The sequence below is a fragment of the Gopherus evgoodei genome, unplaced genomic scaffold (genome assembly GCF_007399415.2).
Source record: "Gopherus evgoodei ecotype Sinaloan lineage unplaced genomic scaffold, rGopEvg1_v1.p scaffold_72_arrow_ctg1, whole genome shotgun sequence".
Taxonomy (NCBI): domain Eukaryota; kingdom Metazoa; phylum Chordata; order Testudines; family Testudinidae; genus Gopherus; species Gopherus evgoodei.
Genome location: NW_022060093.1, coordinates 80,537 through 144,243, shown reverse-complemented (window position 1 = coordinate 144,243; position 63,707 = coordinate 80,537). Strand labels below are relative to the sequence as shown.

The following is a 63,707-nucleotide window of genomic DNA, read 5'->3' as shown; positions in this document are numbered from 1 at the left end:
CTCAGGCTCTGCTCCCATCCCTTACGTCTCCAATCCCCTGATGGGGAACCCAATCATGAAAATCATCTTCTGGCTGGGGACCAGACTCTCAGGGATGCCTGGCTGCTGCTCCAGCTGCTCCCAGATCCTTTTGTATCCCCATCTGGGTCAGGAATCTGCTCCTCAGACGTGTCCTTCTCCTCCCACTCCTGATTAACTGTGCCTTGGTGAGCTTCCCCATGCATAACCCTCTCTTTGTACACAGGATCACAATGTCCTTCTCAAGGAGCTGGTGATAGGCCATAACTTCACCGTTCCCAAGTGGCTCTGGACTCACAGGCCTGTGTGCTCTTGGCTCCCCCATGGTTTCCAGGAAGAACCCCTGTTGTGCCAGCCCTTCTCATGGTCACCACCTCTTTGCCTCTTTGCCAGCGGGGGTGGGGCACTGGCTTCCCTGTCTAGCTGGGTCGAGCTGCAGACTCCTCCGCCCCTGGCACTGCTCCTGCCATCCCCAGGGGAACCCTGCTACTGCAAAAATCCTCTCTCCCAGGGTCGAGCAGCAAGCTCCTCCACCCCTGAGACTGCTCACTGCAGTCCTCAGGGGACCCTGTTACTCCAACAGTCCTTCTCGTTGGTCACACGCTCCCAGAGGTTAACCGCTTCCTCAAACCGTTCCTCTCTGAGCCTTTAGCACACCTGGTCCTCATTATCCCCCCTTTATTTTACTGCTCACTTACTGCAAGCAGCGCCATTCACGGGGTGCAGTACATCCCACCTCTGCCAACAGTTGTCATGCAGTCCCCAGGCGATGCTCTGGAACTGCTCCCCACAAAGCCAGTCAGGACTTTGAGGAGTCTCCTCTTCCTTGGAGCAGATGTTTCTAGGGCAAGAAGCTCACACGTCTTCACCTCCTGTGTCTCTCCTTGGAGCATTCAGCATCCTCTGACCTTCCGTGTGCTTCCCATAGCGAGTCCACCCAGGCAAGGTCAATTTTGGGGGGTATCAAGGTTCTTTTCCCACTTTGAACTTTAGCGTCCATAAAGTGGGGACCTGCATGATCACTTTTAATCTCAATTACCAGCTTAAATTTGGTACGCTGCCACCAGCCAAAAATATAGTATTTGGCACACTTCCTGTTCCCGCAAAACCTTCCCTGGGGAACCCAAGACCCAAACCCCTTGGATCTGAACACAAGGAGAAATTAGCCTTCTCCCCCCTCTTTTTCCCCCCAGACTTTCCCCTCCCTGAGTTACCCTGAGAGGCTACGCTGATCCAAACTCCTTGGATCTTAAAACAAAGAGGAATTAACCTCCCCCCCGTCCTTTTCCCCCCACCAATCTCTGGTGCGTTCAGACCCAATCCCCTTGAGTCTTTAAACAAGGAAAAAAAGAATCATGTTCTTAAAAAAGAAAGCTTTTAATTAAAGAAAGAAAAGGTAAAAATTATCTCTGTAAAATCAGGATGGAAAATGTTTTACAGGGTATTCAGATTTATATAGCCCAGAGGGAGCTCCCCCGCCCTCTTAACCTGAGATTCAAAGTTACAGCAAACAGAGGAAAAAATCCTTCCAGCAAAAGACACATTTACAAGTTAAGAAAACAAACATAAGACTAATCCACGTTTCCTGGCTATACTTACTACTTTGAAACATGAGAGACTGATTCAGAAAGATTGGAGAAAACCTGGTTGCACGTCTGGTCCCTCTTAGCCCCAAGAGCGAACAAAGAACAAAACAAACAGCACAACAAAGACTTCCCTCCACCAAGATTTGAAAGTATCTTGTCCCCCAATTGGTCCCCTGGTCAGGTGTCAGCCAGGTTCACTGAGCTTCTTCCCTTTACAGGTAAAAGAGACATTAACCCTTAACCATCTGTTTATGACAGGAGGGAAGCCAGCACCCCACCCACGCTGGAACTGCCACTCCCCAGGCCCCTCGCAGAGCTGGGAAGGGAAGCGAGCACCCTGCCCCCGCTGGAACTTCCTCTCTCCTGTCCCCTCCCAGAATTGGGTCGGGAACACAGCGCCCCACCCCCGCTCGAATGGCCACACCCCTGTCCCCTCCCAGAGCTGGCGAGGGAATCCAGTGCCCAGGCCCCACTCGAACGGCCACTGTCCAGTCCCCTCCCAGAGCTGGGGAGGGAAACCAGCGCCCCTCCCCTGCTCAAACCTCCACTCCCCAGACCTATTTCAGAGCTGCGGGGGAAGCCAGCGCCTTGACCCCACTGGAACCGCCACTCCCCAGGCTCATCTGAGAGATGGCGAGGGATGCCAAAGCCCCTCCCCTGCTCGAACCGTCATTCCTCACACCCCTCCCAGAGCTGGGGAGGAAACCCAGCGCCCCACCCCAGCAGGAACGCCGCTCCCCAGTCCTATTGCAGAGCTGGGGAGGGAAGGCAGCGCCCCACCCCTGCTGGAACAGCAGCTCACCACTCACCTTGCAAAACTGGGAGGGAACCTAGCGCCCCACCCCCGCTGGAATGGCAGCCCCACAGTCCACGGGCAGAGCTGGGGAGATACACAGCACCCCGCCCCCGCAGGAACGGCCAGTACCCACTCCCCCGCAGAGCTGGGGAGGGAAGGCAGAGCCCTACCCCCGCAGGAACGGCCGCTCCCCAGTTCCCTCGCAGAGTTGGGGAGCGAAAACAGCTCCCCACTCCCAATGAAATGGTGGCCCCACAATCCCCTCGCAGAGCTGGGGAGGGAGCCCAGCTCCCCGCCCCCACAGGAATGGTCTCTCCCCAGTCCCCTCACAGAGCTGAGGGAGCTCCCCACCCCCTGTGATGATGCGGATCTGGTGGGACCCAACTGAGAGTGCCAATTCAGGACCAATTGCTTAAATAGGGCAGTTACAGCCCTAGGCTGGGGTTTTCCCACCTCTAAGGCAAATCAAACCAGTCAAAGAGGACTTTGGTTTCACCCCACTGGCTAACCACAAGTCGCACAAGCAATTTCCTTAGACACTCCAGTCTCCCAGTATCACCACCAGTGCCACCCGTCCTGGTGATGAATGGTTATGGAAACCAACACCCCAGTAAAAGAAGAAGGTTCTCTCGATCCAAAAGGATCATGCCCCAGACCCAGGTCAATATACACATCAGATATTACCCACAAATCACGCTGTTGCCAGTCCTTTAGAATCTAAAATCTAAAGGTTTATTCATAAAAGGAAAAAGATAGAGATGAGAGCTAGAATTGGTTAAATGGAATTAATTACATACAGTGATGGCAAAGTTCTTAGATCAGGCTTGCAGCAGTGATGGAGTAAACTGCAGGTTTAAATCAAGTCTCTGGAGAACATCCACCGCTGGGATGGGTCATCAGTCCCTTGTGTAGAGCTTCAGCTTGTAGCAAAGTCCCTCCGGAGGTAAGAAGAAGGATTGAAGACAAGATGGAGACGAGGCATCAGCCTTATATAGGCTTTTCCAGGTGTAAGAACACTTCTTTGTTCTTACTGTGGAAAATTACAGCAAAATGGAGTTTGCAGTCACATGGGCCAGTTTCTGAATCACAAGGCATATCTGCCTCCTCTCAATGGGTTAATTGTGTAGCTGATGGTCCTTAATGGACCATCAAGCAGGCTAAGCAGAGCTAACATCCACTTGTCTGGGATCTCTCCCAGTAACACAGCACAAGTTTGAAAGATGTATAGTATACAACCAATATTCATAACTTCAGCTACTTAATGATATAGACATACGGACAGCATAATCATAACCAGCAACCCAGAACCTGGTCTTAGACACCTTATATGACCCCCTTTACATAAGATTTGGTGCCATTAAAGGACCTTGGTTGCAAACCATGTTCTATATAGTCGGAGTTTATATCAATAACGTCACACCCCCGCAGGAACGGATGCTCCCCAGTCCCCTCACAGATGTAGGAAGGAAAGGCAGCACCCCGCCCCCACAGAAATGGCCGTTCCCTAGTCCCCTCGCAAAGCTGGGAAGGGAAAGCAGCTCCCTGCCACTGCTGGAATGGCGGCCCCACAGTCCCCTCGCAAAGCTGGAGGGTAACCCAGAGCCCCATCCCCACTGGAACGGCCGTTCCCCATCCCCTGGCAGAGCTGGGGAGGGAACCTAGCACCCCGCCCCCTCAGGAACGGCCGCTGCCCAGTCCCCTTGGAGAGGTGGGGAGAGAAGGCAGCGCCCCGCCCCCGCAGGAATGGCCGCTCCCCATTTCCCTCAAAGAGCTGGGGAGGGAACCCAGAGCCCTGCCCCCGCTGGAACAGCCTCTCCCCAGTCCCCTTGCAGATCTCGGAAGGGAACGCAGTGCATGCCCCCGCGGGAGCGGCAGCCCCACAGACCACTCACAGAGCTGGGTAGGGAAGGCAGCACCCTGCCCCCGCAGGAACCGCCACTTCTCATTCACCTCGCAGAACTGGGAAGGGAACCCAGCGCCCCACCCCTGCTTGAACAGCCACTTCCCAGTCCCCTCGCAGAGCTGGGGAGGGAACCCAGCACCCCGCCCCTGCTGGAACGGCTGCTCCTGTCAGAGTGAAACTCAGGACTCACAGTTTGTCAGACCACTATGTTTTATTAGCACAGCGCTCTGCTAATAACACCCAGATATTGTGAGCTCTATGCAAGACACAAACTATTTTATTTATACAGATAAAAGAGCAGGAATTAGACAAAGGGACAAAGAAAGCAAAACAGTAAAATTCACCTGGGGCAAAGCATGCATATCCTACTTCCTTATTAACTCTTATAGATCTAAGGCTAATACTTCACCAATTGCCCTTGAATGGTGCAATTGTTCTATGTTAATATCTGTATTCCTGACACCTGGATTGCAGCATTCCAACAGTTTTGCTTAAAGGTACAGACAGCATTTCTTTAATCCTTTCTATTTTCACAATATAATTTATTCTACTTTCACAGAAACATGCTCTGTGCATTACCCAGATTGGTGGGAAACACACTCTGTGCATTACCGTGACTGGTCCCTGGGTGTCACTGCTCGTAGAGGGCAGACACATGCTGTGCAGTACGCCACCTGGCCAGTGGGTGTCACTGCTGTATCAAGGGAAACACCTTCCGTGTATTACCCTCAATGACCACGAGGTGCCACTGCTGCTAGAAGGGAAACATAATCTGTGTGTTAGCCTCATTGGCCGCGTGGTGTCACTGCTGCGCCAAGCAAAACACCTTCTGTGCATTACTCTGACTGCCCACTGGGTTTCACTGCTGCTCCAAGGGAGACAGAAGAACGGCCAGACTGGTTCAAACCCAAAGTCCATCTAGCCCAGTATCCTCCTGTCCTCTGACAGTGGCCAGTGCCAGGTTCCCCAGAGGGAATGAACAGAGCAGTGAATCATCAAGTGATCCATCCCCTATTGCCCATTCCCAGCTTCTGGCAAACAGAGGCTACAGGCAGCATCCCTGCCCACCCTGGCTAATAGCCGTTGATGGATCTATCCTCTGTTAATTTATCTAGTTCTTTTCTGAACCCTGTTATAGTCTTGGCCTTCACAACATCCTCTTGCAAGGAGTTCCACAAGTTAACTATGCAACTGCTCTGAGTTTACCCCCCCCCCCGGCCAGGTTGTATATGGAAAAGAGGATGAGGATGAGGAGAGCCATGATGTGTCTGTCAGTAGCTGGTGCCTCAGTTTCCTCTAGGCAGCAGTGCTGCAGGCTCCTTTGGTCTGTGCCCATACAACTGTGTCTGGGGAAGGGGGAGTAGAGGTTTATTCTTCCCAGCCCCACGCCCCACACCCAGCAGCTGGGGAATCCAGGCCAAATGTAACCCTGGTATCTGGGCCGGGATTAGCCTGGGCTGGGGTAGGGCTAGGGAGGAATTGGGAGGGAGACAGACACACCTGGTGTGAGGGAAGATCCTCCCATTCCCTGCCAACCCCCTTCACTCCTTGCAGCACAGCACCCCCTAGCGTTTCTTTCTCTGTCATGGGAGCTGTCTGCTGCCTGCTTCTCCTTTAGCATGGTCTCTCCCCATCCTGGGGCACTGGCATTGCCCATCCTGTGCAAACAGGCAGGCACCAGTGTGTCTCATGGCTCTGCCCTGCAATTGTGGTGGCAGCTGTTGGATGGAGCCATATCAAAATATGGGAGTGGGCAAGGCTGCGGACCAGGACTCCTGGGTTCTCCCCTCACATGTGGGAGGGGAGTGGAGGTTAAGGGGGGAGATGAGGGGAGGGGCAGGGCTGGGATCCAGGGCTACTGCTTTTTCTGGTTTTCTCCACCTCCTGCAGCTGCCTCGGTCCTTTCAGTGCGTTTCTTGTTCCAAACTCATTTGCTGACTTGTGTAACTCACCCCAGAGGTGGCTGCATCTCAGTGTTGGGTGAGGCACCCTTGGCTGCATCACCTCCTAACCGCGTCTCTCTCCCCCTTCGAGTGACCCTGCAGCACTCAGCAAACATCCACAAGATCATGGGGCACTTTGAGCACTGGGCAGGCAGGGGTCAGGTGCCCAGCCCTCCCTCCAGAGAATGGGACCCAGCACCCCCTACTTTTTACAGGGATTAAAAAGGGGCAAAGGGGGGGCAAATCAGAGGAGGAGGTGGCCAGGGTCTGAGCAGGGGGTGAAAATTGACTGGTCGGGGGGTCAAGCAGCTGGAGGCAGAGTTAGGAGAGGGACTGAAGGGCAAAGTCAGGGAGGGGGGGAGGAGCCGGAGTTAAGCCCAGAGGGAGGCGCTGCCAGAGGGTTAAACCCCGGCACAGGCAGGGGCAGAGGGGTAACAGTTATCCCAGTGGGCTGAGACTCCAGTGTTTGCAAACATGGGTGGGGGGAGCAGAGGGCTTTTTTATTTCCCCTCTCACAGGCAGCACCTCTCAGCATGAGCTTCCCAGGGCTGGGCTCTTAAAGGCACAGGCATCCCACTGCCTAGACACTGCAGCTCCTCTCTGATGTAACCTACTGAGGTGCTGCAGTAGGAGACTCAATTCAGTGAAACTGGGCATTCCCTATACGCCCCCCAGACAGGGGGCTGTGCACCCCCTTCTCCGAATTTGCCCAACACCACCTCCCTCAGTGGTCAGGTAGTTACATGCAGCGTTGCCAATGTTGTCATTGGTTGCAAATTTGAATGGAAATTGAAACGTTAACAAACACTTTAAAAGCAGATACAACGTATGAAAACTACTTGTACCTGAGAAAGTAAAATAGGTTTGGAAAGTCTGGACAGAGCCGGGTTTCCTCACCCAGCTGTTGTGTTTGCTGACAATGTGCATGCATTGGCTTCGGCAGTGTTAGCCAACCTTAGAATTTCAAATGATGATTTGTAAGCGAGGTGTGAATGAGCTCTCCCTCTGGCAGCTAGTGATGACCAGGGTTGGGAGGAGGCTTTGGGACCAGACTGTATTTACATGAACTCACCTACTCTGCCGAAGTATCCAGCGGACAGAGCTGGGCTGCCTCTGCTCTAGGTGCCCGGAGGAGGGAAGGTGTGTGGGGCTCCAGCCTGGGACTCTTCCTCCCTCCTGCCAAGCCCTGACTATTAATCCCAGCCCTGGCACTCCTTTCTTCAAGCACCATGTGGGCCAGAGGAAAAGTGTGATAGGAAGCACAAGGGCCAAGCTTGTGAACATCAGGTGCAGCAGCAAGAATCCCAACTATCAGGGTAGCAAGTTCTAGAGCCCTAACCCATTGTGGCCATCCCAGCCAAAGACCTGGCTCTAGGAGGTGTGAGTCACCCAGCAGGAGGGGAAAGATTCACTCTTACACAGCTGGAGACAGGGAAGTTGAGCTCTGGGGCTTTACCACAAGCACTGGTGGCAAGCTTGTAGAAATTTTGGTGGTGCCCAGAACCCACCCCCCAACTCCGCCCCCCAAACTCCACCCCCACCTGCCTAAGGCTCTGGGAGGGGGCTTGGGGGGGAGGTCTGGGCTTCAGATCCTGGGCTGGGGGTTAGGGTGCAGGATGCAGGCTTTGGGATAGAGTTTGAGTGCTGGGTGCAGGCTCCAGCCTGGTGTTGTAGGAAGGGGTGAGAGATGCAGACTCTGGTAGGGAATTTCGGGATAGGAGGGAGTGCAGAGCTGAGGGGCTGAGGATGAAGGGTTCATGATGCAGGAGGGGGCTCAGGACTGGGACAGAGGATCAGGGTGCAGAGAGATGGGGCTAAGGATGAGGGAGCTCAGGGCAGCCAGCCTTGCAATTACTGGAGGGTGGGCACTAGGATCCTGCAGCAGCAAACAGCTCTTCTGCCCAATATCCCTCTACTCCAGCAGCAGGAACAGGCAGGGGACAGGCCCATGCTGCTTTTTGTCAGGCAGGGACACAGTGTGCCAGGGGGGACATGCAGGAGGAGGGGTGGCAGGCAGGGGCCAGGGCCAGGGGAAAAGACCCATTTCCAAATATTGTTGGAGCAGGGCCCCCAGCCCTGAATATTCCTGGAGCCCGAGCACCACAAATGTATATAACCTGCCGCCTATGACCACAAGCCAACACAAGATCCCACTGAGATTTGAACTCAGATTACAGGATTCAGAGTCCTGAGTGCTGCCCATTACACCATGGGACCAGCCTAGGATGCTGTTTCTGCACATCGGTGACCCTCATGGGGCTGGCTTGTGTAAGGGGGCTCTTGGCCCTTTACTAAAACTTAGTGTGTGTGTGTGTGGGGGGGTTGGTTGGCTAGTTCCCAGCACCAATAGAAGGGGGAAGGATCAATGGGAAATCAGGACCCTGAGACTGACAGTCCCCAGGGACAATGGGGAGAGGCCAAAGCTCCAAGTTAGCTGCACTGACAGGCCAGGCAGTGTAATGAGGGAGTCACCAGGCCAGGGGGTCCTATCCTCCATGTGAGCTGGAACTGCCTGGGCGAGAGTGGGGCAGAGCTAAGGAGAGAGCAGGAGCCCGAGAGAGCCGGGGAGCAGAGCTGTGCAGGTGTAGTGCCAGAAACTGCTGCATGTAGGAATTTGCAACCTGTAGCAGTTACTGATACCTGAGGTTGTTCTTATTTGCTGACTTGTCCTAATTGGCTAAAACTTGACAGTGGTTTCTCTAGCAAAGGCCAGTCCCTGGCCCCTTGGTCCAGACATCCTCCTTCATATCAGGCTAGGGTGACCAGATGTCAAAGATGAAATATTGGGATGTGGGGGGCGGAGCAAAAAAAATAAGCCGGAGGGCCCCCCCTGCCACCAAGCGGAAGTGGTACAACCCCATCTCCAACCAATTCTCGGCTCCAACCTCTGCTACACCCCCAGCTCCTCCATCCTCTCACTCCTGGGCCCAGCTTGGGCTCCGAGCTCTGCAGCCGAGCCATGATCCGGGCCCCTCCTGCAGCTGCCGGGCAAGGGGTGAATCAGGCAGCTCCTGGTAGGAGTGTGTCCACCCCACTTGTGTCTCCGCCCCCCGCCCTCCTGGGCCCTGCCTGCTCCATGCTGCCCCCAGTCCCATTGCGCTGCCCCGCAGGCTACAGGGCTGGAGCAGCTTCCGCGCTGCGCTCCCGGCCATGGCCATGGCCAGTGTGCAAACCTGCAGGGGAGGGGCGCTGCCTTCCCTCTCCAGGACTGCAAGGGGAATGTGAAGCTGCCGTTCCTGCGGGGGTGGGGCGCTGGGGGCTCTCCCAGCTCTGCAGGGGGAGTGGGGAGTGGTTGTTCCTGCGGGGACAGGCCGCTGCTTTACTCCCCACCTCTGCCAGGAGATTGGGGAGCGGCTGTTCCAACGGGGGTGGAGCCCTGCCTTCCCTCCCCAGGTCTGCGAGGGGAATTGGGAGCAGCCGTTCCTGCTGGAGTAAGGCGCTGCCATCTCTCCCTAGCTCTGCCAGAGGACTGGGCAGCGGCAGTATTAGCGAGGGCAGGGCGCTTGGTTGTCTCCCCGGCTCTGCCAGGTAACTGGGGAGCAGCCATTCCTGCGGGGGTGGGGCACTGTGTTCCCTACCCAGCTCTTCGAGGCGACAGGGGAGCGGCCGTTCCTGCGGAGGCAGGGTGCTACCTCCCCTCCCGAGCTCTGAGAGGGGACTGGGACACAGTCTTTCCTGCGGGGGCGGGGTGCTAGGTTCCCTTCCCAGCTCCGCCAGGGGACTAAGGAGTGGCCGTTCATGCGGGCGCGGGGCTTCCCTCCCCAGCTCTGGGAGGGGAGCAGGGAGTGGTGGTTCGAGCGGGGGAGGGGCGTTGCCTTCCCTCCCCAGCTCTGGCAGGGGCCTGGGGAGTGGCGGTTCCAGCAAGGGCGGGGCGCTAGCTTTGCTCCCCAGCTTTGGATGGGGACTGGGGAGTGGCCGTTCAAGTGAGGACGGTGCACTGGCCTCCCTCCCCAGCCCTGGGAGAGGTGTGGGGTGTGGCCGCTCGAGCGGAGGCAGGGCTCTGGCTTCCCTCCCCAGCTGTGGGAGGGGCCTGGGGGGTGGCGGTTCGAGTGGGGGCAGGCAGCGAGCTCCTTGCTTTAGTCAGCCTCAGAGCCAGCATGAGCCCCCTCTCCGGTGTGCAGGGGGGGTGGGGAGCATCTCTCCCTCCCACTCAGCCCCGGGGGCTGGTTACAGGTAGGCAGATATCCAGAGCCCAGCAGCCTCTCCCCCCTGCCAGCCACGTCATTTGCATTTTCACAGATCATTTCCATCTTACCCAATTGGTTCCCTGGATTTGAATTCAAATCCTTGATCGTTACAGGAGCAGGGCCTGGATCCTGTCCCAAAGAGAGACAGTCACCTACCAACAGGGCCTTCCAGCCAATATCCTGGAGAACCCCAACGACCAGCCAGCCAGATCCCTCCTGGGTCTGCACACGGATCCAGGCCATATGCAGGACGGGGGGCTTCATCCTGGGGACCTTCACCCAGGTCCCACAGCCCCTCAGCATCTGTGGCTGCACCACCACAGTTCTCTCTGTCCCAGGGTCTTGCCACCCCATGCATGTTTCCCCACTGACCCTTGGGCAGCCACCTATGTCTCTCTGCTCCACTAACCCCAGTCCATGGTGCTGCTGCTTCTCCTGCAGCTTTTCCTCAGGCTCTTGCTCTCTCTCACAGTCCTCTTGCACTCTCAGGCTCTGCTCCCATCCCATACGTCTTCGATCCCCTGATAGGGAACCCGATCATGAAAACCATCATCTGTTTGGAGACCAGACTCTCGGGGAAGTCTGGCTGCTGCTCCAGCTGCTCCCAGCTACTTTTGTAGCCCCACCTGGATAAGGAATCTGCTCCTCAGACGTGTCCTTCTCTTCCCACTCATGATTAACTGTGCCTTGGTGCACTTCCCCGTGCATAACCCTCTTTGTACACAGGATCACAATGTCCTTCTCAAGGAGATGGTGATAGGCCATCACTTCACCATTCCCAAGTGGCTCTGGACTGACAGGCCTGTGTGCTCTTGGCTCCCCCATGGTTTCCAGGAAAAACCCCTGGTGTGGCAGCCCCTTCTCGTGGTCACCACCTCTTTGACAGGGTCGAGCTGCCATCTCCAGAGGAACCTGCTACTGCAAAAATCCTCTCTCCCAGGGCAAGCGGCAAGCTCCTCCGCCCCGAGACTGCTGGCTGCAGTCCTCAGGGGAACCCTGTTACTCCAACAGTCCTTCTCGCTGGTCACACACTCCCAGAGGTTAACCGCTCCCTGAAACTGTCCCTCTCTGAGCCTTCAGCACGCCTGGTTCCCATTATCCCTCCTTTGTTTTACTGCTCCCCAGTCACTTACTTGAAGCAGCGCCATTCACGGGCTGCAGTATATCCCACCTCTGCCACCAGTTGTCATGGAGACCATGGGCGATGCTCTGGAACTGCTGCCCACAAAACCAGTCAGGACTTTGAGGAGCCTCCTCTCCCTTGGAGCAGAAGTTTTTAGGGCAAGAGGCTCAAAAGTCTTTGCCTCCTGGGTCTCTCCTTGGAGCATTCAGCATCCTCTGACCCTCCATGCGCTTCCCACAGCGAGTCTGCCCAGGCAGGGTCCATTCTGGCGGGGTATCAAGGTTTTTTCCCCACTTTACAATTTAACGTCCAAAAAGTGGGGACCTTCATGATCACTTTTAATCTTTATTACCAGCTTAAATTTGGTATGCTGCCGCCAGCCAAAAATATAGTGTTTGGCACACTTCCTGTTCCCTCAAAACCTTCCCTGGGGAATCCAAGACTCAAACCCCTTGGATCTGAACACAAGGAGAAATTAGCCTTCCCTCCCCTCTTTTTCCTCCGAGACTTTCCCCTCGCTGGGTTACCCTGAGAGGCTACACTGATCCAAACTCCTTGGATCTTAAAACAAAGAGGAATTAACCTCCCCCCCCCCGTCCTTTACACCCCATCAATCTCTGGTGCGTTCAGACCCAATCCACTTGGGTCTTAAAACAAGGAAAAAAATCAATCAGGTTCTTAAAATAGAAAGCTTTTAATTAAAGAAAGAAAAGGTAAAAATTATCTCTTTTAAATCAGGATGGAAAATGTTTTACAGGGTATTCAGATTTATATAGCCTAGAGGGACCTCCCCGCCTCGCTTAGCCTGAGATTCAAAGTTACAGCAAACAGAGGTAAAAATCCTTCCAGCAAAAGACACATTTACAAGTAAAGAAAACAAACATAAGATTGATCCACGTTTCCTGGCTATACCTACTACTTTGAAACATGAAAGGCTGATTCAGAAAGATTGGAGAAAACCTGGTTGCACGTCTGGTCCCTCTTAGCCCCAAGAGCGAACAAAGAACAAAACAAACAGCACAACAAAGACTTCCCTCCACCAAGATTTGATAGTATCTTCTCCACAAATTGGTCCTCTGGTCAGGTGTCAGCCAGGTTCACTGAGCTTCTTAACCCTTTACAGGTAAAAGAGACATTAACCCTTAACCATCTGTTTATGACAGGAGGGAAGCCAGCGCTCCCCCCCCCTCCCCCTGCGCTGGAACCACCACTCCCCAGGCCCATCCCAGAGCTGGGAACAGAAGTCTGTGCCGTTCCCCCGCTGGAACTGCCCCTCCCCTGTATCCTCCCAGAGTTGGGTCGGGAACCCAGCGCCCCTCCCCCTCTCGAACGGCCACTCCCCTGTCCCCTCCCAGAGCTGGTGAGGGAATACAGCACCCCACCCCCTCTGGAACGGCCACTCCCGAGTCCACGGCTGCAGCTAAGGAGGGAAGGGAGCGCCCCACCCCCGCAGGAACGGCCGCTACCTAGTACCCTTACAGAGCTGGGGAGGGAACCTAGAGCACAGACTCCGCAGGAAAGACCACTCCCCAGTCTCCTCACAGAGCTGGGGAGAGAACACAGCCCCCCGCCCCTGCAGGAATGGCCACTTCCCAGTCCCCTGGCAGAGCTGGGGAGGGAAGAAAGCGCCCCACGCCCGCATGAACGTCCGCTCCCCAGTGGCCTTGCAGGTCTGCGGAGGGAAGGCAGCGCCCCTCCCCCGCTGGAACGGCCGCTCCCCAGTCCCCTCACAGAGCTGGGACAAGAACCCAGGGCCCTGCCCCCTCTGGAACGGCAGATCCCCAGTCCCCTCGCAGAACCTGGGAGGGAAGGCAGCATCGGGCCACCCTAGGAATGGCTGCTCCCTAGTCGCTTCACAGAGCTGGGAAGAAAACCCATCGCCCCGCCCCCGCAGGATCATCCGCTGCCCAGACCCCTTGCTGAGCTGGGAATGGATACCAGCGCCCCACCCCCACTGGAATGAACGCTCCCCAGTCCCCTAGCAGAGCTGGGGAGGGAAGGCAGTGCCCTGCCCCCGCTTGAACGTCCACTCCTGTCAAAGTTAGACTCAGGACTCACAGGGTATGGCTACACTTGAAATTTCAAAGTGCTGCCACGTGTGGTCAGAACTCTCCCAGCGCTGCACGTAAACCACATCCTCTACAGGTGTAACTTGCAGCGCTGGAAGCGGCGCTCCCAGCGCTGCGGCACTGATTACACTGAGGCTTTACAGCGCTGTATCTTGCAGCGCTCAGACGGGTGTTTTTTCATACCCCTGAGAGTGAAAGTTGCAGCGCTGTAAAGTGCCAGTGTAGCCAAGGCCACAGTTTGTCAGACCACTCTGTTTTATTAGCACAGCTCTCTGCTAATAACATCCAGATAATGTGAGCACCATGCAAGACACAAGCTATCTTACTTATACAGATAAAAGAGCGAGAATTAGACAAAGGGACAAAGAAAGCAAAACAGTAAAATTCACCTGGGGCACAGCATGCATATCCTACTTCCTTACTAACTCTTATCCATCTAAGGCTAATACTTCACCAATTGCCCTTAAACGGTGCAATTGTTCTATGTTAATGTCTGTATTCCTGACACCTGGATTGCAGCATTCCAACAGTTTTGCTTAAAGGTACAGACAGCATTTCTTTAATCCTTTCTATTTTCACAATATAATTCATTCTACTTTCACACAATCAAATGAGGGAGTCCCATCTTCTGTGTGAGCTGCAACTGTCTGGGCCAGAGTGGGGTGGAGCTAAGGAGAGAGCAGGATCCTATGAAGAGTCAGGGAGCAGAGCTGCACGGATGTAGTGCCAGAAACTGCTACATGTAGGAATTTGCAACCTGTAGCAGTTACTGATACCTAAGGTTGTTTTTATTTGCTGACTTGTCCTAATTGGCTAAAACTTCACAGTGGTTTCTCTAGCAAAGACCAGTCCCTGTCCCTTTGGTCCAGACATTCGCATTCACATCAGGCTTCAAGTTGAGAATCATTTCCCATTCCTGCTCTGTGGGAGGGGAGACTTTTAAACGTGCTCTCTGTGCAACTGCACATGGCTAAGCAAAGAGAACAAACCCCAAATCCCCCCCAGTGCTTTAGGAGCCAGGTTTGCTGTGGGAAATCTTCAAGCCTGGGCATTGTGATTATTGACCAGTTCATCGTGATTATTTATTCTGTGGTATTGAAGCTTTATTATACTCACGGCTGAGTGGTTAAGGTGTTAGAATTGATAAATCCAATAGTATTCCCCTCTGTAGGTTTGAATCCTGCTCACAACCTCTCACCCAGGCAATAACTTTATACAAACTGATGCTCTCAATTCTCTCCCCACCCCACGTAAATCCTGTTCTGCTCCTTTCATAGAGATGCCTGGGACACCACCTCACACTGTGTCCCTGAGGTGTCAGGCAAACTCTCAGCAGCTGAAGTCTCTGCCACTCACCTGGTGCCCCATAGATCAGCCATAGCCCTGGTTCTGCTCCTCTCTTTAGAGCATGAAAGGAGCCGAGTCAGTGAGTGCATGGGTGCTATGAGGCTGCAGAACCAACAGGGGGAAAAAAAAGGTGCTCAGCACCCACTGGCAGCCAGCTCTGCCCCTGCTTCGGGCCTTGTGGACAAGCTCCTGCCAGGACCGGCGCTAGGGTTTTGAGTGCCCTAGGCGGACGGCAATTTTGCCACCCCGTGCGATGGTCCAGCGGCTCTGGTGGAGCTGCCGCAGTGGTGCCTGCGGAGGGTCCGGTGCTCCGCGGCTCCGGTGGAGCTGTCGCAGTGGTGTCTGCGGGAGGTCCACTGGAGCCAGGCGAGCAGCCGACTGTCTGCAGGTATGACTGCGGCAGCTCCACAGGAGCTGCTTGCCGCCCCCTCTGGACACCCTGGGCTGCTGGCTGCCATGGCGGCGCCCTGACCCAGGGGACACCCTGGACTGCCGGTTGCCGCGGTGGCCCCCTGACCCAGGGTCAGGGGGCCTCCTCGGCAGCCGGCTGCCCGGGGTTTCCCTGGGCAAGGGGACACCCGCCCCTGGGCTGCCTGCTGCCGCGGCAGCGCCCTGACCCAGGGGACCCCCTGGGCTGCTGGCTACCGCGGCAGCGCACTGACCCAGGGGAGACCCTGGACTGCAGGCTACCGCGGCAGCGCCCTGACGCAGGGGAGACCCTGGACTGCCGGCTGCCGTGGAGGCGCCCAGACCCAGGAGACCCCCTGGGCTGCCGGCTGCCACGGTGGCGCCCTGACCTAGGGGACCCCCTGGGTTGCTGGCTACCGCGGCAGCGCCCTGACCCAGGGGAGACCCTGGAGTGCAGGCTACCGTGGCAGCGCCCTGACCCAGGGGACACCCTGGGCTGCCCGCTGCTGCCGGCACCTCAGACTCCCTCTCTGTCCCAGCAGCAGCGACTACTCAACAATTTAAAAAAAAATTGGGGGCACTTTTTGGCGCCCTCAAATCTCGGCACCCTAGACAACCGCCTAGTCCACCTAAATGGTTGCACCAGCCCTGGCTCCTGCTCTTCCCCTTCAGCACCTCCCCCTGCCAGTGGTCAGTTGTTCAGTGGGATGCAGGAAGAGGAGGGAGAGGAATGGAGCAGGAAGATGCAGGGCAGGAAGGGGTGGGACTTGGGGGAAGGGGTGGAGTGGGGAAGGGCAGAAAGGGGGGATTTGTCCCAGGTCCTGCACCCCTCTAGGGCCAGCCCTGAAGGGAAGCACTGACTATTACAGTGGCAATAAAACTGGCCAGCATTGCTGGGGAGACTGAAGATCAGCTCTCATCAGGTCTCTTCTCTCCCCTAAGGTGAGCCAGACACTGCTCTCTCCTGGCTCTCACTCTAGCAGCTGGACACTAAGGAGCCATTTCCCCACAGGAAGTGCATTGAGTGCCCCTGTGGTACTGGGGGGGCTGGTGCTGCTGCTGCCTGTGGGGCTAGCAGGGGGGTTGATGTCTGCACAGACTCTCAGCTGTCAGGCTGGAGGGGGCACTTGAGACCTTACCAGACTGGCTCAGTGAAGATGGGGGGTTGACAGACCAGTACAGACTTTCTCCAGAGCCCAGAGCAGCATTCACCCACGCAGCCAGGCAATGGGCATTTACCACAGCGTGGAGCCAAGGGGGAGGTGTCAGGTGCTGTTTCAGCTCCTCGAGGACAGGCCCTGTCAGCCAACAGACACTTCTTACTCACCACAGCTAAGGTTGTCTGGTTCCTCTCGTGGGAGAAGTATGGAGCAGCCATTTGTTTTCCGGTTTGTGCTCCTCTGTGATGTGAAAATTGGGGAGGGGAGGTAGAAGCCCCACTTCCCTTCTTAAATGACGTCCAGTGGGGGAAGCCAGGATAACAAGGTGGGGCAACAAGTGGTGGCCAGACTCTTACTGTCAGGGTCTAGTCTAGCTCATGGTCCAGCTCAACTTCCTCCCCGCATCACTGGCCCCCAGTCCCCTTCTACCACCAGGTCAACCCAGGAACTAAGGCAGGAATGGTGTGAGGAAACAAGTCAAGCTGAGCATGGCAGGCAAAAGCGAGTCTTATCTTCGTGGGCATTCACAATGACATCCTTTTTGTGTGCCATGGCCATGGCTGATAAAAACATCCCAGACAGAGAAGCAGCAGGCTAAAATAGCAGTCTGCAGATACCAAAGTGGCTCAGTTGAGCAAGCATTAGTGTGAAAATCAAAAGGTCCCTGGTTCAATCTTGGGCTTTAACTGCCCTTTTATCTTTCTTTGTGTGGAGGTGGCTTGTTTTCTGGGAACGCAGCAGCACCTTTACCTGAGGTGAATCCCTGATTTTGAGATCCCCAACAAGACAATGAAGCATGGACTTCTGCCCCAGTTGGCCCACCTGACCTTTTAAAATCAGAGATGGGAACTGTATTTCCCATGTGACTATTGGTTGACCCAATATGGTGGGAAGAGAGTGAGGCAGGGTGGCCCTCGGAGATGGTGCCAGAAGGGGCAGGGACTGGGGACAAAAGCTCCTCTCCATAGCTGAGTGAGGGCAGTACTGGGGAAGGGGCATCTGTAAAAGTGTCCACGTGGAACATGGCAGGGATTGGAGGGCCCAGGAGGAGATTGTAGGATGTTCAGTGACTTGGAGAAGCTGGACTTGGACATGGTGTGCATTAAGGAAATGCACATTAACAGCTTTAGGGTGGCTTGATGGGTAGAGGGTGATTGGAGGAAGGGTCTGTCTTTCTGGCCCTCCTGGCCAGGGAAGAATGATGAGGTTGGAGTCTTGTTCTTCACATTTGCAGTGCTCCATGGCACTTGTTACTGCTAGATTAATGTTTATGGTCCCCAGTTAAGGTGTGAAAGGAACTGGCTCCCTTCCTCTGGACTACAGAGTGTTTGGTGTAGGGGGTGGATTTTAATTGTGTCAGACGGCCTGAGGACCGCTGGTCCCATTTTCCCAACTGTCAGAGGAAACTCTTCTATGATGACCACTCCCTGGTGCAGGTTTCTAGTGAGGTCGGTTTAGAGGACATGTCTCTCCATAGTGGAACCAGTGGAGGGCAGGAGGTAGCCTCCAATTCCTCTGATCTGAGCTCATACCAGACACAGATGCAGTACACCTTTCTGCAGGGATAGGCCAGGAGTCACACTGATTTAGGTGAAAGAGAGCACGTCGACAGCTCAGTTGCCACCCTCTTCCTCTTGCCCAGGTTTAATAGTCATGGATAGGCAGGAGGGAGGAAGAGTCTGAAGCTGGACCCCAGCACACTTCTCCTCCTCTCGGCATCTGAAGCAGAGGCAGCTAGTGCTGACAGCTTCAAGGGAAGGCTTAAAAGCCACAGAGCAATTGAGGGTGGGGCAAGAGGAGGGGAGGATTTCCCCCAAGAGGCTCTTTCCCAGCTGCTGAGAAGCGCAGAAGTACCCGGTGTTTGCTCTTGCGGTGAAAGGGGTTAATACATTTAGGCGACCAGGCTAGCTCAGCTGGCTGCACTTCTGGCTCTTACTCTGAAGGCTGAAGTTACAATTCCCTGTCTGGGTGCTTGGGGCTCCTATTCAACAGTACAACACACAATCTGCTTAAGCCCCCACCCAGTAACCTGGGGAAACTAGCCCTGGCCACTGGGTGCCTCTAAGAGGCGATACTTTCCCCACTCACACGCACTGAGTGTAGAAAAGAAACTTTAAGAAAAAGGAGGAAACTCACCTTGTATTAACTTGGGAAAACACCACAATGAGGTTTCATAACACAACACTTTGAGCAAAACACCCACCCACAGCCCTCTGGTCACTGGCCTTTTGCCTCCGGCTCTTAAATCCAGACACCAAAAGCTCTGTGGATGTGCCCCTCCCTTCACTGCACCTCACCCGCAGCTGCTGCTCTGGGTCAATGAAAACCCAGAGTTCACCTCTTACCTCCTGGGGGAAAGCCCCGCTCCTGTGCGGCCTCTTCCCCACAAGACCCCACCTCCTGCTCACTGCTCTCCACCCCCTCCCCCCTCACTTGCCCTTATGGTCATTACAAAGTGGCAAGGCAGAGCTCTCCCATTTTTAAAAGTTCTGGGGTGTTGTTCCCCCCTGTTCAGGCACCCCTGGGGCCCTGCACTTCATACAACTCTTCCTGATTTCAGCTGTTAGTGTGGGAGCCTCACTGCTAGCGCAGACTGGGTAGTTTGTTGGATGAGAGACACTGGTGATCAGTGATTTCAGATCTGTTGGTCTGCAGCAAGACTCTACAGTGAGTCATAATCAGCTCTTTTATTACACAGGGACGAACAAAGGGTGAAATGGTGCCTGGAAGCCTTAAGAAGAATCCACCCCACCAAGTACAACGCTTGTCGCTACCTGCTCTCAACTCCACTGAGAATGTTTTGGGGTCACTCCTCGCCTTTATCAACCTAGGGAGAAGAGCAATTGACAGGTGCTGCAGTGGCACAATTGGTTAGCCTGCAGTATTTATAGGGCAGCTCTGAGAGGAGCTATGCTCAGGTTGTGAGGTCAAACGTCCTCTAGAGCACTGATTTTCATTAACCAAACGGCATCATCCCCTCATTTGGCCCTGTGGAGTGTACAATTCCAGCCCAGGGACACTGAGGTAGGGGAGAAGTTAAAAATGCCCCCTTTGCTTATTAGCTCCTCTCCAGAGTGCAGGTCAGAATCTACAATCCTTTCTCCCCCACCAGCTCCTGTGCCAGGATCCCTCCAGCAGAGCCAAGAGTCCTGCTCATGGCATCTGTACTATTGACAAACATTAAGTGACAGGGACAAAACACTCAAATCCCGCCTGGGGCAGGGATCCAGGTTTGTGCTTCAAATTCTGTCGTTCATACATTTCCTGGCCGGGGAATATCCCACAACAGCATTTAATGGGAAGCTGCCTGCAGAACAGTTACACTGCACAGAGCTGCTATGGAGGAAGGGTGGGAATTAGTAACATTTTGAGGATTGTTTGGGAAATGAGCCTTTTTTTTGGTGAGGTTAATAACTATCTCCTCAACTTTATTTATTCAATTTAAAAATTAGTGTCACTTGATTTTTGCATCTCCCTGTGAAAATACAACTGGCACGTGTGGCTTTCTACACAAGGTCATGATGTTAAAGTTGGGGAATTCAGTCTCTGTACTTCTGGGGAAGTGTTGCTTTTTTAAACTGCCTCACTGCCAGGCACACCGGGCTGTTAGCTGCACCCACTGTCCTTGCCAGGGGCCCTTGCTGAACCCTGGGCGGCTGCACTGCCGTGCTGGGGTTACTCTGCAGGGGGAGAAGCTGCTGGGGAGCAATGTAGAGCAGGTGCAGGAAGGTGACGGGGTCACTATTCACATTCTGAACCGCACAATTTTCCAAATTTGGGAATAGATTCATAGATTCATCCTCCAGCAAGTGACCTCATGCCCCACGCTGCAGAGAAAGGCGAATGTCTGAGAACAATCCTAAGGGGAAGGTGACTGCAGAGCAACGACACTGGAGATGCCCAGACCTCCAATGGGGGCAGCGTGGAAATTAATAATGGGAAGAACATTTGCGAAATTAGCTGTCACTGACAAGATTTGTCTCTGTTCCTATTTTATGCTGTGGTGTTAGTTAGAGGAATCAGTACAGATTTTTTTACTATATTAGTTAAACACTTAATTTTATGTAACCAAGCCAAAAACTTAGTGTCACTTATTTTTACTCTGTCCTAGCAAGAATGAATTGAATTTTGTGACTTTCTGGAAAGTGCAGCGAGATTAAATGTGGGGAATTCAGTCTCTGTGTTTGTGAGCTGATGTTTTCCTCTCACAGGTCAGTGCCTGCACTGAAATACCAAGAAGAATCTAAGGGCTGGTGTACGCTGGGCACTGAACTGACAGAGCGACATCTCTCAGGGTGAGACCCCACCCCCAAACCCATAGAGTTAAGGTGACCTAAGCCCTGGTTCGATAGTGCTAAAGAAAAGAAAGAACTGTTCTGTCAGTGTAGCTATTACAGGGATGGGAAAACCCCTCCAGTCACTGTCTGCTCCAGAGAGCTATAGCAGTGTTTTAAGTGTAGACAGAGTGAAACTAGATCTGGCTCCAGTTCACACTGTGGATGCTTAGGCACTAAGAGTGCAATAATAACACCAACAACACAGTGCCTGCGTAGTTGGCCGGATTTGAACCTGCACAGGGAAACCGCAACGGATTTCTAGTCCATTGCCTTAACCACTCAGCCACAACTACTTGACATGTATTGCTTCACTACATGATGATTCTGTTCTCACTGAATTGTCATTCCAATTGTTTGCTCAGACCAGCTTCCCCAGCACACTCATGGCTGCGCATCAGTGTAAGTGTGTCCTTGGCTGAACAGCGAGAGTTCCTGCCCATTTCCCTTCCGGCTGGAGCAGGATGAGAGTGTGTTTGTGTTAATGACATTGCTGTAGATTGTTGTTCGTTCCCCACTCTGACAATTCAGACAGTCTCTTTCCTAGTCAAATCTCCACCACATCGTTCCAATAGCTGGGGGCAGGATTTCTCTGGGGCACTGAAATGTTTCAGAGGATTGGTGTGTGAGCTTAGCCTTGCGTTCCACCCTTGATGTTTCATGGACGAACAACAGCAGCAGAAAGAAAGAGCCGAGCCAATATCTCCCTGGCAGGGATGCAGGTGCCACGACCCCTCTGTCTGCCCATCACCATCGCAGGAGAGAAGAGTTCACTAGAATCGAATACCCTGGCTCAGACCAGAGACATAGGGAGGTTTTGCTGCTCATGGATTTGTACAAAGGAAATTGTGTCTCTGTGTGAAATTGAGGCGGGAAATGAAACGTCCACATGGTGGCCCAATGCTCTAGGGAATGTGGGTGAAGGACTCGGGCTGAGAAATGATTTAACGAGGTTTGTTTCAATTATTTGCCCTAATTAAAAACTATGGCTAAAAGGCAGCTACTATTGTTAGTACTTGTACCTGTGTAGGGACACCCCAGTGGGTGTTAAGTCCATTGCCTTCACCAAGGGCAGTTGATTATTTTATCAAGGTACAAATTTCTTGGTCAAGGCCTAGACTCCAGAGAATACAATACACTGATGATAAGAAGACGTACATAAAAAGATTTTGCAGCCACCATGGGCATAACTATGATGTGTCATGTTTCACTCTTTATATCTGGCGCCACCTTCTTTCCCTTTCGCCTTATAGTTGACCAAAGGCAAAGCTGAACATCTCTTCAGATACCAGGGAGTGTTTATGTCCATCCCTGTGAGCTACACAGGGGTTTGATGTTGCTGCTTTCAATCCTCTGGCTCTGCCGGGATAAGGAGCAATTCAGTCTCTCACTGAACTGAAGGAGGAAGATCATTTTTTGACAGGGAGAGAGACGCCTCCTCTTAAAGGTGTTTGTCTGGCTGGCAGTCCTGGTTCCCATGTCTTGCCCATGGGGCTTCAGCAGTTTTGGGACCAGGTCACTCCTTGGCCCCACCTGCTGCCCCCAGGGGCTCCCCTCCAGGGGCCCCAGCAGTGCAGCATCTGCCTGCTCGCTCCAGTGGCTGCCGGCCTCTCCCCATGGCAGGGCGGGGCAGAGCTGTGTCTCTGTGCGCTGCCCCCACTCCAATCCCCTGCAGCCAATGGGACGCTGTGGGGGTGATGCCTGGGGGCAGCAGCATACAAAGGCCCCCTAGCCTGCCCTACCTTGGAGCCCCAGGTAAGTGCCGCTCCCCTGACTCCCTCCCAGAGCCTACACCACCACCCCCTCCTCACATACCCCCTCCTCCCCCCAAAGTCCTCCCAGAGCCTGCACCCCCTCCACACCTCCCAGCCCCCCAACTCCCTCCCACAGCCTGCACTCCCTCACTCCACACACCCCCTCCCACCCGCCCCAATCTCCCTCCCAGAGCCTGCACCCCCACCCCTCCTCCTATTCCCCCTACCCTCGCCTAGAGCCTGCACCCAGCACCCAAACTCCATCCCACAGCCTGAACCCTAGAACCTCTCCCCCACCCAAACTCCCTCCCAGAGACCAGCCTCTCACCCCTTCTGCACCCAAACTCCCCCTAGAGCCTGCACCCCTCCTACACCCCAATCCACAACCCCAACCCAGGGCCTGAACCCTAGACCTCCTCCCCCCATCTCTCTCCCAGACCCTTAGGCAGGTGAGAGGCAGAGTTTTGGAGGGTGAGTTCTGAGTGGTATGAGTGACATTATTGGCCCACTGGGAGGATTGGAGGACTGGCACTGGCCCTAAGGTAAATTGAGGTTGAGACCCTGCTTTAAGGGATTGGAGCAATGTTGGAGAGACTGATGGGCAGGGAGCTAGGGAGCTGTGTGTGCTCCAAGGAGAGTTGTTGTTGTGCTCTGGTGACACAGAGCGGGGGTGGGGCGTTTGTAAGCTGTGGTGTTTGTAGAGAGATTAAGTTTAGTAACCCCCAGGTTAAAAACTGTTCCTGCTCTTGGCTCTACAGGGTATTTTTGTTCAGAGAACAGCTGCAGGATAATGGGTTCCTAGTTACAATCCAAGGGCTGGTCTACACTACGGGGGAAAATCGATCTAAGATGCGCAACTTCAGCTATGTGAATAACGTAGCTGAAGTCGAAGTATCTTAGATTGAATTACCTACCGTCCTCACGGCACGGGATCAACGTCCGCGGTTCCCCATGTCAACTCCGCTACCGCCATTTGGGTTGGTGGAGTTCCGGGATCGATAGGAGCTCGTTCGGGGATCAATATATCACATCTAGATGAGACGCGATATATCGATCCCCGAGAAATAGATTGCTATCCGCTGATACGGCAGGTAGTGAAGACGTAGCCCAAGTGATTCCCTTGGAAAACTTTTTCGAATGAAGATCGATTTCCAGACCCATCTCCAGTATATTCAGGAGTTCGCTGAATGGGGATGGTTGAAATGAATTTAAACACTCAGCATTTTCCTGTGCAAATGAATAAAGACCTAGCAGAGCTGTCCAGTAGCTGAAATCAGTTCCAGTCCTCAGCGTCTCTAAGAGGGACACTGTGTATCTGAGGCATGTGCAACACCTCTGTAGTGATGATAGGTGAAAAAATGCTGGATTCAATGAAAGATGAGACCATAGGAGGGGAAGGTGAACGGCAGCACCACACAGGGTCATAACACTGAGACACAGGGCTTCACTGTCACTACTCCTGTGTTTTCCATCATTTATATCCTAAGGAACACACCCTCCCCCTCCCCCACACACTGTCACACACAACCTTCTCCCCTTGAGCCCAATCCAACCCTCCCCCTCTCCCACACACACTCCATGGGACACAGCCTCTCGGTGACTCACTCAGCTGGGGGCTTGTCTCTGCATCTCCCCAACAGGGGAGCAGAGAGCCAAAAGGGACACAGGAGACCAATGGAGCTAGGCAGGAATAGAAAAGACTTCCCTTCCCTCCTCAAGAGTCCCATTAATCTCACTCATGGGATGTTCCAGCACCAGGTGGGCTCAAAGCACCAACCTTCCCCTCAGCAATGAAAGGGGGGAAACCAGCTCTATCACACAGAAGGAGGCTCCGCACCTCTGCTGCTGCCATCCTGCAGCCTTAAATATCAGTTTGTTTTAGCTAATGCAACCCTCCCACCCCTCATCCATCCATGAAACATGGAGACAAGACCCTGAATGTTGACTTCAATGGTGCCGTGAGTTAGTTTACAGTATCTCTAAAGCAGTGCTGAGCGGAGTAATGCTGAGGTTGTGAGTTCAAACCTCACCTAGAGTACTAGTTTTCTTTAAGCAAACGGCTTCTACCAATCATTTTATCCTGCAGAAAACACAGTTCCAGCTCAGAAGACACTGAGGTCTCCTTGCTTTACAGAGAGCAGGGCAGATTCCACAGATCTACCCGGCTCTGCTCTCCACCAGCCGCCTGTGTCAAGAGGGGTCAGGCAGAGCCCAGAGCACTGCCCCCCGACTCCTCCTCAGTCTTTGCTCCCCAAACCAGCTGTGTGACTCAAAACCTGCCTATGTTAATGTGGTTTTCATCTGTTGTGTTGATGTGCATGTGGGTCCTGTGTGATTTTGGTGGATGCCTGGCATAGTTTTGAGTGCATTGGTGTGTGTATGATTTTTGCATGCAGATTGGTTTTTGCTAAGTATTCTTTTGGTATGTGGTTTTTGTGCTTTCTTGTTGTATGCTTTTGCTGTACATTTTGGTGTGGATTTGTTCTTTCTATATTTTGTGTGGCTTTCCCTTATGTGTATATGGTTCTGTGTGTGTTTGTGTGTATGTGGGGGGGGTTGTTCATGTCTGTGTGGGCCTGTGCAGTCTGGGGAAGGGGCACCGGGCACTTGGAAAGAGACACTGGAGAGAGGCTGTTGGAGGCTGATTGGGTGCTTGGGCTGTTTGTCAGGCTGGGTTTGGAACCAGCTCTTGGAACTTTTCTCTTCTGGAAATGTTGCTGTCCCCATCCTAGAACTCACACTGGTGGCTCTTGTTATCTAGAGGTGGGAGGGGAAGGGACCGAAAGACGAATTGAGGTGCAGGGTGTGTGCTGCAGTGGTGGGTGGTTGCTGGTGGGAGTGACATGAGCTGCTTGAGAAGAGGGGTGGTACCAGCTATTGTTGGTCTGCCTCGTGTTTTCTGACAGACTCGTCGCATATTGGGTGGTCACTAGGTGACACTGTCTGACAGCGATGCTGAGTGGAGCCATCAGGGCCTTGTGCGCTCAGAGCGCGGCACACGCCTGTGAGAAGCAGATCAAGGCCAGGCCGGCTTCGGTTCCCGCTACCAGGAGGAGGAACAGAGACCGCAGGAGCAGTGCCGCCTCCTGCCTGGTGAGAAGGTGCAGCACTGGGGTATGTTCACAGGGCGAATCCGCTTGCATGTACTGCTGTTTTCTGTCTGTCACTGGGTGATGGTTTCTGACCAGCTGGCAGACAATTGGCTGTCACTGCCTGGGGTGGTGCTGCTGTTGTCCAGGGCTGGATGGGGAGTTGGGCTGTGGGTCAGGGGGTGCCTGCCTCACAGCTGGGGGTCAGGCAGGGCTGTCCTTATTCTTTTAGTAACCAATGTTTTTACATACCCTTTTGTCCCTTGGTAATTTCACTTTGTACTTTAATTTTTTTATGTCCATTCTTTTATTCCCACCAACAGATAAACCTTGTGTCTCATGCATATTTTGCCTTTTTATGTGTCTTTACCACCTAAGGATGTTTCCCTGTTAACAGATGGGCATTTCTTGACTTCTGCCCTTCTGCAACATTGGTTTCTGTAAATACAGTTAAAATGCTTGTAATCCTTTTCTGCCTAATGCAGTATTTTCTTTTTTGTCACATAACACACAACAATGCTAACAAGACAAACAACACAAGCCAAAATGTAAAACATAAAAAACAAAACACAATCTTTGGTGTGACAGTAGATCCATGGTATTCTGGGTTGCTCTTCAGCTGGTACCGGCTTTTCCTGATTTTCTAAAAGACAAAAAGAACTTGTTTCTACCCGTTCTGGGGTGGCAAATTATTTCTTAAAATAGCCCTTCCTTTTACAAATATCCTTGTTGATTGCAAGCAAAACAAAGGAATTACCCCCATACTTCTTTGTGTTTTTGTTCTATAAGCAGGCCAGGTTTCAATGGCTCCCATCTTTTAAGGGTTTAGGGGAAATTATCCCACTGGTCAGTTATTACATTCATGAGGTGGTGTGCCTCAGTTTTTCTTCTTATTTGTAATGTTTTTTTCTGCTTTGCTAAGCTTTAGGTTTATGCACAGGGAATAGCTGAGAAGCATCATTACCATCTGACCTTAAAGTTTTTTTCCCCAAATCATACACACTATACATTGTTACAGGGGTACTTATTAACATTAAAGTTATCCCAATGTTTAATATTAATCCCCTCCTCTTGCCCCACCCTCAATTGCTCTGTGGCTTTTAAGCCTTCCCCTGGAGCCAGTTCGCACCGGTTTGCAGGAACCGGTTATTAAATTTAGAAGTCCTTTTAGAACCGGTTGTTCTAGGACAACCAGTTCTATAAGGGCTTTATTTAACAAAAGCTCCGGCACTCCACCCTGGCCCCAGATCAAGCTCACTTCCCCCTCCTCTCCTGAATGCTCTGCCCCCCTCCCCTGCTTCCCGCAAATCAGATGTTCAAAGGAAGCCTGAAACAAGCAGCAGGCGCAGGTAAGCTGGGCCACGGGGGGAGGGGATGTGCGGCCGGCTTAGCAGCTCCCTCCAGCCTTGTATCCCCGGCAAAGCACCTCCAGCCCCATCATGATCCTGCCCCAGCCGAGTACCCCTGGCTCCAGTCCTGTGGCTATCTGTGGCGCCGGTGCTGGGTCCCAGCCCCGAGGCTCCGGCCTGGCCCGGCCCCTGTAGCACTGGTGCTGGGGCCCAGCCCCGCAGTTGCAGCTCCCGGCCTGGCCCAGCTCACGCCCTGCGGCGCCGGTCCTGGGTCCTGGCCCCGTGGCTCCAGCCTGGTCCCTACAGTGCCGGTGCTGGGTCCTGGCCCCGCGGATCTGGCCCGGCCCCCGCGGTGCCAATTCTGGGTCCCAACCCTGTGGCTTCGGCACAGCTTGGCCCCCGCGGTGCTGGTGCTGGTCCCTGCCTTCCAGTTACAGCTCCCAGCCCAGTCTGGCTCAGGCCCTGTGGCGCTGATGCTGGTGCTGGGCCTGGCCAAGCAGCTCCAGGCAGCATGATAAGGGGGCAGGGAGCAGGGAGAGGGTGTAGGAAGAGGACAGGGGAGTTTGGGGGTCGTGGGAAGGTGGATAGGGGTGAGGCGATCAGAAGGCAGGAAACAGGGGGATTGAATGGTGGCAAGGGTCCTGGGGGGGCAGTCAGGAAGGAGCAGGGGTTGGATGGGGTGGAGGGGGGCAGTCAGGGGCAAAGATTCCTGGGGTGCTCAGGGGACAGGGAGAAGGGGTGGTTGGATGGGACAGGGGTCCTGGGGGGCAATCAGGAAAGAGAGGAGCGGTTGGGTGGGTAGGCAGGGGGTAGTCAGAGGACTGGGAAGGGAAGTGGATGGGGCAGAGGTCCCGGGGGGCATCAAGGAACGTGGTGGGGTGGATGGGGCAGAAGTCCGGGGGAGTGGCCACGACCCCCTCATGGGGTGAGGAGGAGGAGGGAACCTGGTGTTAATATTGTCGAAGCTCATCACTGGTTATACGAACCCTTTTCTTTAGGCAATTTGTTTTTGGGGCCAGTGTGTTCAATGTTCTCTTGAAATTTTGCACAGGTTTTTTAATTTATAGGGATAGTTGGGATTATGTTTTCCAATGTGCATTACTTTGCACTTAACAGCACCGATGTTCATCTGCCATTTGGTTGTCCCGTCACCCAGTTTTGTGAGATCTCTTTGTGGCTCTTCGCAGGCTGCCTAGGACTTAACTATCCTGAGCAATTTTGTATCATCTGCAAATTTTGCCACCTCACTGTTTATCCCTTTCCCCAGATCATTTATGAATAAGTTGAACAGTACTGCTCCCAGTACAGACACCTATGGACAAGAGAGGGAAGATCCTCTTCTGACACTGGCAGACCAGGTGCCAGCTCATGCCAAGGCCCCTGGGCCTTACTGAAAAGTGACAAACGTATGGCTGAAAACTAGTCTTGCTGACCTGTTTGTTACTGTTGTTAAAACAGGCATTAGATTCATAAAAATGTGTTTAGTGTTTATGACAAGCTCGTAAGTTGCTGCATGCATTCTTCTCACCTATAATAGCCATAGCCCATGTTGTAAGGTGATATATAAGTGTTGGCACTAAAGCTGTAAACCCCCTTGCTGCCACTCTGCCACCAGTCAGGAGAGAAGCATTACCAAGTATGAAATGCTGGTTTACCAGAAGAAGCGTCATCTCCTTTCCAACAAGAGAAGGCCCTGACTGAGACATCAGACAAGCCACTGTGGATTATAGGTGGACAAAAGACTTGGCTGATTGCTCCCCCTCACACACCCACGAGGAAGCAGAGACCTGCACAAACACTTGCCCCTATCAGCTTGAGGTCTGGGGGAATGGAATAAAAATCCCTGTCAGGAAGAAACTCTTGTCCCCACCCCCGATGCTGCTTGGATTCAGGGAGACAGCAGGCCTTCTAAGCATAAGCAAGGGATCCCGGCTGTTTGGCTAGGGTTAGCCCTAAAGTACGTTATCATAAATGGATAGTTAAGAGTTAATGGAACAGAAGTACTTCATATCTCTTTTGCCTGTAAAGGGTTAACAAGATCAGTGAGCCAGGCTGTCACCTGACCAGAGGACCAATCAGAGGATAGGATACTTTCAAATCTTGAGGGAGGGAAATTTGTGTGTGTGGTGTTAGAATTTGGTTGTTGTTCACTCTGGGGGCTCAGAGGGACCAGATGTGCAACCAGGTTTCTCTCCAATCTCTCCGATACAGGCTCTAATAAGTTCAGAATAGTGAGTACTGGGTAGATAAAGCGAGTTAGGCTTATGTTTGTTTTCTTTATTTGCAAATGTGTATTTGGCTGGAAGGAGTTCAAATGTGTATTTTGCTGGAAGGATTTTAATTTGTACTTGTATACTTAGGCTGGGAGGGTATTCCCAGTGTCTACAGCTGAAAGACCCTGTAACATATTCCATCTTAAATTTACAAAGATAATTTTTACTGTTTTTTCTTTCTTTAATTAAAAGATTTTCTTGTTCAAGAACCTGATTGTTTTTTTTATTCTGGTGTGAGACCCCAGGGGATGGGGTCTGGATTCACCAGGGAATTGGTGGGGAGAAAGGAGGGAAGGGGGAGAGAGAGGCAAATTTCTCTCTGTGTTAGGATTACTGTCTCTCTCAGGGAGAGTCTGGGAGGCGGAGAGAGAAGGAGGGGGGAAGGTGCATTTTCCTCTCTGCTTAAGATTCAAGGAGTTTGAATCACAGTGATCTTCCAGGGTAACCCAGGGAGGGGAAGCCTGGGAGAGGCAATGGTGAGGGAAAGGGTTTACTTTCCTTGTGTTAAGATCCAGAGGGTCTGGGTCTTGGGGGTCCCCGGGCAAGGTTTTTGGGGGATTAGAGCGTACCAGGCACTGGAATTCCTGTTTGGTGGCAGCGCTACAAGTACTAAGCTGGTAATTGAGCTTAGAGGAATTCATGCTGGTACCCCATCTTTTGGACGCTAAGGTTCAGAGTGGGGAATTATACCATGACAGACATACAGAGTTTGCATGTTACAGCAGCTTCTACTACACCTGGGTGTCAAGCTAGAGTCAGGGTGCCCAAGGGGGCTGTCTGTGACTTCATGTTAAGGCTGTTCTAGTGCCTGAGGAGATCACACTTGATACTTGGTGTATGAGATCAAAGTGTGGAATACACAACCGTGAGGAACCCCACTGCCTGCCAGCCCCAGACGCCGGGGGCTCCTGCTCTCTAGGGCTCTGGCTGCACTAGAAAGGTAAGTTTCTAGCTTGCCTGGTTCAGAAAACCAGAAGGGAAAGATAGATAAACCCACCTGACATTTTTTAAAAAAATAATTCTCATGATTTGTAAGCCACTGTCGTGATTTTGGGCATTTTCCAATAGTGAAGGTGGCAATAATGAGAAGTTAAGGGTTATTATTTAGCATTTAGATTACAGTAGGTTTGGGGGGAAAAAATCAGGATTGGGGCCCCTGTGTGCCGGGTGCAGCACGACACCTAGTGCCTTGTCTCGATCTTACTAACCAAGATATATAGAACGTATGTCGGGTGGGAAGAAGTCTTTGCAACTCATGCAGTTGTTGATGTACATGTAATCTCAAATATTACCAAGCCCCCACCCCAAGAAAAACAAAAACAAAAAAACAACCATCTCCCCAACAGACCCAGAGTCTGGAAAGCATTTGTCCCTCATACTGTTGAAAAGACTCACAGCAGAAAGAAGGAGTCCAGCTTCTTAAATAATTCTCTAGCAAGACAAAGAAGAACCTCTCACATCTGCAGACTCACAAAACACTTCCCAAAAAACCATAACTGTATTGTGTTTATCGTAAAGAAACAAAAACACTAAAGACACCAGATGTTTTTACTATTTCAAAAAAATCTGCTTGAAAGAAAGATCATCACAGTTCAACCTTTTTCTGTTTTTCTAATCACAATGTTTTCCCCAGAAAAGATACAGCGTTCCTGGAGACATTACAATACCAAGTTGATGCATGGGGTAAACAAAACAAGTTCTTGTATTCTAAATCTCTTGTTTCAAAAATCAAGCTAATAGACAGTTCTCACCGTAAGGACATATGACAGACTACACTGATCAGAAGAGACACCATGCTTTGATCTGAGCATCAAAAAGCAATGCTGATATTCTGCCACGCACACACACCCCTTCGCCCACCCATTTCTACCTCACCAGGACAAGCTCCCAGACACGCAACAAACACCATAACTAGGGAACTCTACGGGAGACTGACTCACTTCCCCGAAATGACTCCAGTGGAAGTATTCAAAGCAAGAACCCTTAACACACAATTCTGTTCAAAGACAGACATGTCTTGCAGATGCCTTCCTCTCACTGGTTTCCCCTCTAGACTTCTAATTTCCATAAATCCACCCACTGACCTGTGACTACCAATCTCTCACTCTTAACTCTTACAGCAAACCAGGGCAAAGGCCTGGTCTACACTACGCTGTTAAACTGATTTTAACAGCATTAAATCGATTTAACGCTGCACCCGTCCACACTACACTGCTCTTTATATCGATTTAAAGGGCTCTTTAAATCAATTTCTGTACTCCTACAAAACGAGAGGAGTAATACTAAAATCGATATTACTATATCTGATTAGGGTTAGTGTGGATGCAAATCAACGTTATTGGCCTCATTATTTTACAGTAGCTACCCACAGTGCACCGCTCCAGAAATTGATGCTAGCCTCGGACCATGGACGCACACCATCGAATTAATGTGCCTAGTGTGGATGCACACAATCGACTTGATATCTGTTTTATAAAATCGATTTAAGCTAATATGAATTTATCCTGTAGTGTAGACGTAGCCAAAGAAAGCCTATGCAAGCGCTATTCCGCAGCCCCGATGCTCTTTTCTGCTCCTTCCCACACAACTATCTCAAACATACAGTCAATTGCATCAAAGCAGTTCCTCGTTTTTGGGGCATTGGTGCCCCTTAGTCCCTCTGAGGTGATCGGCTGCTTCCTTCAGGCCTTAAATGCTAGGAATCTGACTCAAAGGGCCACAACCTTCCTCCTCTTCTGCTCCTATGAACTATCCCTCATCTGAGCAAAACGTTTGAAAACACTGCTGTTTTCCCAACAGGAAAGGGATGGACAATTTCTCTTCTGTGGGGAGATGAGGGAAACCATGCAATCACCTTCTGGAAGGTATATTAAGGAGGGCGGTGTAAGAACCGTCATGGACTAGATAAAGAAAGCAGCTCTTTGACTGACCTTCCAACAATGACAAACTAAAATCTGCAAGAGCAGCCTTTCAACTCAGGGGCCCAAAAATAAGCTGTTGCCAATAACTAACCCAAGAGTTACAAATGACTCCAAACCATACACTCTTAGGACAAACCAAACCTTAACACAAACAACAAGGCATTTCTTTGCTGCTCTTCAATCGTGATAACCAAAAACTTACGAAGCCAAAGAGCCAGCAGAATACACATCACAAAACAGTCCCCTGCTAGCTAGGAAGCCATCTCACTAACACGATGAGCTCAAAAAAAAAAAAAGAGAGAGGCAGAAAATCCCAAACAATCATTTTCAGAGCTCTGAGTTGTTTTCATACACTAATAGAAAAGCTTGAGCCACTGACACCAGTTCAGGTAGCATCCTTCTGTTTTTTTCACAACAGGGAACAGCCTCGCCAAAGCAAAGCGTCAAAAAATTGGGTACAAACTCATAAATGTTCCTCTCCACGGAAATCTTTAGTAAAAGACAAAAGATTTATACGAACTGAAGAGAAAGCAAAGTACAGAGAACACACGGCAAAGGCGCTGCCAGGGCAACCAAGTATGCTACCACAAGTCAGGGTGAGTACTCTCACAGCCCGCTAAACCGCTAGCTTTTAGAGGAAATGGAATTGAACCGATTGACAGCCCGAGTTGGATCATGGGAACCGGGGACACAGGGAGCAAAACCAGCCCCTTGACCAGGGACTCGTTTCGCTGCGAGCAGTGCACTGTGGCTATGCAACAAAGATGCTCCGGCCGTCTCCAGTGCTCAAAAGAGTCTTATCTCCGGGCTGCCTCTTTTCCTTCCCCAGCTGGGCAGAGATTGGGATGCAGCGGGGGTGGGGAAGCTGCTCTCCTGAGATAGTCCCGCTGATGCCCAGGCGCATGGAGGACAGAGCCCGGACGAGAAGCCAGAGGCCACTTGGCCCACAGCTCATATCCAGAGCAAGAGCACACTTTGCAAAGGAACAGGAGCCGGGATCTCGGACATGAGATTCTATCTGCCGGCCGGGGTGCGACCCCACATTGTACCTGCTGCTTGGTCTGCCTCTGCTGCAAAGTAGCTGGCCTCAGATCCTTGGGGTTCGCTGAGCTGCAGCTCACCTTGATACACGAAAACAGCTTAAAAATCATGGAATATCAGGGTTGGAAGGGACCTCAGGAGGTCATCTGGTCCAACCCAATCCCCAACTAAATCATCCCAGCCAGGGCTTTGTCAAGCCTGACCTTAAAAACCTCTAAGGAAGGAGATTCCACCACCTCCCTAGGGAACCCATTCCAATGCTTCACCACCCTCCTCGTGAAAAAGGGTTTTCCTAATATCCAACCTAAACCTTCCCCACCGCAACTTGGGACCATTGCTCCTTTTGTTCTGTCATCTGGTACCACTGAGAACAGTCTAGATCCGTCCTCTTTGGAACCCCCTTTCAGGTAGTTGAAAGCAGCGATCAATCCCCCCTCAGTCTTCTCTTCTGCAGACTAAACAATCCCAGTTCCCTCAGCCTCTCCTCATAAGTCATGTCTTCCAGCCCCCTAATCATTTTTGTTGCCCTAGGCTGGACTCTTCTCAGTTTTACCACATCCTTCTTGGAGTATGGGGCCCAAAACTGGACACGGTACTCCAGATGAGGCCTCACCAATGTCGAATAGAAGGAAACGATCACCTCCCTCGATCTGCTGGCAATGCCCCTATGTATACAGTCCAAAATGCCGATAGCCTTCTTGGCAATAAGAGCACACTGTCGACTCATATCCAGCTTCTTGTCCACTGTAACCCCTAGGTCCTTTTCTGCAGAACTACTGCCTAGCCATCCGGTCCCTAGTCTGGAGCAGTGCATGGGATTCTTCCGTCCTCAGTGTAGGACTGGGCACTTGTCCTTGTTGAACCTCATCAGGTTTCTTTCGGCCCAATCCTCTAATTTGTCTAGGTCTCTCTGTATCCTATCCCTACCCTTCAGCGTATTGACCGCTTCTCCCAGTTTAGTGTCATCTGTAAACTTGCTGAGAGTGCAGTCCACGCCATCCTCCAGATCATTAATGAAGATATTGAACACAACCGCCCCCAGGACCGACCCTTGGGGCACGCCGCTTGATATTGGCTGCCAATTAGACGTGGAGCCATTGATCACTACCCGTTGAATCCGACAATCTAGCCAGCTTTCTATCCACCTTATAGTCCATTCATCCAAGCCATATTTCTTGAACTTGCCGACAAGAATACTATGGGGGATTGTATCAAAAGCTTTGATAAAGTCAAGGAATAACAAGTCCATTGCTTTCCCCTCATCCCCAGACCCAGTTATCTCCTCACAGAAGGCAATTAGGTTAGTCAGGTGTGATTTGCCCTTGCTGAATCCGTGCTGACTGCTCCTGATCACTTGCCTCTCCTCTGAGTGCTTCAGAATTGATTCCTCAAGAACCTGCTCCATGATTTTTCCAGAGACTGAGGTGAGGCTGACTGGCCCGTAGTTCCCCGCATCCTCCTTCTTTCTTCTCTTTTTTAACGATGGGCACTATATTAGCCTTTTTCCAGTCATCCGGGACCTCCCTCGATCACCATGACTTTTCAAAGATAATAGCTAATGGCCCTGCAATTACACCCGCTAACTCCTTTAGCAACCTCGGATGCAGCGCATGCAGCCCCATGGATTCGTGCTCGTCCAGCTTTTCTAAATAGTGTCGAAGCACTTCTTTCTCCGCAGGGGGCTGGTCACCTCCTCTCCATGCTGTGCTGCCCAGTGCAGCAGTCTGGGAGCTGATTTTGTTCATGCAGAGGGGGGCGGGAGGGGGGAGGGAAAGCACAGAGTACATTAGCTTTTTCCACATCCTCTGTCACTAGGTTGCCTCCCTCATTCAGTAAGGGGCCCATACTTTCCTTGACTTTCTTCTTGTTGCTAACATATCTGAAGAAACCCTTCTTATTGTTACTCTTAACATCTCTTGCTAGCTGCAACTCCAAGCATGAGTTGCCCTTCCTGATTTCACTCCTGTCTGCCTGAGTAATATTTTTATCCTCCACCCTGGTCATTTGTCCACGCTTCCACTTCTTCAAATGGCGATGCCTGCCAGTGCACTCAGCCCCACTTGGCAGGTAAGAAAAGGGATCGAGTGGCCTTCCAGTTTCTGGAGAGTGGTTGACAACACCTGACCTTCTGCATTGAGGAGAAACTGGCGTGAGAAAAGGCAGGGGAGGTCTTTCTTGTATTGGACCAACTTCCGGTGGGGAGAGAGAGAGAGAAGCAAAATGCAAGCTGCACCCTTTCCCCGGCAGCAGGTGGTCCATGTCGTCTCTCTGATAGCCTGGATGCCTGGGACGGGACCTGGCTACAACTACAGGGCAAGCAAGAGCCCTGGCCCTTGGCAGGCAGGAGAAGGGGCCCGAGCAGAGGGGCGGAGCCAAATGAGTGTGTATGCAGATGCGTGTGTGAGCAGAGCATTGTGGGAGCGGAGGCAGGCTGCCCAGCAGGGCCTGACTTTGGCACCGGGAGCTCGGCGTGGAGAAGGAAGGGGCTTTGAGGACACGGCGGGGCAGCTGTCAGCAGTGGGGGATGGTGTGGGCGAGGCCGGGGGTTGGGGCACGGCAGTCCGCCCCATGCCTTTTAAGTCTGGGGAGAGCGAGGGCGAGTGGCGGCTGGGCAGTAGGAGCTCATACTTACCTAGTAGAGGAGATACCATGATCATGACGGTGGGTTTCTCAGGGTGAGGCTCATCTATTGCACTGTGGGTGTGCTGATCTCTGCAATTTCCTTAAATGTGGGAAACTTGACTGCATAATTTGTGGTAGTGGGGGACTGTGTTCATGCTCTCCCCTGATGATTGGTTGAAAAGACAGGAAAACAAAAGTCTTGGGGAGTGCTGGTCAGTGGGCTGGGTATGTTTGATAAAGCGTGCAGTTATGTGGTTGGTTTTGACCAAAGCAGTTTTTTCCCTGTGTCTGTATGACTGCTCTTTTCTGTAGGCCCTGTAGTTCTTGGCACCTTTCTCATTCCCCCTGATGATGGGGCCAACAGAGAAAAAGTAAAGTTTAGTTCTGAAACTTTACTTGTGGCTTACAAGGTTCTGTGCTTTCTTGACCTTCCCTGGTTTTTTGCTGCTGGTCTGCTCTCTAGTCTGCTTTTGCGGGGGCTTGGACCAATCCCTTCTTTTGCTCTAAGGGGAGCTGCCTGCCTGCTCTGCTTCTTTCCCTGCTTGTAGCTTCTTGCCCGGCCCTCCTCCTTGGGCTCTTCCTCCTTTGATGGGAAGATGGCCTGTCCAAAATGCCTGTCCCACCTGGTCCCCTCATCCTACAGGCAGCCTCACCCCCTGCCCTGTCTTCCAGCCCCCTAATCATGGGATCAGGGCCAGCTCTAGGTTTTTTGCCTCCCCAAGCAAAAAAATGTTGTCTGCCCCCCGTCCCAGCTCTGGAGTCCCCCCTCGCACCCACCTGCTGCCCCAGGCCTGGGCTTTCACCCCCCACCACACCCCTTGCTGCCCCAGCGCTGGGCTACTCCCTTTCCCTCCCACCAGTGCCCTCCCCCCACCCTGCTGCTGCCCCAGCCCTGGGCTCCTCCCCACCAGTGCCCCCCACTTCCTGCCGCCCCACCCCTGGGCTCTCCCCCACCTCCACCTGCACCCTTCTTCCGCCGCAGCCCTGGGTCACTGGTAACTCACTCCCAGGGCAGGTCATTCAGCAGTAATTTTGGATGTGCAAAAACACAGACAGGATTGGTTCTCATATGGTTATAAAAGTGCAGTAAAGTGGAACAATTTTCAGCTTGTGTGATTGGAGGATATCTGGATGCATATTATCAGATTGTCCTCCATAAATGAGGAAAAGTTGAGGTGCCTTTATTATTCTTTTATTCCACTCTTTCTTTTTATGGGGAATTTGCCAATGCAATATCACTGTCTTCCTTTTAAACAAACAAGCAAACAAAGGCAATGGCTGTTGAAAATAGCAATTCCAGTCCTAAAAACCTCTGGGAAGCATTTCTTGCTCAATTTCATCCTACTTTTTCTACAGCAAGTTACAGTGGATCAGTATGTTTGATTTGGGAGAAATGAAGGACCAGCTGCCAAAACTGAGCTTGAGCACTCTTGAATTTTGAGGTGTTCAAATCTGGAAGGTAGGGAGTGTGTGTGTTGGGGGGGGCTGTGGGCTCTGTGGGGGAGAACGGCAGCATGTATGCAGCAGTGTTTCTGGAGCTGCATGGAGCCAGACAAGCTGATCTGAGTTCCACAGTAAGGGGGCTGGGATGTTGGAGAAGTGGCATCGGGTTCCAGGGGGGCAATCAAGGGACAGGGAGCAGCAGAGGTTGGATGGGGTGGAGGTTTGAGGGGGCAGTCGGGGCAGGAAGAAGGGGGGTAGATGGGTCAGGAGTTCAGGGGGGCAGTCAGGGGACAGGCAGCAGTTGGATTGGCATGGGAGTCCCAGGGGTTTGTCAGGGGACAGGTAGGGAGTGGGGTCCTGGGGGGAAGTTGGGGAGGGTCTCAGGAGGGGGCTGTTTGGGACAAGGAGAAGGGAGGCTTAGATAGGGGCTGAGGTTCCAAGGGGCAGTTAGAGGCAGGGGTCCTGGGAGGGGGCAATCAGGGGACAAGGACCAGTGGCGCTTAGATAGGGGGTGGGGTCCTAGTGAGCAGCTGGGGCAAGGGTCCCAGGAGGGGGTGATCAGGGAGCAGGGGGTTTGGATGGGTTGGGGTTTCTGGGGGGGGGGCAGTCGGAGGGAGTGGATGGTGGCAGGGTGGGACTTCCCTCCCCTTGGAGTGGCCTGTTTTGAATGTTAAAATATGGTCTTCCTACCATTGGCAGTACAACTCTCCACTCACGGCACGCTGCCGCATGAGGTCCCCCTCTATCTTTTCCAGTTAGTAATGGCCAAGGGAATGCTGGGAAATGTAGTTCTTTTCCTGCTCCAGACCTTGCTCTATAGGCAGGGAGCTAACGAAGAAACTACAGCTCCCAGAGCCCCCTATTGGTTCTCAGCTCCCATGCTGCCCTTGCAAATGGGCTGCCCCAAGCAGGTGCTTGCTTTGCTGGTGCCTAGAGCCGCCCTACGGGGGTGACGCTCCGGCTCTCCAGCGGCAGGGCAGCCTGAACTGCAGTCCAGCCTGTGCACCTCAGGGTGCCATGAGCGCCATCTTGCTACTGAAGCCAGAATTGCAGTGTCAGTTCCAGCTCAGCCTGAAAGCCTCAGCTGACAGGGACCATCTTGGTTCAGGGCTGGCTCCTGGCTTTTTGCGTGCCCCCCCTCCAAAAAAAGGGGAGGCAGGGGCTGGAGTGCCACCCCTTGGAAAGTGCTGCCCCAAGCACATGCTCGGAGCACTAGTGCCTGATCTCAGCACTGCAAATGGAACCCAGGAGTCCTGGCTCCCAGCCTCCCTTCCTCTAACCACTAGACCCCACTCCCCCCCTTTTGGGGAGCCAGGATTCCTGAGTTCTAGCCCCATCTCTGGGAGCAGAGTGGTGTCTAGTGGTTAGAGCAGGGGGAGCTAAGGCTCCTGGGTTCTACTCTCAGTGCTGCTGTGTGACCCTGGACCTCTGTTTCTCCTCCCACTTTTTGGATATGGAGCCTGTAAACTCTCTGGAGCATGACCTCTCTCTCGCTGTGTCTGGGCAGCGCCTGGCCCAACGAGGCCCTGATCTCAGCTGGGGCAGGGACTTTCTCTGTGTCTGTGCAGCCCCTGGCACAACGGGGTTTGAGTCTGCCCCGCTCGCGTAGATGCTGCTATTGTACAGATAAATAGTCATGATACTAAAAGGCGTGGCAGTGCATGAGTGTACCACCATTACCATGCAAGGGGAAAGCCAGTACAAATTACTGGGGCCCAGTGGTCCAGACGAGGGCTCAGGGCCTGGCTTCCCTGGCTTCATTGCCCTGTTTAGCTGGTCCACTCTTGCTGGGGGGGCCTGAAAATTTTTTTCACCGGGGCCTGAACCCGCTCTGAGCGGCTCTGAGGGTATGGGGGGACTTGCCCCCCTTCACGGAGCATGGGGATGTCAATAGGCACCTATGCATGGTCCTCCCAAGCAGGGCCAGGATGGAAATAGGGGGCCTGTGCCCCCCAACATGGAGAATCTGGGGTGCAACCTTGCTTAACGGGTCAGTCTGTCCTTTCTCTGACTGTCCCATTCCAGCTTCAACTACCGCTTGTGTTTCTTTGTTCTTTTTCATTCCTTTCCTTCTCTAGCTTGTATGTTCTTGCTTTCTTTTCCCCCCTCTATCTTTCATGCTGTTGGTGTCACTAAGCATAACCCTACGTAACTCGGGAGGGTGGAAGGCCACAAGAGTATGGAGCCTTCCTGGTTTTAGGCCTCAGCAGACAAGAGTCCCTCCATGTTTGAACTTTAATCGACCTAAAAGGCCAAGTGTAACAGCCGTTATCAGTTGCAACAGTTTCAACTGATCTAAAGCAGAAATAATGAGGCCTGTGCACCTTTAGCAGAAAGACAAGATAACTTGCAGAAGGAAAACTTACTAACGAGCTGCTGCGGCCAAGATTACTTAATGCACATGCGCTTACGTAATTGCTACAGGGGGAGGAAGGAGGAGGAGGGAGGGGAAACGGGGGATTGCTAGTCAGTGAGAAAAGTTCTCATGGATATAAAGGAACAGACTGCTTGTTTTAGGTGTGCTTGATCTGAGTCAATCTCCCTGCACCGCTTTGAGATCTCAAATAAACTTGGTTTGCTTCTCCACCCTGGTGTGTTTATTGGCGTGGCACACCAGGCGACGGACCCCCCCGCTGTTGCTTGGCCTCAGGCAGTTATCTGCCGGCAACAGTTCTTGGCGCCCAACGTGGGGCATTGAGGCTAAAATTAGCCTTGCCTGGATCCCTTCTGGTGGTCGACGGATTGCGGCGACGACCTACGCCCAGCGCGCACCGGTGACTTCACCGGGGGCCTCGGCAGAGATGCAGTTTGACTGACCCCAGAGGGCACAACGGTGCAACGCGCTCAAGTAGTGGAGAAGCAGTTGAGGGCGACGGTGAGGAACTGGTCCCTTGGATAAGGTAGGAACAGTCCAGTGGTCTGGATATTTGCCTGTTATGACCTGGGGACGCCCAGTGTCACCCTAGGATATGGGGCAGGGACAGAGTACAGGCAGGGCACGGTGTACACCCTTAGAATGCATTCTAGCTAATTGGGAAGTGCTTGGATCAGATCCACTAACTAAAAGCAAACTAAAAAGTTCTGTATAGTAGACTGGCCTCAATATCAACTAGAGGACCAGAAAGATGGCCACCGGAAGGATCACTTAATTATAACACGATCCTCCAATTACTCCTGTTTTGTCAGCAAATGGGTAGCTTCTGAAGCTGTTTGTATGGAGAGCTCTTGTAAAAATACCCCACTGTAGCTCCAGTTCTTCCCTCTGTCTGGCAGAGTGCAAGGATCCAAAAGCAGGTTAGGGATAGTGCAGGAACAAAGGAGGGACCTGTCTAGAAAGAGGAGACCCTATGTCCTAGTGCACTCTCTCCCTGTTGTAGCTAAATAGCAAGATCAGATGCAGAATGGTACTGGGGGCCAGTGTGAATGACTGTTACCAGAAGACGCCCAGAGTACCCTGTGAAGCAAAAGCTCGTGACCAGGACTACTCTAACACAAGCCCAGTAACTAGTGGATCTTTAGGAGGTCCGACCCATGGTGGGCTAAGTTGGCCTGGCATCGTCCGGTGAGGAAGCTGCCTGGGTCTAGGAGTGTGTGTACCCATCTTCCCTTCCCCTTTCCTTTCTGTGTGGGCTACTAACAGTCTGATCATCTCACTGGATGCAATCAGAGTAAGCGGCGCCATCTCCCAGAGACTAGCCGACGCTCTTTGCTGAAGGGAGGTGTAGGAGGGTCGTGGCCATCCTCGTTAGCCTCTCCTGTGTGAGTACCCTGTAAGGAAAAATCCTTAGTTTATGAGCCGCTAGCGCAGACTGGGCATCCTCCCTGTGTGTGTAAGTGGAAAATGGGTGGGGAGCAGTCTAAACATTCCATCTCACCCCCTAAGGGTACCCCAGCATATTACATGTACGTACATTATAGTTCAACAACCTGCAGGTATTTAGAGAATTGGAATATTTACACGCGTGAAAATCCATTTAAACAATGCCCACTAGAAGGTACTTCAATCTAGATAAGATCATACATCTAAGAGGAGTGTTTAATCACCAAAAAGCCCTGACACAGGGTGAGCAAATTTGTCTATTAAGAAAAGGAACGGGTTAATTTAAAAATCATCTTGGCCTAGGGATGAAGGGGGGGGGGGGTTGCTCTGCGTTCAGGGTCAGAAATCGGCGCGGACTGTGCTTGGTGCAGGGAGGGGCTGCTTTCGGCCCCAGCTGGCTGTGAAGGAAAAAATATAGACAGAGGCGAACCAAAGGCAATACAAGTTACAGAACTAAGATTACATTTGCAAAGCTTAACTGTCCAGTAAAATCCAACAGTGTGCCTTTGTGACCCCGGAGCCAGTGTGGCTTGGTGACACTGAAAAAGCCACAGGCAGCCAACCTGGACTGGAATCTCTGAAAGAAACGCTGTAGAAGATTCCAGGGTGCAAGAGAACAGCCCTCCAAAGAGCGGAAGCATGTTAGAAATTCTGGACAAGCTGTATACAGGATAATCTCCAATCCACCTCTCCCCCCTTCTCTGAACATTATACACAGAAGTGGCCAGTCTGGACGTACGTGTGTGGGTATGAAAGGGGCTTGAGGCATTAATGTTTTCCTGAGTGATGAGGGAGCGTTCCCAACACTCTCCGTTGTTGTTTTATTATTTTATTAATGGATCTTTAAAATACAGTTATATGGTGTGTTTTCTTTATCTTCCCCCAACGATCCTGTAGTGTCAGCCTGATCACCTGACACGAGGAATAGATTGGTAACAGAAATTTGTCACAGTTTGGTGAGCAATTAAGAAGGGGGGAGCCCTGCAGAATTTACACCATCTATTTGTTTTACCCTTGTTATTTTGTGTTTGCTTTGCTTGGTACTGTTGGTGTTATATGTTGAGAATTGCATGAGTAAAAGTAAGTCCTAAGAGGATAAGAAAACGCTATCTGGTTCTGGTTCTGTTCTGTTTAACCGGTTACTGTTGTTTTTTTGCTGTGTTCATTTGGGCGTTAGGAGTGTGGGCAGAACTGAACCTCTCGTTCGTAATTCCTTGGAGTGGAAGCCATGCGTGCGAGGAAGCTCTGAGTTCGAATTGAGATCCTTCTGTCCCGTCCCCTGTAGCGGTCAGTGTATAAAAGTGGGAAAGTCTGGCTTAAATTGTAATTCCCTCTGCTCTCTGTGTAATTCTCTTTTCTGTTTAAGTGTCAAACAGATGAATAAGTCTCTGGGTAAACCCTCTAAAAATAGTCCTTTAAATTATATGTTAAGTAAATGGCCTTTGCCCAATGGGCCATGTGTTTTTGTCCAGGTGGCAAGCCTCATGAAGAAGGACTCGGGTAGTCTTGTGAGTAAGAATGTTTAAGGGAAGAGACCAGGAGGGGTGGGGGCTAGTTGAGAAGCCCACCCTCCTAACTAAACTGGTAGTAAAACAAGTTGGTTCCCATGGAAGGGACGGTTCAGCAAAAAAAGCAAAATCGGGCCCAGGCAGGCAACAGAAAAAAAGAGAAAAATTGAAAAGCAGGTTGGAAATCTTTAAGGGTGTATTGGAAGGAAAAAGTCAGGAAGTGTAAGCATGAAAATTTCAAATACCCAGGACTTACTTGAAATGGTAATTTAAGTTGATAAAAGTGGCTGTTGGAAGACAAGCAAGTAATTTAAGGAAGAGTAAGAAGTTAACTCTGTAGTTGCTGAACAAAACAGCAGTTAAACTTTGTAAAAATGCTGAAGAAAAAAAGTTTTTGGTGTCTGTGAAATGTTTGTAAATAAATTCAGGCAGAAAAGTTATTGGATTGCAATCATTTGGTTTGGCTAAACAATTTAGTTGAATTAGCTAAAGAATGTATACAGTGTTATGTAATTGAAAACCTGGGCTGCCTATGAAACAAATACAAAAATCTATGGGGTAATTCCTCTGTTTTGCCTGAAGCCAACAAGAGTATTTGTATATTTCAAGCAATGATTGTCTGCCCAGAAGGGGTCAGTAGACCTCTCTTTTTTGTCTTTCAAATAATAAAAAAAAACTAATGCCAGCTAAACAGCATTCAACGTACCAAGCATTTACTGGTACAACAGAAATCATGTTTTATGTTCTGTCTTGTGGTGTTTGTCTTGTGGCCGGAATTTGTGTTTAATATTTTTATGATCAAACCAAAATGTTAAATTAAAATGCAAATACTTGTTTTGTTCAACTTAAAATGCAAAGTGTTTAGATAAATCAAAAGAATGTAATATACTAAAGTCTAATGCATTTCCTTAAGTAAGAAAAAGAAACTTTATTGGTCAAACTGTTAATTGCAAAATTTTTGTTAAAATTTGCATACCAACAGTCTTTGAAAGCAAAGACATGAAAAGTTAACCCACTCCCCATATTGTACATGGGATCTTTCTGGCTACCTCAGATTTCTAGCCAGAGGGCTGGGGATGGTGAAAGGCTATTGGACTAAAGGTTGTATTGAGTAAACTCCTCAAAGTGGGTGTGCTTGTCCTAGCTTGTTGCTCCAAAGCTCTGTAATAAGGTTATTTTAGTAAAAGGGTGTGTGTGGCATATATTAAATAATAAGACTAATGTACTGTATAATGACAATGTTTATGTCTTCATTGTTGAAAAGAAGGTGTATAAGTAAAAAGTGGAAGTTTACTTTGCAGGTTAAAAAAAGCCAAGAAAAAAAAAACCAAAATAAATTAACTGAAAAAATAAAATAAAATAGCAAGCTCAGGCTATAGATAAAACACTAACTCCATTCAAAAACACTGCTCACAGTTAAAACTTGGCTAACAACCAGAAAAAAAAGGCTTGAATTTGCCCACGCAGCTATAAGATTTGCAAAACATTGCCAGGCACTAATAAAATGTGTTAAGTTTCTTTTCTCACAGGTAAAGAAGGGCTACCCAAAGACCCTAGCAGCCCTGCCACTCCTTGGAACCAGAAGACAGGATTGATGTAAAGGTCCACCAATGAAAAACTGCTCTGGCTACACCCTGAAAAGGCCCTTATTAAGTCCTGCTACCTACCAACACCACTGTGAAGTGCCAAAAACTGACTGCTTGAACCCAAAATTCTCACTGCAAAAAAACCCCTCCACATCGGGAAAATTCTCCTACTGATAATTAGCCTATTTCACCTTATAGCTCCACTGTGCCTTCTGAACAGTAGAAAAAAAGTACAAGGATGCTGCACCACGACTGTTTCGGAAAATAAAAAGAAACACTCAAAAATTGGCAAAGTCCAGGAATTCCTGACTAAAAAGAACATTAATAACTGACCCTGGTAAAGAAACAAAGAATTATACACTGGCAGAAGAACATTTATGGGACCCATGCTTAAAAATGTGGTATTAATTAAAGCTTGGGGTTTATTCTACAGGCTGCGCCCTGTGTCCTAGAAAGTAACTAATAATGTAACCCCCCTCCTATGCTATTAATGTTAATGCCTTTTAAAAGTACCTAAGAATAGTTAAATAACAGGTGTATTATAGTACCACACCAAGGAAAAATGGTATTAAATATCACTGAGGCTGGAAAGGCATTGCAGTGGAATCTAGTATGTTTAAAAATTCGGAATTTCCTGAATTACCAGCTAATGGCCATTTGAAGTGATCTTAAGTACCAGACTTGGCCCACTGCCCTTACAAACGCATCAGAAATACCATCTGATCTGTAATCATGAAGACATACTTGGACACTTCCTGGGTGGAAGTGTGGCTTCCCAGGGCTGGGTGTGCACCCTTATAGGGGATGAATGCTGTACTTATGTCCCAGAAAGCGCACAGGATATTAAAATGCACATCCTGTCAGCCAAACAGTCTTTTGAACAGTGAAAGGCCCAGGAAAGGAAACCCACTATTTCTAATTACCTCTGGGGCTGGTTACTCAACCTGGAAAAAATAGGAAAAGGCATTGTTCACCTCCTGCTCACTGGTGTGGTGTTGTGTATTGTTACTCTTCTCTTGCTTGCTTGCTGTAAAGCACTTCAGCTCCCTGAAGCTTAATCACGTTATCCTTTAAATGTGAGAACACTCAGCCAAAAGTTTGTTGAGTATTCTCAAAGAAGGGAGTTGTTGGTGTCACTAAGCATAACCCTACGTAACTTGGGAGGGTGGAAGGCCACAAGAGTATGGAGCCTTCCTGGTTTTAGGCCTCAGCAGACAAGAGTCCCTCCATGTTTGAACTTTAATCGATCTAAAAGGCCAGGTGTAACAGCCGTTATCAGTTGCAACAGTTCCAACTGGTCTAAAGCAGAAATAATGAGGCCTGTGCACCTTTAGCAGAAGGACAAGATAACTTGCAGAAGGAAAACTTACTAACGAGCTGCCGCGGCCAAGATTACTTAATGCACCTGCGCTTACGTAATTGCTACAGGGGGAGGAAGGAGGAGGAGGGAGGGGAAACAGGGGATTGTTAGTCAGTGAGAAAAGTTCTCATGGTATAAAGGAACAGACTGCTTGTTTTAGGTGTGCTTGATCTGAGTCAATCTCCCTGCACCGCTTTGAGATCTCAAATAAACTTGGTTTGCTTCTCCACCCTGGTGTGTTTATTGGCGTGGCACACCAGGCGACGGACCCCCCCGCTGTTGCTTGGCCTCAGGAAGTTATCTGCCGGCAACATGAGGAAAGGAGCCTTTCTAGGAAATGGCCATGGATTCTGAGAATCAGCATGTGACGGGTGGACAGCACCAGGAATCATTTGGCTCCTGGCACACAAGGCCACTTAAAAGCTAAGTGCCTAGACAGGGATTGAACCCTGGATCTTCAGATTATGAGCCTGATGGTCTACCAACTGAGTTACTTGAGACTATTTTCCTCCTTCACCACAAGAGCGAACAGGTAGGCAAAAGAGAGGCAAAAAAAGTCCCAGGAACCCCTCCTCTTTTTCTGCACATCCACTGCCTGTCAGCAGGATTCCTCCTCCTCCTCCCTTCTGTGCTTCAGTGTGACTAAATCTCCACACCTAGACAGCTGGTCCATCCGCTGCACCCCAATCCCCCCATGCCTGAGCCTCCCTGCCAAAGCCCTGCACCTGGCTCCATAGAATTAAGTCTCACGCCTTGCTGGGAACTCGCTTCTTGTTCCCACAGAGTCTTGGCCCCCCTCAGTAGATGACCTGAGAAACACAATGTCCGACTTTTCCAAAGAAATGCTTGGAGGGGCTTTCTTTTGTGTTACTATGTGGTCTAATGGATAAGGTGTCTGAATATGAGTTACAAGATTGAGAGTTTGAGTCCCTTGGTGGTTGTGTTTCTGCAGTTTTACCATTGTGCTGAATGTTCTGCTCCCTTCAGGGTTGGAACCTCTTCTTGACTGCTCAGGCCAATGCTCTGGCTTCAGCTAGAGCCCAGGAAGGAGTTGGGGGGTGGGCATCACAAAGGCTGGGACATGAGACCCAGGTACTTCCACTCTAGCCTTTGCCCTTCCTGATTTGCCAAAGAAAATGGGCGGCTGCCCAGGCTAGTGTGTGCGCCTGTCCCTGTGCTGGAGGGTACATGCTACATAGCGTCTTCGGAGCCTGGGTGTTTCTCTGCTTCTCGCCAGTTCGGGAAAAGCCTCTTGGGGTAAAATCTCCTGCCCCACTGCAAAAGTGAGCAGCTTGAGTGGGACCAGTCAGAGGCCCCACCATGGGGGCTGGCCCTGCTTTCCTACCTACTTGTGATGTTATCCACAGAGCATCAGCAGCTGCCTCACATGCTGGTGACCTTCAGTGGGTGTTTGGCATGGCAGGGAGCAGCCTGGCTGGGTGTTTTTGTGCCTGTCTGAAGGCCACACATAGGCATGGTCCTGCCCTCCTCTAGCCCTGACCTCAGTTGCTCTGTGGCTTTTAAGCCGTCCCTTGGAGCTGTCAGCACCAGCTGCCTCTGCTCTAGGTGCCCAGAGAAGGAGAGGTGTGTGGGGTCACTTTTACAGATACCCCTTCCCTGGTACTGCCCTTGCTCAGCTGTGCAGAGGAACTTCCATCCCCAATCCCTGCCTGTCACTGCCCAGCAGCCCTCTGGCACCATTCCTGAGGGCTGCTCTGCCTCACTTTCTTCCTACCATGTTGGGAAAGACAGTTCTCATTATTAAAGGTGAGGTGGGCCAATTAGGGGCAGAAGCCTGTTCTATGTTTTCCTTCTGCAGAGCCCAAGCTCAAGAACTCAGGGACCTTTAGAGCTTCAGTCTAACGCTCTCCCAACTGAGCTACTTTGGGACCTGCATGACAGTGTTTTGACCTGTTGCTTCTCTGTCTGGGATGTTTTTGTCAGCAGTTGCAGACAAAAAGGACAGGAAAAGAAGCGGTTGCTCCACACCCCCACCGGAGGAACCTGGCACCGTTAGCTGTGGTGAGTAAGAAGTGTCTGTTGGCTGACAGAGCCTGTCCCCCAGGAGCTGAAACAGCAGCTGCCGCCTCCCCCTCGGCTCCAGGCTGTGGGAAATGCTCATTGCCTGGCTGCAGGGCCGTTTAGGCAGCCTAGGCAATCGCCTAGGGCGCCAGAATAAATGGTGGGCGCCGTTTTGCCGGAGAGGGCGGCAGGTGACTCGGTGGAGCTGCCGCAGTGGTGCCTGTGGATGGTCGGCTGCTTGCGTGTCTCTGGAGGACCTCCCGCAGGCACCACTGCGGCAGCTCCACCGGAGCTGCGGGACCAGCGTGCAGGGCGGTGAAATTGCCATACGCCTAAGGTGCTCAAACCCCTAGCGCCGGTCCTGCCTGGCTGCATAGGTGGATGCTGCTCCGTGCTCTGGAGAGCATCTGTATTGGTCTGTCAAACCCCCATCTTCACTGAGCCAGTCTGGTAAGGTCCCAAGTGCCCCCTCCAGCATGGCAGCTGAGAGTCTATACAGACATCAACCTCCCTGCCAGCCCCAGAGCCAGCAGAAGCGCCAGCCCCCTCCAGCACCACAGGGGCACTCAATGAACTTCCTGTGGAGAAATGGTTCCTTGGCGTCCTGCTGCTAGAGTGAGAGCCAGGGGAGAGCAGTGTCTGGCTCACCTTGGGGGAGAGAAGAGACCTGAGGAGTGCGGATCTCACTCAGCCTCCCCCGCAATGCTGGTCAGTTTTATTGTCACTGTAATAGTCAGTGCTTCCCTTCAGGGCTGGCCCTAGAGGGGTCTGGGACAAATCCCCCCTTTCCTCCTCAGGCCCTGCCTCTACTCCACCCCTTCCCCCAAGTCCCCACCCCGTCCCGTCCCATCTCTTCCCTTCCTGCCCCATTCCTCTCCCACCCCCACCTCTTTCTGTCCCTGCTCCTTCCCTTCTCCACCCAGTGCCTTCTGCACCCCACTGAACAGCTGATCACTGACAAGTGGGAGGCACTGAAAGGGAAGAGGAGGAGCTTGTCAGCAAGGCGTGTAGTGTGTGTGTGTAGGGGGAGGTGGCTGTCAGTGGGCGCTAAGCACCTATTTTTTCTCTGTTGGTTCTGCAGCCTCATAGCTCCCATGGAGTCGCTGACTTGGCTTCCTTCGCACTCTAGAGAGAGGAGCAGAACCAGGGCCATGGCTGATCTATGGGGCACCAGGTGAGTGGCAGAGACTTCAGGTGCTGAGAGTTTGCCTAACCTGTCAGGGACACAGTGTGAGGTGGTGCCCCAGGGATCTCTATGAAAGGAGCAGAACAGGATTTACTTGGGGGGGGCGGGGGAGAGAATTGAGAGTGTCTCAGGGGGTTGTACAGAGGAGTTGCCCAGGTGAGAGACTGGCCAAAACACAGACCTCGCTGTGAGCAGGATTCAAACCTACATAGAGAAATTCTATTAGATTTTAACTCCAACACCTTAACCACTCAGCCATTACAACTGTGAGTAAAAAAAATGCCCCAATGCCAGAGAAACTGGTAAAGAATCACAATGACCAGGTGTGAATTCATCTGAACTAGAGAATTCCCACCACAAACCTGGCTCCCAAAGCACGGGGGGGATTTGGGGTTTGTTCTCTTTGCTTAGCCATGTGCAGTCGCACAGAGAGCGCGTTTAAAAGTCTCCCCTCCCACAGAGCGGGAATGGGAAATGATTCTCAACTTGAAGCCTGAAGTAGGGTGACCAGACGTCCCGATTTTATAGGGACCGTCCTGATATTTGCTTGTTTGTCCCGCGTCCCGACCGATGTTTGGTCGGGACCCTGGACAAACAGATAAGTTTGTCCTCTTCTCCAGCACACGGGCATAGTCTGGAGGGGTACTTGTCCCCCCCAACTCCGCCCCCTCATTCCCCCATTCAATCCCTCCCCAAATCCCGGCCCTGGCCCTGCCCCCAGCCCCATCCCCTCACTGCCCCATTGGATCCCTCCTCAAATCCTCGCCCTGGCCCTGCCTCTTCCCCAAGCATGCAGCATTCTTCCTCCCTCCCAGGTTTGCACATGGGCCATGGCTATGTCCAGGAGCGCAGCGAAGAAGCTGCTCCAGCCCTGCAGCCTGCGGGGCAGCGCAGTGGGGCTGAGGGCAGTGTGGAGCAGGCAGGGCCCAGGTGGGCTGGGGGCGGAGACACAAGTGGGGCAGACACACTCCTGTCAGGAGCTGCCTGGTTCACCCCTTGCCCGGGAGCTGCAGGAGGGGCCCGGATCATGGCTCGGCTGCAGAGCTCGGAGCCCAGGCTGGGCCCAGGAGTGAGGGGATGGGGGAGCTGGGGGTGTAGCGGGGGTTGGAGCAGAGAGTTGGTTGGAGATGGAGCTGTGCCACTGCCGCTTGGTGGTGGTGGGGCCCTTGGGCTTTTTTTCTTTGCTCTGCCCCCCACGTCCCGATATTTCATCTTTGACATCTGGTCACCCTAGCCTGATATGAAGGAGGATGTCTGGACCAAGGGGCCAGGGACTGGCCTTTGCTAGAGAAACCACTGTCAAGTTTTAGCCAATTAGGACAAGTCAGCAAATAAGAACAACCTCAGGTATCAGTAACTGCTACAGGTTGCAAATTCCTACATGCAGCAGTTTCTGGCACTACACCTGCACAGCTCTGCTCCCCGGCTCTTCTCAGGCTCCTGCTCTCTCCTTAGCTCTGCCCCACTCTCGCCCAGGCAGTTCCAGCTCACATGGAGGATGGGACCCCCTGGCCTGGTGACTCCCTCATTACACTGCCTGGCCTGTCAGTGCAGCTAACTTGGAGCTTTGGCCTCTCCCCATTGTCCCTGGGGACTGTCAGTCTCAGGGTCCTGATTTCCCATTGATCCTTCCCCCTTCTATTGGTGCTGGGAACTAGCCAACCAACCCCCCCACACACACACTAAGTTTTAGTAAAGGGCCAAGAGCCCCCTTACACAAGCCAGCCCCATGAGGGTCACCGATGTGCAGAGAAGGCAGCACAAGCTGGTCCCATGGTGTAATGGGCAGCACTCAGGACTCTGAATCCTGTAATCTGAGTTCAAATCTCAGTGGGACCTTGTGTTGGCTTGTGGTCATAGGCGGCAGGTTATATACATTTGTGGTGCTCGGGCTCCAGGAATATTCAGGGCTGGGGGCCCTGCTCCAGCAATATTTGTAGCTGGGTCTCTTCCCCTAGGCCCTGGCCCCTGCCTGCCACCCCTCCACCTGCATGTCCCCCCCCCCCTGCTGTGGTGCGTCCCTTCCTGACAAAAAGCAGCATGGACCTGTCTTCTGCCTGCTCCTGCTCCTGGAGTAGAGGGATTCTGGGCAGAACTGCTGCCCCAGAGTCCTAGTGCAGGCTGCCCTGAACCTCTCCAACACCCCCAACCCTGAGCTCCCTCTGAACCCTGATACTCTGCCCCAGTCCTGAGCCCCCTCCTGCATCATTAATCCCTCAACCTTAGCCCCACGCTCCCTCCTATCCCCAAACTCCCTCCCAGAGGGTGCACTCCTTCCCACCCCCATAGCCTGCACCTCTCACCCCTTCCTACAACCCCACCCCCTGCCCTAGCCTGGAGCCTGCACCCAAACTCCATCCTAAAGCCTGAACCCTGCACCCTAATCTCCAGCCTAGGATCTGAAGCCCAGACCTCCCCCGTAAATCCCCTCCCAGAGCCTTGGGCGGAGTTCGGGGGTGGGTTCTGGACACCACCAAAATTTCTACAAACTTGCCACCCATGCTTGTGGTAAAGCCCCAGAGCTCAACTTCCCTGTCTCCAGCTGTGTAAGAGTGAATCTTTCCCCTCCTGCTGGGTGACTCACACCTCCTAGAGCCAGGTCTTTGGCTGGGATGGCCACAATGGGTTAGGGCTCTAGAACTTGCTACCCTGATAGTTGGGATTCTTGCTGCTGCACCTGATGTTCACAAGCTTGGCCCTTGTGCTTCCTACCACACTTTTCCTCTGGCCCACATGGCGCTTGAAGAAAGGAGTGCCAGGGCTGGGATTAATAGTCAGTCTTGGCAGGAGGGAGGAAGAGTCCCAGGCTGGAGCCCCACACACCTTCCCTCCTCCGGGCACCTAGAGCAGAGGCAGCCCAGCTCTGTCCGCTGGATACCTCGGCAGAGTAGGTGAGTTCATGTAAATACAGTCTGGTCCCAAAGCCTCCTCCCAACCCTGGTCATCACTAGCTGTCAGGGGAGAGCTCATTCACACCTCGCTTACAAATTATCATTTGAAATTCTAAGGTTGGCCAACACTGCCGAAGCCAATGCACCAACATTGTCAGCAAACACCACAGCTGGGTGAGGAAACCCGGCTTTGTCCAGACTTTCCAAACCTATTTTACTTTCTCAGGTACAAGTAGTTTTCATACGTTGTATCTGTTTTTAAAGTGTGTGTTAACGTTTCAATTTCCATTCAAATTTGCAACCAATGACAACATTGGCAGCGCTGCATGTAACTACCTGACCACTGAGGGAGGGGGTGTTGGGGAAATTCGGGGAAGGGGGTGCACAGCCCCCTGGCTGGGGGGCGTATAGGGAATGCCCAGTTTCACTGAATTGAGTCTCCTACTGCAGCACCTCAGTAGGTTACATCAGAGAGGAGCTGCAGTGTCTAGGCAGTGGGATGCCTGTGCCTTTAAGAGCCCAGCCCTGGGAAGCCCATGCTGAGAGGTGCTGCCTGTGAGAGGGGAAATAAAAAATCCCTCTGCTCCCCGCACCCATGTTTGCAAACACTGGAGTCTCAGCCCACCGAGATAACTGTTACCCCTCGGCCCCTGCCTGTGCCGGGGTTTAACCCTCTGGCAGCGCCTCCCTCTGGGCTTAACTCCGGCTCCTTCCCCCCTCCCTGACTTTGCCCTTCAGTCCCTCTCCTAACTCTGCCTCCAGCTGCATGACCCCCTGAACAGTCAATTTCCACCCCCTGCTCAGACCCTGGCCACCCCCTCCTCTGATTTGTGCCCCTTTGCTTCTTTTTAATCCCTGTAAAAAACAGGGGGTGCTGGGTCCCATTCTCTGGAGGGAGGACTGGGCGCCTGGCCCCTGCCTGCCCAATGCTCAAAGTGCCCCATGATCTTGTGGATGTTTACCGAGTGCTGCAGGGTCACCTGAAGTGGGAGAGAGATGCGGTTAGGAGGTGATGCAGCCAAGGGTGCCTCACCCAACACTGAGATGCAGCCAGCTCTGGGGTGAGTTACACAAGTCAGCAAATGAATTTGGAACAAGAAACGCACTGAAAGGACCGAGGCAGCTGCAGGAGGTGGAGAAAACCAGAAAAAGCAGGAGCCCTGGATCCCAGCCCTGCCCCTCCCCCACTCTACCCCCTAACCTCCACTCCCCTCCCACATGTGAGGGGAGAACCCAGGAGTCCTGGTCCCCAGCCTTGCCCACCCCCATATTTCGATATGGCTCCATCCAACAGCTGCCCCCACAATTGCAGGGCATTGCCATGGGGCACACCGGGGCCTGCCTGTTTGCACAGGACGGGCGATGCCAGTGCTCCAGGATGGGGAGAGAGGATGCTAAGGGAGAAGCAGGCAGCAGACAGCTCCCATGACAGAGAAAGAAATGCTAGGGGGCGCTGTGCTGCAAGGAGTGAAGGGGGTTGGCAGGGAATGGGAGGATCTTCCCTCACAGCAGGTGCATCTGTCTCCCTCCCAATTCATCCCCAGCCCTACCCCAGCCCAGGCTAATCCCGGCCCAGCTACCAGGGTTAAATTTGGCCTGGATTCCCCAGCTGCTGGGGATGGGGCCTGGGGCTGGGAAGCATGAGCCTCTACTCCCCCTTCCCCAGACACAGTTGCATGGGCACTGACCAAAGGAGCCTGCAGCACTGCTGCCTAGAGGAAACTGAGTCACCAGCCAGTGACAGACACATCATGGCTCTCCTCATCCTCATCCTCTTTTCTATATACAACTAGGGGAAGGGAGGAGGGATAATCTCAGGGCAGTTGCATAGTTAACCTGTGGAACTCTTTGCAAGAGGATGTTGTGAAGGCCAAGACTATAACAGGGTTCAAAAAAGAACTAGATAAGTTTATGGTGGATAGATCCATCAAGGGCTATTAGCCAGGGTGGGCAGGGATGGTGCCTGTAGCCTCTGTTTGCCAGAAGCTGGGAATGGGCAGCAGGGGATGGATCACTTGATGATTCCCTGCTCTGTTCATTCCCTCTGGGGCACCTGGCACTGGCCACTGTCAGAAGACAGGAGGATACTGGGCTAGATGGACTTTGCGTCTGAACCAGTCTGGCCGTTCTTCTGTCTCCCTTGGAGCAGCAGTGACACCCAGTGGTCAGTCAGAGTAATGCACAGAAGGTGTTTTCCTTGGCGCAGCAGTGACACCAAGTGGCCAATCAGGGTAACACACAGAGTATGTATCCCTTGGAACAGCAGTGACACCTCGTGGTCATTCAAGGTAATGCACAGAAGGTGTTTCCCTTGATACAGCAGTGACACCCAGCGGTCAGGTGACGTAATGCACAGCGTGTGTCTGCCTTCTAGGAGCAGTGACACCCACGGACCAGTCACCGTAATGCACAGAGTGTGTTTCCCACCAACCTGGGTAAGGCACAGAGCATGTTTCTGTGAAAGTAGAATGAATTATATTGTGAAAATAGGAGGGATTAAAGAAATGCTGTCTGTACCTTTAAGCAAAATTGTTGGAATGCTGCAATCCAGGTGTCAGGAATACAGACATTAACACAGAACAATTGCACCATTTAAGGGCAATTGGTGAAGTATTAGCCTTAGATGGATAAGAGTTAGTAGGGAAGTAAGATATGTATGCTGTGCCCCAGGTGAATTTTATTGTTTCGCTTTCTTTGTCCCTTTGTCTAATTCCCGCTCTTTTATCTGTATAAATAAGATAGTTTGTGTCTTGCATAGAGCTCACATTATCTGGGTGTTATTAGCAGAGAGCTGTGCTAATAACACAGAGTGGTCTGACAAACTGTGAGTCCCGAGTTTAACTCTGACAAGAGCAGCCGTCCCAGCAGGGGCGGGGCGTTGAGTTCCCTCCCTAGCTCTGCAAGGGGACTGGGGAGCGGCCGTTTCTGTGGGGTGTGGGCGATAGGTTCCCTTCCCAGCTCTGCGAGGTGAATGAGGAGTGGCGGTTCCTGCGGGGGCGAGGTGCTACCTTCCCTCCCCAGCTCTGTGAGGGGTCTGTGGGGCTGCCGCTCCGGCGGGGGCGTGCACTGAGCGGGGGTAGGGTGCTTTCTTCCCTCCCCAGCTCTGCAAGGGGACTGGGGAGCAGCCGTTCCTGCGGGGGCTGGGCTCTGCCTTCCTTCCCCAGCTCTGCCAGGGGACTGGGGAGCGGCTGTTTCTGCGGGGTGTGGGCGCTAGGTTCCCTTCCCAGCTCTGCGAGGTGAATGAGGAGTGGCGGTTCCTGCGGGGGCGAGGTGCTGCCTTCCCTCCCCAGCTCTGTGAGGGGTCTGTGGGGCTGCCGCTCCGGCGGGGGCGTGCACTGCGTTCCCTCCCGAGATCTGCAAGGGGACTGGGGTGAGGCTGTTCCTGCGGGGGCGGGGGCTGGGTTCCCCTCCCAGCTCTGTGAGGGAAATGGGGAGCAGCCATTCCTGTGGGGGTGGGGAGCTGCCTTCTCTCCCCACCTTTCTGAGGGGACTGGGGAGCTGCAGTTCCTGAGGGGGCGGGGCGCAAGGTTCCCTCCCCAGCTCTGCGAGGGGAATGGGGAGCGGCCGTTGCTGCGTGGGTGGGGTGCTGCCTTCCCTCCCCAGCTCTGCCAGGGGACTGGGGAGCGTCCGTTCCTGTGGGGGTGTGAGGTTATTGTTATAAACTAGGACCATATAGAACATGGTTTGCAACCAAGGTCCTCTAATGGCACCAGATCTTATGTAAAGGGGGTCATATAAGGTGTCTAAGACCAGGTTATGGGCTGCTGGTTATGGATATGCTGTCTGTATGTCTGTATCATTATGTAGCTGAAGTTATGAATATTGGCTGCATACTATCTATCTTTCAAACTTGTGCTGTGTTACTGGGAGAGATCCCAGACAAGTGGGTGTTAGCTCTGCTTAGCCTGCTTGATGGCCCATTAAGGACCATCAGCTACACAATTAACCCATTGAGAGGAGGCAGATACGCCTTGTGACTCAGCCGGGTGTGCAGAAACTGGCCCATGTGACTGCAAACTCCATTTTGCTGTAATTTTCCACAGTAAGAACAAAGAAGTGTTTTTACACCTGGAAAAGCCTATATAAGGCTGATGCCTCATCTCCATCCTGTCTTCAATCCTGCTTCTTACCTCCGGAGGGACTTTGCTACAAGCTGAAGCTCTACACAAGGGACTGATGACCCATCCCAGTGGGGGATGTTCTCCAGAGACTTGATTTGAACCTGCAGTTTATTCCATCACTGCTACAAGCCTAAACTAAGAACTTTGCCATCACTGTATGTAATTAATTCCATTTAACCAATTCTAGCTCTCATCTCTATCTTTTTCCTTTTATGAATAAACCTTTAGATTTTAGATTCTAAAGGACTGGCAACAGCTTGATTTGTGGGTAAGATCTGATGTGTATATTGACCTGGGTCTGGGGCTTGCTCCTTTGGGATCGAGAGAACCTTTTTCTTTTACTGGGGTATTGGTTTTCATAACCATTCATCCCCAGGACGAGTGGCACTGGTGGTGATACTGGAAGACTGGAGTGTCTAAGGAAATTGCTTGTGTGACTTGTGGTTAGCCAGTGGGGTGAAACCAAAGTCCTCTTTGACTGGTTTGGTTTGCCTTAGAGGTGGGAAAACCCCAGCCTAGGGCTGTAACTGCCCTGTTTGAGCAATTGGTCCTGAATTGGCACTCTCAGTTGGGTCCCGCCAGATCCGCATTGTCACAGGGGGTGGGGCGCTGTTTTCCCTCCCCAGCTCTGCGAGGGGACTGGGGAGCAGCCGTTCATGCGGGTGCAGGCGCTGTGTTCCCTCCCCAGTTCTGCCAGGAAACTAGGGAGCGGCCGTTCCTGTGGGGGCGGGGCGCTTCCTTCCCTTCCCAGCGCTACGAGGGGCTTGGAAGTGGCCGTTCCAGCGGGGACAGGGCGCTGCCTTCCCTCCCCAGCTCTGGGAGGGGCGTGAGGAATGACGGTTCGGGCAGGGGAGGGGCTTTGGCATCCCTCGCCATCTCTCAGATGAGCCTGGAGTGGCGGTTCCAGTGGGGTCAAGGCGCTGGCTTCCCCCGCAGCTCTGAAATAGGTCTGGGGAGTGGAGGTTTGAGCAGGGGAGGGGAGCTGGTTTCCCTCCCCAGCTCTGGGAGGGGACAGGGGTGTGGCCCGTTCGAGCGGGGGTGGGGCGCTGTGTTCCCGACCCAATTCTGGGAGGGGACAGGAGAGAGGAAGTTCCAGCGGGGGCAGGGTGCTCGCTTCCCTTCTCCAGCTCTGCGAGGGGCCTGGGGAGCGGCAGGGCCAGTGGGGGTGGGGCGCTGGCTTCCCTCCTGTCATAAACAGACGGTTAAGGGTTAATGTCTCTTTTACCTGTAAAGGGTTAAGAAGCTCAGTGAACCTGGCTGACACCTGACCAGAGGACCAATCGGGGGAGGAGATACTCTCAAATCTTGGTTCAGGGAAGTCTTTGTTGTGCTGTTTGTTTTGTTCTTTGTTCGCTCTTGGGGCTAAGAGGGACCAGACGTGCAACCAGGTTTTCTCCAAGCTTTCTGAATCAGACTTTCATGTTTCAAAGTAGTAGGTATAGCCAGGAAACGTGGATCAATCTTATGTTTGTTTTCTTAACTTGTAAATGTGTCTTTTGCTGGAAGGATTTTTACTTCTGTTTGCTGTAACTTTGAATCTCAAGCTAAGGAGAGCGGGAGGTCCCTCTAGGCTATATAAATCTGAATACCCTGTAAAACATTTTCCATCCTGATTTTACAGAGATAATTTTTAACTTTTCTTTCTTTAATTAAAAGCTTTCTATTTTAAGAACCTGATTGATTTTTCCCCTTGTTTTAAGACCCAAGGGGATTGGGTCTGAACGCACCAGAGATTGGTGGGGGGTAAAGGACAGGGGGGAGGTTAATTCCTCTTTGTTTTAAGATCCAAGGAGTTTGGATCAGTGTAGCCTCTCAGGGTAACCCAGGGAGGGGAAAGTCTCGGGGGGAAAAGAGGGGAGAGAAGGCTAATTTCTCCTTGTGTTCAGATCCCAGGGGTTTGAGTCTTGGATTCCCCAGGGAAGGCTTTGGGGGAACAGGAAGTGTGCCAAACAGTATATTTTTGGCTGGTGGCAGCATACCAAATTTAAGCTGGTAATAAAGATTAAAAGTGATCATGCAGGTCCCCACTTTTTGGACATTAAATTTCAAAGTGGGGAAAAAACCTTGATACCCCGCCAGAATGGACCTTGCCTGGGCGGACTCGCTGTGGGAAGTGCACGGAGGGTCAGAGGATGCTGAATGCTCCAAGGAGAGACCCAGGAGGTAAAGACTTTTGAGCTTCTTGCCCTAAAAACTTCTGCTCCAAGGGAGAGGAGGCTCCTCAAAGTCCTGACTGGTTTTGTGGGGAGCAGTTCCAGAGCATCGCCCATGGTCTCCGTGACAACTGGTGGCAGCGGCGGGATGTACTGCACCCCATGAATGGCGCTGCTTGCAGTAAGTGACTGGGGAGCAGTAAAACAAAGGAGGGATAATGAGAACCAGGCATGCTGAAGGCTCAGAGAGGGATGGTTTTAGGGAGCGGTTAACCTCTGGGAGTGTGTGACCAGCGAGAAGGACTGTTGGAGTAACAGGGTCCCCCTGAGGACTGCAGCCTGCAGTCTCAGGGGCGGAGGAGCTTGTCTCTCTGCCCTGGGAGAGAGGATTTTTGCAGTAGCAGGGTTCCCCTGGGGATGGCAGGAGCAGTCCCAGGGGCGGAGGAGTCTGCAGCTCGACCCTGGCAAAGAGGTGGTGACCACGAGAAGGGGCTGCCACACCAGGGGTTCTTCCTGGAAACCATGGGGGAGCCAAGAGCACACAGGCCTGTGAGTCCAGAGCCACTTGGGAACGGTGAGGTGATGGTCTATCACCATCTCCTTGAGAAGGACATTGTGATCCTGTGCACAAAGAGAGGGTTACGCACGGGGAAGTTCACCAAGGCACAGTTAATCGTGAGTGGAGGAGAAGGACCCCTCAGAGGAGCAGATTCCTGACCCGGATGGGGCTACAAGAGGATCTGGGAGCAGCTGGAGCAGCAGCCAGACACCCCCGAGAGTCTGGTCTCCAAACAGCTGATGGTTTTCACGATTGGGTTCCTCATCAGGGGATCGGAGAGGTATGGGATGGGAGCAGAGCCTGAGAGTGCAAGAGGATCGTGAGAGAGAGCAAGAGCCTGATGAAAAGCTGCAGGAGAAGCAGCAGCACCATGGACTGGGGATAGTGGAGCAGAGAGACATAGGGGGCTGCCCAAGGGTCAGTGGGGAAACACGCCTGGGGTGGCAAGACCCTTGGACAGAGAGAACTGTGGTGTGCAGCCGCAGATGCTGAGGGCCTGTGGGACCTGGGTGGAGGTCCGCAGCGTAAAGCCCCCCGTCCTGCATATGGCCTGGATCCCTGTGCAGACCCAGGAGGGGTCTGGCTGGCTGGTTGTTGGCGTTCTCCAGGATATTGGCTGGGAGGCCCTGTTAGGAGGTGACTCTGTCTCTTTGGGACAGGATCCAGGCCCTGCTCCTGTAAGGGCCGAGGGTTTGAATTCAAATCCAGGGAACCAATTGGGTAAGACAGAAATCGTCTGTGAAAATGCAAATGACGTGGCTGGCATGGGGGAAGAGCTGCTGGGCTCAGGATACCTGCCTACATGTAACCAGCTCCCTGGGGCTGAGTGGGACGGAGAGATGCTCCCCACCACCCCTGCACACCGGAGAGGGGGCTCACGCTGGCTCTTAGGCTGTGACCAAAGCAAGGAGCTCGCTGCCTGCCCCCACTCGAACCATCACTCCCCAGACCCCTCCCACAGCTGGGGAGGGAAGCCAGTGCCCTTTCCCCGCTTGAGCGGCCACACCCCACGCCCCTCCCAGAGCTGGGGAGGGAAGCTAGCGCCCCGCCCTTACTGGAACCGTCACTTTGCAGGCCCCTCCCAGAGCTGGGGAGAGAAGGCAACGCCCCAAACCCGCTTGAACCGCTACTCCCCAGGCACCTTCCAGAGCTGGGGAGGGAAGCCAGCGCCCCGCGCCCGCACGAACGGACACTCCCCAGTTCCCTTGCGGAGCTGGGAAAGGAACCTAGCACCCCGCCCCTGCAGGAAAGACCGCGTCCCAGTCCCCTCTCAGAGCTGGGAGGGGAACCCAGCGCACCAGCCCCGCAGGAACGGCCACTCCCCAGTCCCCTCGCAAAGCTGGGGAGGAGAGGTAGCACCCTGCCCCCGCAGGAATGGCCGCTCCCCAGTGTCCTGGCAGAGTTGGGAAGGGAACCCAGTGCCCCACCCCCACAGGAACAACAGCTGCCCAGTCACCTGGTAGTGCTGGGGAGGGATGGCACTGCCCTGCCCCAGCAGGAACGGCCACTACCCAGTTCCCTTGCACAGCTGTAGAGGCAACCCAGCGCTCCGCCCCCGCAGGAACGGCAGCTCCCCAGTACCTTGGCAGGGGTGGTGAGGGAAGGCAGCCCCCCGCACCAGCTGGAATGGCCGTTCCCCAGTCCCCTCGCAGAGCTCGGGAGGGATCCCAGCACCCAGCCCCCTCTCCTAGCAGAGCTGGGGAGGGAAGGCAGCACCCCGCTCCCGCAGGAACGGCCGCTCCCCAGTCTCCTGGCAGAGCTAGAGTGGGAAGGCAGCGCCCCGCCCAAATAGGAACAGCTGCTCCCTATTCCCCTCGCAGAGCTGGGGAGGTAACACAGCGCCCCTCTCCTGCGGGAAAGGCTGCTCCCTATTCCCCTCGCAGAGCTGGGGAGGTAAACCAGAGCCCATCGCCCGCAGGAACGGCTGCTCCTCAAACCCCTCGCAGAGCCTGGGACGGAAGGCGGCACCCCACACTCGCTTGAACGGCCGCTCCCTAGTCCCCTTGCAGAGCTGGGGAGGGAAGGCAGCTCCCCTGCCCCGCGGAAAGGGCCGAACCCCAATCCCCTGGCAGACCTTGAGAGGGACGGCAGTGCCCCACCCCCACAGGAACGGCCGCTCCCCAGTCCCCTGTTAGAGCTGAGGAGGGAACTCTGCGCCCTACTCCTGCAGGAACGGCCGCTCCCCAGTCCCCTAGTAGAGCTGGTGAGGGAGGTAGCACTCCACCTCTGCTGGAAAGGCCACTCCCCAGGCCCTTTGCAGAGCTGGGGAGGGAAAGAAGCGCCCCACCCCCTGCTGGAAAGGCCGCTCCCCAGTTCCCTTGCAGAGCTGGGGAGGCAAAGAAGCGCCCCCCCCCTTCTGGAACGGCCACTACCCAGACCCGTCACAGAGCTGGGGAGGAAACCCAAAGCCCCGCCCCTGCAGGACCGGCCGCTCCCCAGTCCCCTCCAAGAGCCGGGGAGGGAAGGCAGTGCCCCGCCCCCGCATGAACGGCTGCTCCCGAGTGCCCTCACAGAGCTGGGGAGGGAATCCAGTGCCCCGCCCATGCAGGGACAGCCGCTCCCCAGTCCCCCAACAGAGCTGGGGAGGGAAGGCAGTGCCCCGCCCCGCAGGAATGGCTGCTCTCCATACCCCTCGCAGAGCTGGGGAGTGAAGGTCGCACCCCATCCCAGCTGGAACGGCCGCTGCCCAGTCCCCTGGCAGAGCTGGGGAGGGAAGTGCCCCACCCCCAAAGGAATGGCTGCTCCCCAGTCTCCATGCAGAGCTGGGGAGGGAACACAGCGCCCCGCCCCCACAGGAACGGCCAGTCCAAAGTCCCCTGGCAGAGCTGGAAAAGGAAAGTAGTGCCCTGGCCCTGCTGGAACAGCCAATCCCCAGTCCCCTCGCAGAGCTGGGGAGGGAAAGCAGCACCCTGTCCCCGCTGGAATGGTGACCCAACAGTCCCCTCGGAAAAGTAGGGAGGGAACCCAGCCCCTCACCCCCGCTGCAACCGCCTCTCTCCAGGCCCCTCCCAGAGCTGGGGAGGAAAGCCAGCGCCCTGCCCCCGCTCTTACCAATTCTCCCCAGACCCCTCCCAACCATTGGGGTGATCTGCAGAGGGATCTTGCTGGCCACAGCGCTGCAGACCCCTTTGGGGAAGGCTGCAGGGACAGAGTCCTGCAGGAGAAGGGATTCCTGTACCGGGAATGGGCTCCCCAACGGGAAGTAGAACTGGGGGGAATCGGGAGGCAGCTGGTGATACCCCAGGAATCCACAGGGTTCTTCCCTTTCGAGCTGCTGGACCCCTGAACCTGGAAGGGGAGGATTGGGAGGAGAAGGGAGAAGACCCCCGGGGGGATCTCTTCCCTGCGGTGGGACCCAATCTCTCCATGAGGTGTTCCCTGTTCAGAGTCACTGGGAAAGCAGTTCAGAACCTGGAGAGAGAGGTCAAGGACATGCTGGCTTTAGATGTCATCCCGCCGTTCAACAGCCCATGGGCCTCACCCGTGGGGCTCATCCCCAAGGGAGATAGGATGATCTGGTTTAGTGGGGACCATCGAAACCTTAAAGCCATCAGAGTGTCCAATGCCTACCCACCCCAAGGCCTGGGGAGATTCTAGACAAGCTGAGGGGAATGGAGAACATGGCCCTGGCATACAATGACATGTGTGTCTTTAGCCAGACCTGGGAGGAACAGGTGTCCCAGGTGAAGAGGGGGCTGGGCTGCCTCAAGGAGGCAGGACTGATGGTAAAAGCTGAAAAGTGTAAGGTGGGGACGGCAGAGGTGTTGAATCTGGGCCAATAGGTGGGGAGCGGCTGCCCAAACCTAAAACTGGCCAAAAGCCAAGATAGGGGACTCTTAACCAAGAAAGCCCGAATCGCAGCCCAGAGTGCTGGGAAAAGAGCCAATCTCAGTTTGAACCCCAGGGGTATTGGGGTGGCCAAAGGGTTCGGGCTGCATAATCCTTCCCACATGCGGCCTGCTAGTGCCATCAAGCACACCCGACCTAAGACCCGCCCTGCTGATCACCGCCCCTTGCAGAGACCCCCCAGCCAGCACCTCTCAGACCCCTCCACTCATTCCTTCCCCCTGCAGAGATCCCCCCAGCCAGTCTCTCTCAGACCCCCCCTGTTCAGCCCCCCCTGCTGGGATCCCCCAGCCAGCTCCTCTCAGACCCCCCTGCTCATCCTCTCCCCCCACAGAGACCTCACAGACAGCACCTCTCAGACCCCTGCCCCCCGGCACCTTCCCACAAACTCTTGTGTCCCACACCCTCCCCAGCGTGTCCCACCCCTCCCTGGTCCACTTCGCCCCCCACCCCGTCTGCGTCCAAGTGCCCCCGACCACACCTCCAGCCCCCCCGGCCCTGTGAAATGCCCCCTGCCTGGGTCCGACCTGCCCCCTTGCCCCTTGACTTGCCCTGCCACAGGGTCCAACCACCCCCCCGACCCACATCCCGCCCCTTCAGGTCCAACCACCCCGCATCCCACAACCCCAGATCCGTCTGGCCCCTGCGTCCCGCCCCCCCCCCCGCATCTGATAGTTCCCCATCCCCCCCTGTCCTGCTCCACACTCCCTTCACGTACCCTCTGTCACGGACTCACAGATCGTGCCCACTCGTGGCCCCATGTGGTCCGTGGGGGGTGCCCCTTTCAGTGCGACAGCCCTTCTCGGGGGTCCACTCTCACTCTGGGTCAGGCCCCTCCACTTCCTGGAGCCACACCTCTCTGAGCTTTAGCACTTCTGTCTCTGCAGTGGGCCCCCTCAGGGAGTCCACATGCTCTGGACCCCCCGGGCCTCCTCACCCCCGAAGAGGTTGATGCCTCCTGTTCTCTAGCCTGGAGTGACTCTCAGACAGCATAAAACAGGAGGGTTTATTGAGAGTTGAACTCAGCACAGGAAACTCTCAGGGCCTCAGCCTTTGCCTCCCTTAGCTCAGCACATCCCAGTCTCCCTGCAGCCAGGTGGTGTGATGAACTTGGACTGTTCTTATGCTGATCTGTGAACACTGTGTTGGTGCCTCAGTGTCCCCATGGCAGTTCTTAAGTATCTAGCAAAGCAAATGGCCAGTTCACCGAAATGCCTGGCACTCTATCTCCTAGCCACTGATGGTCTGGGTCCCTCCTCTGAAAAGGTGCCAGCTGAAAGTGTTGGAGA

The 63,707-nt window shown here is 53.0% G+C and overlaps 6 non-coding genes across 6 annotated transcripts; 2 read left to right on the top strand and 4 right to left on the bottom strand.

The window, feature by feature from the left end:
* Positions 1-8,391: 8,391 nt before the first annotated feature.
* TRNAQ-CUG lies at positions 8,392-8,463 on the bottom strand. The gene has a single exon. It is a non-coding gene; the product is annotated as a tRNA-Gln (tRNA).
* Positions 8,464-21,088: 12,625 nt separating this feature from the next.
* On the bottom strand, positions 21,089-21,170 carry TRNAS-AGA. The gene has a single exon. It is a non-coding gene; the product is annotated as a tRNA-Ser (tRNA).
* A 9,802-nt stretch (positions 21,171-30,972) lies between these two features.
* Positions 30,973-31,169, bottom strand: LOC115643830. The gene has a single exon (XR_003998385.1). It is a non-coding gene; the product is annotated as a U2 spliceosomal RNA (small nuclear RNA).
* A 1,514-nt stretch (positions 31,170-32,683) lies between these two features.
* LOC115643823 lies at positions 32,684-32,799 on the bottom strand. Its single transcript, XR_003998379.1, has one exon. It is a non-coding gene; the product is annotated as a U5 spliceosomal RNA (small nuclear RNA).
* A 3,126-nt stretch (positions 32,800-35,925) lies between these two features.
* On the top strand, positions 35,926-36,089 carry LOC115643822. The gene has a single exon (XR_003998378.1). It is a non-coding gene; the product is annotated as a U1 spliceosomal RNA (small nuclear RNA).
* A 14,526-nt stretch (positions 36,090-50,615) lies between these two features.
* Positions 50,616-50,687, top strand: TRNAQ-CUG. Its single transcript has one exon. It is a non-coding gene; the product is annotated as a tRNA-Gln (tRNA).
* The last annotated feature ends 13,020 nt before the right edge of the window (positions 50,688-63,707 follow it).